The following is a 72,089-nucleotide window of genomic DNA, read 5'->3' as shown; positions in this document are numbered from 1 at the left end:
GAGCTACATTTTAGAAAGATCCTGAATTGGTGGCATGGAGATGCATTGGATGAGAGACTAAAGGCTGGGAGAATGTGAGGAATCCACCGCAACCGTGCCAGAGAGAGAGGAACTATGGCGGTGAAGGAAAGAAGGGTTCTGGCTGGGTGTGGGGAAGGAGTCTGGAGGTTGAGACCACCAAACGTGGAGCTGAGTTTGACTCCAGTGTCAGATTAAGGGAGGTCAGCACCTGCCCAGGGCAGGATTGGGGAAAGTTTTGCCTCACAGCAGGGGACTTTCCTAGAAGACCTTTAGAAGACCCTTTCAACCCTTTAACCGGTTCCGTTATAGCAGTGGCATTCTTTGGGTTGCTTAGAAGTCAGAAGCTCTAAAAATAGAAAGCCTTATTATTACTGATTAAATTTCTTTCCACCTACAGAATTTTCTGAAAGTAATAAGAATAGGAAGGCTGAGTCTGTGCAGAAGGGTTCAGGGAGCAGAGATGTATTGAGAGGTGATGAGAGAAGAGGGAGGGTGGAAAGAATGTGAGGCCAGGCAGGTAAGGAGGGGGTGAGGGTTAAAACATCACTGAGTGAACACACTGATGGCTGAAGGGAGCTTTCAGCATGCATCGGTGTCCAAGTGGGGCATTAACTGAGTTTTTACCGAGGCCACTGCCTTGGCTGAAGGAGGACAGGGGCCAAGGGATGCAGGGACTTCGAGCCTGCCTCTGCTTCAGGGCGATGCATGAATGTCCCCACAGCTTTAAAAGGTGTGCGGCTTCTAACCCCTTCACTCTTCTGCCTCCCAATGCATGTCATGCTCATAAAAATTCTGAGACGGGCACCCATGGTGATTAAGCATCTATAAAGTCATATGCAGAGACGAGTTCAAAGAAAAGAAATGGAAAACACTATATTTGTACATTTAAATTATTTTTTTTTAAAAAAAGATGATCTCTCCAATTGAATCAGCATCAGCTGATTCAGTTGGATTCACCCCTGTAGCTCTGCCTTAGAATAATTGAGAATGATGTGAACTCCTCTTTCTTATGATGTGAACAGTCCGAGTCCATGTGTTTCCTGTATCTTCTCCCATATGACTTGGTTCAGCGTCCTGGATGCCCTCCTGTGTTGTCCCTGCAGGAGTGTTCTCATCAGCATGGAAAACACCAGGGCTTTGAAGTCAGGCTAGAAAGCTGGCTTTTCTCATAGATGGCTTGGGCTACTGGCCTCTTAAATGGGATTATTCCAAATTGCCATTTACTCATAGGTTAAAAAATGATTGGATAACAGCATTTTCACATGGTTTGACATAATCATTCCTCTGAGTTTTGTCTTTTCCAACATGGAGGTGATAAAGGAGTTGTTGTTTAATGAGTATAGAGTTTCAGTTTTACAAGATGGAAAGAGTTCTGGAGATTGGCTGCCCCAAAATATGAATGTACCATTAAAAAACAAAGTTCCAGGGCTTCCCTGGTGGCTCAGTGGTTGAGAGTCCGCCTGCCGACGCAGGGGACGTGGGTTGGTGCCCCGGTCCAGGAAGATTCCACATGCCATGGAGCGGCTGAGCCTGCGCGTCTGGAGCCTGTGCTCCGCAATGGGAGAGGCCACAACAGTGAGACAACAGTGAGAGGCCCGCGTACGCAAAAACAAACAAACAAACAAAACAAAGTTCCACAGAATAAGTTTTAAAGACTTTATTGGCTTTATTCAGTGATTCATGAATCAGGCAGCATATCCAGTTTAGCAGATAGAAAGGAGCTCTGGGGAACTGTGCAAAATGAAAGATTTTTATAGGAGGAAGGGAGCAGGGACAGGGAAGTTATACTAGGCAGAAAGCAGACTGGTTACTTTCCCTACAGGGCATGGCAGGGGTTCATAAGGCATATTACCTATCTAATGCTAATCAGGTTGGCTGGTTTAAGATTCCATTTCTCGGAGAGTGGAAACTGTAATCGAGTTAAGTCCGGGTTTCGTGACATGGGGCTTAGCATAAGCAATTCCATTTTAGTCCTGTTGTCTTGTTTTTAATAGTACTTAACACGGCTGGGCTGTACCCTTAAAAATGGTTAAAGTGGTATATTTTGTTTGTGTATTTCGCCATAATAAAAACAAGAGATAGTAAAGTCTGTCTCACCTGACAGTAGTGAAGATGGGACTAAGAGGATGTGTGTACAGTGCTTTGCACAATTCCTGGCACATGGTAGACACTCAGATCAATAAATATTAACTTTTATTAGTAATATTAGTATTAATAGTTTATAGTGGGGCTTCCCTGGTGGTGCAGTGGTTAAGAATCCACCTGCCAATGCAAGGGACGTGTGTTCAAGCCCTGGTCCGGGAAGATCCCACATGCTGTGGAGCCACTAAGCCTGTGAGTCACAACTACTGAGCCTGCATGCCACAACTACTGAGCCCATGTGCCACAACTACTGAAGCCCGCACACCTAGAGCCCGTGCTCCACAACAAGAGAAGCCACTACAGTGAGAAGCCCGCACACCACAACCAAGAGTAGCCCCCACTCGCAGCACTTAGAGAAAGCCCAAGCACAGCAACGAAGACCCAATGCAGCCAAAAAGTAAAAAAAAAAAAAAAAAAAAAAAAGTTTGTTGTTACCAGCATTGGTATTCTCTTTCCCCAAGCTAAAATCAAGTTGTCCCTCTAGTACTTTGGGGAGGAGAAAGCTATAGGGGATGATTACCTAATGGAATCTCCAAAATATTCATTATTGACCTTAGGGTTTCCCTTAAGCTGGAATCTGAATCTCTTTATAATAGTAATAGCTTAGGAAGAACAATCTTTGACATAAATCACAGCAAGATCATTTTTGACCCACCTCCTAGAGTAATGGAAATAAAAACAAAAATAAACAAATGGGACCTAATGAAACTTAAAAGCTTTTGCACAGCAAAGGAAATTATAAATAAGATGAAAAGACAACCCTCAGAATGGGAGAAACTATTTGCAAATGAATCAACATACAAAGGATTAATCTCTAAAATATATAAACAGCTTATGCAGCTCAATATTAAAAAAACAAACAGCCTAATCAAAAAATGGGCAGAAGACCTAAATAGACATTTCTCCAAAGAAGACATACAGATGGCCAAGAGGCACATGAAAAGCTGCTCAACATCACTAATTATTAGAGAAATGCAAATCAAAACTACAATGAGGTATGACCTCACACCAGTTAGAATGGGCATCATCAGAAAATCTACAAACAACAAATGCTGGAGAGGGTGTGGAGAAGAGGGAACTCTCTTGCACTGTTGATGGGAATGTAAATTGATACAGCCACTATAGAGAACAGTATGGAGGTTCCTTAAAAAACGAAAAATAGAATTACCATATGACCCAGCAATCCCACTACTGAGCATATACCCAGAGAAAACCATAATTCAAAAAGACACATGCACCTCAATGTTTGTTGCAGCACTACTTACAATAGCCAGGTCACAGAAGCAACCTAAATGCCCATCGACTGAGGAATGGATAAAGAAGTTGTGGTACATATATACAATGGAATATTACTCAGCCATAAAAAGGAACAAAATTGGGTCATTTGTAGAGACGTGGATGGACCTAGAGACTGTCATACAGAGTGAAGTAAGTCAGAAAGAGAAAAACAAATATCGTATATTAACGCATATATGTGGAATCTAGAAAAATGGTACAGATGAACTGGTTTGCAGGGCAGAAATAGAGACACAGATGTAGAGAACAAACGTATGGACACCAAGGGGGGAAACTGGGGTGGGTGGTGTTGGTGGTGGTGGGATGAATTGGGAGATTGGGATTGACATGTATACACTAATATGTATAAAACAGATAACTAATAAGAACCTGCTGTATAAAAAAATAAAATAAATTTTAAAAATTAAAAAATAAATAAATAAATTAAATAATGTTGAAAAACAAACAAACAAAAATAGTAACAGCTAACACTCATTTTAACCTAAATGAGCTCATCTAAGCCACACAAAACTCTAGGGAATGGGTATAGTTATTTTCATCACTTGCCTGAAGTCACACAACTAGTAAGTGACAGTCCAGATGAAACCGTCTACAATTTTGACCACTAAGTTGTACGGCCTACACCCAACCCACCATTGCTTTATAGAGTTTCTAGCTTAGAGCCACTTTACATGATTGGTTCCTCTTTAGTTGTGGCCAACTAAAATCCTTAGGTCTTATTCTCTGAAATGCCAGCCATCATCTCAGATTTGCAAGACGTTTGTATTTCAGATGTAAGAAGGGCACAGCTGGAAGGGTGCCCACTTTGGGAGGAGTCTGGAGGTGCTCCCTAGGTGGCCCATTACTCATAAGACTGCTTTGTTCAATGTGCCTTCCCCGAGAGCTCTGAGCTTGACTCCCTTACCCCAGAAGTTCTATTCATTTAGTTTTGCATGTTCTTCACCCACTAATTAATTAATGTAATGTATGCACAGAGTAATAAACACTCGAGCAACATAGAACAACAGAAAATGAAAAGTAAAAGTGCCCTGTCCCTCTCCCTCACCTATGCCTATGTTTAGTTGCTTCTGTTTCTAGTTCTTCTGGTAGTTATTTCCAAACTTTAAATGCTTTTATGTCTTTTTCTTGTTTTTCAGCTTGAAATAGTGTTTACTGATTTTTCACTTAAAAGAGGAAGAATATAAGTCATTTGCAGTAATTGTATTCCTCCTCCAAATTTTGCTTTTTTCTTGTTCTTTACTTATGTAATTTAAAGTTATAAATTGAAATTTATGTTTTTAAAAGATTATAATTCATGATAGCTCAATTTCAGACAATATTTCCTGATTCTGCACTGTAAAATAAGGACTTCACCACCCTCCACGTTCTAACTTCTGTCAGTGCTTTATCACTTTTACGTTGCTGGCATGAAATATTTACATTCTGGTCTGTAACCACCATTAGGTCCTCTGTGTTTTGCTTATATGTTGATTTCATAGAATGAAAATCAATGAATATTTACATTATGATTATGTAATTATTATTTTCTTCAGAACCAAGCAGTGTGATTAGACCCATGGAAAAATGCAATTCTATTGTTGAAGTAATTGAACAAGGAGGCATTAGACTGAGGTGACTCTAATGCTTTGGTAGTCTACTAAGCAAACCAAAGTCCGAGCCAGAGTCAATTCCTGTAAGTGTGCTTGTACCTGAGAAAATGAAATTCAAGGACAACAATCACCATTAACTGGGCTTTTCCAAATAAAGCAACTGTTAGCCAGTCGAATCATTTTCTTGCTTTGCTTCTGTGTCTGCTCTGTAAAAGCCTTTCCCATAGTTCCTGTTGGCCCCGCATCCCTAACCATTCTCAGTTTAGCACTGCCTCATCCAAATTGATATTTCCTCAGATAAACTCTTCAAAAATTTAACGTGCTTCAGTTTATCTTTTTAACACTATGTTGTTAAAACTCCTCCATTCAAAGGAGACCGATCCCAGAATCACTGTCAGATGAATTCTGTTTTCATACATTCTATCCATGCTCAGAATCATAACATTTTCATTCTTTTTTCTTTTTTTTTTTTTTTTTTTTTTTTTTGCAGTATGTGGGCCTCTCACTGTTGTGGCCTCTCCCGTTGCGGAGCACAGGCTCCGGACGCGCAGGCTCAACGGCCATGGCTCACGGGCCCAGCCACTCCGCGGCATGTGGGATCTTCCCAGACCGGGGCACGAACCCGTGTCCCCTGCATCGGCAGGCGGACTCTCAACCACTGCGCCACCAGGGAAGCCCAACATTTTCATTTTTGTATATTTGGATTGTGACTTTCTTCTACACCTCTTTCCTAATTTTATTTTTCCTGGCATTTCTAACTACCTTTCTTCTTGTTCACAAAATGGTGATATTCTTTTACCTTCTCAATAAGATCATTCAGCTTCTAATTCCAATGACTTGTTACAGGACGTTTCCTTGATTCTTAAAGATATTCTCAGAGTTCTGTCCTCCTTTCCTAATGAGCATCATTACTTTCTAGGCCCTCTAAAGAATTGTCAGTCTAGGATTTCAATTCATTTCACATTTTACTTCCACTCTTTCTGGGTCCCATGCTCTCCACTCTTAGATTTCTGTTTTGCTTGCCTGGAGTGTGCTTTGAAATGATTGTTACAGATGGGTGCATTGGAAGCCAGCTTTCTGGGCCTTTGTTTGTCTCACCACTCCTTCCCCTAGTTCCTAATTTGTTTGGCTAGAATTCTAGGTTTAAGACGATTTTTCTCTCTGCTTTGACCTCTAGTATAGAGTTTTACTGATAACAATCTGATATGTGTTGTTTTATAAGTAACCAGTTTTATTTTTGCCTAAACTATTAGAATCATTTTTGTCCTTGGTGTTTCTAAACTTTAACTGGGATATATTTGAGTGGTGGACCTAGTTTGTAGTTTTTGTAAGCTCCAGGCATCTGTCCTCTTTTCTTTCTTTCTTTTATTCTTTTCTCCCTTCCATTTTCTCTGTATTCATTTTCTGGAGCTCTCATCAAATGGATGGTTCACTTACTGGATTGAGCATCTAAGTCTTTTAACTTTTCTCTGATATTTTCCATCTTTTTGTCTTTTTTAAAAATTTATTTATTTATTTATTTATTTATTTATTTATGGCTGCACTGGGTCTTCATTGTTGCACGCAGGCTTTCTCTAGTTGTGGTAAGCGGGGGCTACTCTTCGTTGCAGTATGCGGGCTTCTCATTGTGGTGGCTTCTCTTGTTGTGGAGCACAGGCTCTAGGTGCATGGGCTTCAGTAGTTGTGGCTCATGGGCTGATAGAGCACAGGCTCAGCAGTTGTGGCACATGGGCTTAGTTGCTCCATGTCATGTGGGATCTTCCTGGACCAGGGCTCGAACCCATGTCCCCTGCATTGGCAGGTGGATTCTTTTTTTTTTTAACATCTTTATTGGAGTATAATTACTTTACAGTGGTGTGTTAGTTTCTGCTTTATGACAAAGTGAAGCAGCTATACATATACATATATCCCCATATCACTTCCCTCTTGCATCTCCGACTGTGCCACCAGGGAAGTCCCTGTCTTATTTTTAATCTAATGCTCTAGAAAATTTCTTTGAATTTGTCTTCCAGCTACTCTATTGACCTTTTCTCTTTAACAATTGTGCCTTAATTTCCAATAACTGTTTCTTGCTCTGTGAAGGTTTTATTTTTATAAGAACTATTTTTGTTTTATGAATGTAACATCTCCCTGAATCTCTCTGAACACACTAGTTGGAATTGTTTTAAAAGTTGTTTTCTATCTTGTTTCCTCTGGGGTTTTTAATTTATCAAGATTCTTTTGTGATGCTGATTTTTTTCAAATACCTAGTGATTCTTAGAAGTCTACTCATATTTTCTGAATGAAAGAGTAAATGTATTAATTTCTGAAGCCAGCACGAATTTCCTTTGTGGGTGTAGAGTCCTGCTTTCTTATCAAGTCTCTTTCCTAAACAGAAGGCAATTAAGGTCAGAGACAAAGTGCCTGCCCTCATGTTAGTTATCATGTTAGGGATGCAAACATCACATACATAATGGGATAAATAAATATAATTTTTAAAATAATATTTGATGAGAATAACAGGGCTTTATGAGGGAGCATACCTGGGACATCTAATTTAGATTGAAGTTTTAGGGAAGTCTTTTCTTAGGAGGTAACCTCCATACTGGGCTCTGAAATGTGGATTGGAGTTGCCAGGCAGAGTGGGTATTAGAGCCTTCCAAGCAGAGGGAATGGCATGTTTAATGGCCCTGGAGGCAGGAAAGGGTATGGCATGTTTTAAGCATTGAAAGGAAACCTGTGTATCTATGACACAGTGATCAAGAGCAAGAATCCATGAGTTTAGAGTAAAGAAGTAGCCAGGGGCTGGGTCATGGCACCTTGAAGATCAAGTTATAGGTTATTTTTCAGTGCAATGATAAATCATTGAAAGAGTTTAAGCATGGGAGTAATATGATCAGACTTATGTTAATAAAAACATTCTGGCTGTAGTGTGGCTAATGGAATGGAGAGAGTAACAGTGGAAGCAGGGGAAGAAGTTAGGACATTTTTGTAGTGGTCCAGGCAGAAGAAGATGGTAGATCATCATGGGTACATTAGAGATGAGGAGAAAAACTGACAGGATTAGATGGTAGCGGAGGTATACAGAGCAAGGGGGGAAGCAGATTCATGGATGACTCTTAGACTTCTGGCATGAGCAAAGTGGTAGATAGAGATGCCATTTAGGGATGAAAGACCCTGGAAGACAAGCAAATTTGGAGGTAAGATCATGAATTTAGTTGGGTTATGTGAGGTGTGAGATGTCCAGTAGGCTTCTGAACACTTGAATCTAGAGAGAATGGCACCATGGAGGCCAAAGGAGCATGCTTCAAGAAAGGAAGAGAAAGGTCAGCATGTTGAATGCTGTCATGCTGTCCAAGAAACAGTAGCTGAGACCTATTAATTCAAATTTGAAACAAAGAGATTTTTGATGACTTTGGAAAGAGTGGTCTTATTAGAGGGGTGGCCAGACTATGTGGGTTGAGAAGCAAGTGAAGGAGAGCAAACGGACAGAGTGGGAGTGGAAGAGGGGTGCTTAGATAACACCTTGGAGAGACTGGCTGTGAAGGGGAAGAGAGGACAGAAGCTAAAGAGAAGTGCAGCATAATAGTGTTTCCACATCAATGGTATCCATTAGACTGTGAGCTCTAGAAGGGCAGGGACGATTTCTTTTTATATTTCTTTCCATCCTCTGGCCCAGTAGTGGAACATGGTAGTTGATCCAACCAATCTATGAGAATATACAAAGTCTTAGAGAGACTTTCTAAAGAGAACCATTCTAAAACAACCTAAGTGTCCATCAACAGATGAATGAATAAAGAAGATGTGGTGTATATATATATATATGTAATGGAATACTACTCAGCCATAAAAAAGAATGAAATTTTGCCATTTGCAGCAACATAGATGGACTTGGAGGCGTTATGTTAAGTGAGGTAAGTCAGACAGAGAAAGATAAATACTGTATGATAGCACTTATATGTGGAGCCTAAAAAATACAACAGGGCTTCCCTGGTGGCACAGTGGTTGAGAGTCCGCCTGCCAATGCAGGGGACACGGGTTCGTGCTCTGGTCCGGGAAGATCCCACATGCCGCAGAGCGGCTGGGGCCGTGAGCCATGGCCACTGAGCCTGCATGTCCAGAGCCTGTGCTCCGCAACGGGAGAGGCCACAACAGTGAGAGGCCCACGTACTGCAAAAAATAATAATAATAATAATAAAATAAAAAATACAACAGACTAGTGAATATAATATAAAAGAAGCAGACACAGATATAGAGAACAAACTAGTGGTCACCAGTGTGGAGGAGAGGCAACTTAGGGGTAGAGGAATGAGATGTACAAACTATTGGGTGTAAGGTAGGCTCAAGGATGTATTGTACAACACGGGGAATATAGCTAATATTTTGTAATATGTGTAAATGGAAAGTAACTTTTAAAAATTGTATAAAAAACAATTTTAAAAAAGGAGAACCATTCTAATGTTCCATGGCAGGCAGAGTTGGCTCAACACTCAGCCCCCCGTGCTGTTGCTGAGACTGATCAGAGGTCCACATAATGGCAGACTGTTGACAGCTATGACTTGTGTAAATTGTCTTTATCACCCTGGCCTCTTGGGGGTTAAGCTGCTGAAGGTTCTACTTGGGAAAGATTAAAAGGATCCAGTGGGACTTCTGAGTAACCCCAGGTACCGGTTTTAGAGTTGAACTGTCCTCTCAAGATAAGAACAGCCGTAGACCCTCCTTATTTTTACTGAGTACCTACTATGCAATGATCACTGTGCCATGCGTTTTTACGTGTTCTCTCACCTTTTCACAACTCTCTCATTTTCACAGCTATTGTTTACATTTCATAGATGAGAGCATGAAGGCTCAGAGAGAGTAAGTATATCTCCTAAGGTCATATATGTGTTGTAAATAGCAGAGTTAGGATTTGAACCCAGGTCTTCTGATTTCACAAGACACACACTTTATAAAGGCATATGGAAAATCAGCAGGATACAAGAGGAACAAGATGGGTTTTAATGGTCCAAGAATCTTGATGATGTGTCTTTTCAGTGACTTTCAAGGGACATGAAAAGCAGATGATAATTAAATGATCACAGGTTGGGGTGGGGGTCGAAGAGAGAGGAGGGGGAGGGGCCGCTGAAGAGATTGATTCATTAATGGGATGAGACAGTCCAATGTAATTCAGGTGAGGGGACCCCTGAGAGGCTATGCCAAAGGGATGCTCATAAAATGTTGGGTTTGGGCTCAACCCTTGTGGGTTTTTTAGAGAGGTAAGGATTCCATCCTTCTTTTGTTTGTTTGTTCTGTCATTCCTTAGCTATTTGCCTTATAAAATAAAATGTATGGAGGAAAGGGGCTGTGATTTGTGACATACCAACGGCAAAAACAAATAATTCTGAAGACTAAAGAATATTGTTGTTCAAAATTTTTAAATATTTATATTATTTTTCTCATTGTAAATGTAATAGGTAATAGGTAAAGGTAATAGAGAACTTATAAAATATCGAGAGGTATGCAGAAGAAAATAGAAATTGTCTTAAAATTCTATGCCCTGGAGTTACTCATTGTTCAAATTCTGCTCTATTCCAGGCTAAAGAATATTTTTGTAAAAATCCAAAGCTCCTTTAAATTCACATAAAACATTTAAAGGAATCGTAAGCAGTTCCTTCTTTTTCCCACAGGCACATTTGATCTTACACTAATGGAAGAAGGGAAAAGTCTAGTTTTTCCTAAAAATCCATAGAAAAGGAATGTTCTTAGCCAGCCATGGTACTACATTCCAGTGGACCCCACATCCTACTAGCCAGGGAGCTCTTTCAGTTTCCTAATCTAAATCCCTCCTCTTTTTCATACCCATCTCCTTTAGTCCTGGCAACAATACAAACATCTATATATTCAATAAACACAAAAATAGGAACACTCAATTTGCCATTGAGGCAACTAATATTTCACTGAAGGAGCCCAAGCCATAAGATGAGATAAAACCAAGAGGGGACTAAGCTCTTTTTATCATCATAACTCTCTTAGGACCTCCCCCATAACAGAGGCACTAGCAGGAGGTAAAAAGAAAGCAAAGGTTAAATAGGAGACATTTAGGGACCACCAGAAGGGGAAACTCTTTTAATAACAGAATCATAAAAAGTGTCTGTGAACAGATGTTCTTCTCTTTGAGAAAACCCAAAGATCTCACAGCTGGCTAGTGGCAAGCTTGGCCCAGAACCCAAGATATTGGACTCCCTGGCAGAAGTTAGTGTGGGTAAAGTACCCAATCCAACGTCTCATTAGGCATGAATTAGACAACTCATTAGGCATGAATCCCCTTCTTTGCCCATCTAATATGCTTTCCATTGCATTAGCAGCCTTCCATGCTGTGCAGTGTGTCCTCAGGTGGACAGGGTAATCAAGTTTGATGGTATGGACTTCAGCATTGGCATTGAACTTCTATTCACCGTGTACAAACTTTCTGGTTCTCCACATTGGCAGGACTCATGGAGAACATCAACAACCCAGAGGTCATGCCAAATGGAGTTATAAGAGAACTTCTTAAAAACATCCATTGGAGAATACAAAAAAAACCCATTACATTTCTAATTTTTTGGTAAAATCACCCCAAATCTGGTTTTATCTAGATTTTTGCACATGCTTGTATCTTTTTAAAAAAAATGTCAGGGCTACCAGCTTAAGCACACAGGGGGATCCTAAATTGCAATAGCAGCAGGAAATCTGGAGATGCTCAAGATACCCTTCAGCTAGCAGGACCCAAACAAGAGAGGCTGCCTGAGAGGCAGGAACCACCAGTACTGTTTGTTCGTTCCCTTTGGTGCCTACTCTGTGTCTATCCATGTTTGCATTTTCCTCCACCCCCATCCTGTGTGCATCCCCACTCCCCTTTTGCAACTGCAGGCTCCCTATTCTTATCAAAAGGTGCTCTTCTTCTCCAGATCATGTAATGCCCGTTACCATAGCACCCAGTACTTCACATTATTAAAACAATCTCTTTATTAGTAAGCCCGCTCCTCCCAGGAAGCCAGGCGCCTCGGAGCCCATTTGACAAGATGATGAACCTGTGTCTTGGGAGGCTTAGGGATATGTCAGGGGGCAGGACAGAGAGGCTCAGAGAGCCCAGACCTCACGCCCCACTCCTGGGTTGTACCTCGCTGCCTAGAGACGCTCCCAACCATGTCTCATTTTGTTGCCTTTTCCTTTTCATCATGCACTCCTAATAATTATACATGTTATCACATGTCACATTTTACAAAAGGCTTTCAAACACATCCCTTCTTTCAATCCTCACAATATCCCTGTGAACTAAGAATTTTGTGTTCATTTTTAAAAGCTGAGGGTACTGGAAACTGACATTCAGAGTGGTCTGACTGTTCTAGGTCGTACAGACACTCAGGGGCAAAGCAAGAACTCAAAACCTGACCCTCTGCTGTCCCTACAACTATTTCACTTACAGTGGACAAACAGACAGATAGACAGACAAATAATTCTATGGCTCTGCAGAATGGATGCTCAATAATTATTTGTTGATATTTTGGACTACTGTGTCTGCTTTTGAATCAAATGTGATGTTACTGACCCACCATCACTTGCTTCCCTTCCTTTCCTTTCCCTTCCTTTCCTTTCCCTTCCCTTCTTTATCCCCTTTCCTTCCTCTTTCTTTCCCTCTTTCTTTCTTGGCACATACTATGAAAAAGACACAGTTGAAAGTGTTGGGGGAGGACAAAGAGTCTCCTTCATCGTCTATATTCTTAGCCAGTGAAGGGGGGATGAGACATGTTATACACACAAGCTGTCATCCAGCGTGGCGTGTTATAAACGCCATTCGTCCATTCACCAACTATTTATTGCCTACCAACTATGGCCCAGGATTCACTGATGAATAAAAGAGATGTGGGCCTTGCCCTCATGGAGCTTCTGTCCATGGAGGGAGGCAGGTGTTAAACAAACAGTACACAATTAAAAAAAAATTTTTTTCTTTCTTTTGCAGTACACGGGCCTCTCACTGTTGTGGCCTCTCCCGTTGCGGAGCACAGGCTCTGGACGCGCAGGCTCAGTAGCCATGGCTCACGGGCCCAGCCGCTCCGTGGCATGTGGGATCTTCCCGGACCGGGGCACGAACCCGTGTCCCCTGCATCGGCAGGCGGACTCTCAACCGGACTCTCAACCACTGTGCCACCAGGGAAGCCCCCAGTACACAATTATTTAATAATAAGTGTGATATGTGCTGGGGAGGAAGAATGGGTGCACAACAAGAGCATAGAAGCGAGGCTCTGACCTTGGCTGGGTGGAAGGATTGGGGGCTGAAACACAGAAAGCTTCCTAAAGAAAAGAATTTGATCCAAAGAGGTGGGGTGACATGCCTTGCCCCTTGGCCCCCTTCCACCCCAGAAGGAAACTGAGGTCCTGGCCTCATCACAACTAGGCCCAGTCTGTGGTAGAGGCCAAGGAGACAGCGTGGATTAAGAAGGTGAAAGTAAAGGGCCTGAGGGATGGGTTTTCAGTAGCAGCACGTTCAGTGGTATCAGTCGGTGGGAATGCTTCACATTGAGAAAATCCAAAGGGACTGAGCTGGTTGTGGATCAGAACCAGGAGGTTCTTAGTGATGGGAGGTAAGGGTGGGAGTTTCAAGGGCAGGGAGAGAGAGAAAGAGATGCAGAGAGACACACAGAGAGAAGAGAGGGGGAGACTACGAGCTGGGGAGGATCAGAAAGAGGTGGCATTTAGGATAAAGTAGGATTCAGCTAAAGGGGATAAGCAGTAGAGACGATGGTGCTGCAGAGGGTGAAGCAACCAGAGCAGCAGGGGGAACAAAGGAACGTGCAAGGCGTGTTTGGGGAAAGAGTAAGCTGCACACTTTTCCAGAACCTGGAATGTGCTCAGTCAAGGGGAAGCTGAGGGCCTGGGGAAGTGGGAGGGGACCCAGTGCAGATACCTCTGTGGGCAAAGGGGAACCATTAAGAGTATTTGGTTTGAGGAGTCGCATCAGCATTGTGCATTAGGAGGATTAATCTGTCAGGAGTGTACAGGATGGATGGACAGGGAGGGAGGAAGGTGGCAGCTACCCCTCCACCTCACTCATGGCGTCTTCCTGGTCTACCACTGGCAAACTGATCAATAAATGGAAGTTTTAAAACAGTCCTCTGCCCGCCCTCCAATGGAAAAAGGGTGATTCATTTTTAGCACTCATCGTGATTGCTTTTCTTAATTACCAGTCATGATGGATCCCTCCCTGAAGCACTGAAAGGGTATATCCCTGCCTTTCAAACAGCTGGGAAAATAATGGATGTTCAAGAACTACTTGTTGGATTTATTGAATTTCCTCCCTTTTTGATTTCACTTGTGGTGGCCTGAAGTCCTCGGGAGCTATTTTTACCTGCCAGGATGTTAAGGGGAAGTCCTCTCTGCTGCCCCTACCTTCTCCATCTCTGATTTCACAATCTTCCCAATCTTGGCTGGCTGAGGCCAGCAAAGGGCTAGGCCCAGTGCATCACCACAGGCCAAGGGGGGGAGGGGGTGATAGCAGCTCACACATAGTTCTTGACTCGGCGTCAGAAAGACTCCAGTCCCTAAATATCTGTGCCCCAGCCTGCTGATGTGTCTGAAATTCCACCTTAAGAGTCACTGATGTTTGGGCGATTTCAGAAATAGCGTTGCATCCTTAACAGCTGCTCATGGGTGAAGTCATAGGGGGCCAGCAAAGCCTTCCTCTCGGCATGGCTCTGCATCGGCAAACTGCTTCTAGATCTGCCCTCAATCCCTGCCAACCCTTCATTTCCTCTAGGTCAGTCTGTCTAACAGATCTTCTGAGATTGTTCTTGCCAGGCGGTACCTCTTTACTTGGCCCTCTGTATACTAAACGCTTCGAGCTATTTCTGTCTCTCAGGCTTATTTCTCCCAACTAAGTCTTTTCAAAACTTGTGGCTGGGGCTTGCCTGGTGGCGCAGTGGTTGGGAGTCCACCTGCTGATGCGGGGGACGCGGGTTCGTGCCCCGGTCCGGGAGGATCCCGCATGCCGCGGAGCGGCTGGGCCCGTGGGCCGTGGCCACTGGGCCTGTGCGTCCGGAGCCTGTGCTCCGCGGCGGGAGGGGCCGCGGCGGTGGGGGGCCCATGTACCGCAAAATAAATAAATAAAAATAAACAAAAAACAAAAAAACTTGTGGCTGCAGGCCAGCACCACCTCATTCCCACCTGACCCCCATACTCAACCCATTTTTCAGAACCTTCACCTGACGAGAGGCTGGGCTTGCTGTTTGCCAGGGATAGAAGTTTGGACAGTTCAAGGATTGCATCTCCAAGGTGAAGTGAGATGTAGTGGAAAAAGCACAAAATTTAGAGTCAAAAGAATTGGTTTCAGAGCTTGATTCCACTACTTAATAACTGTGCCTTTAGGCAGTCAGTTAGGTTGTGACAAGGCATCCATGCTGGCCTGCAGGATAACCAGGAGGGGCCAATGAATAATCCCAAATACTGAAAAGTGGCATACATACCCAGTTAAGTTTTGGCCTTCTTTAGACACCACTCTGTAAGGCTGTGATTCTCAAATTTCACTGCTCATAGGACTCACCTGTGGATCTTGTTAAAGAGACACATGTCCAGGCCACAAAGATTCTGATTCAGAGGATCCAGGCAGGGCCCAGAAGTCTCAGTGTTTAACAGGCCCCCCACATGAGTCTGATGCAGATGCGCCTGGACCCTCTGAGCAACACTGCTGCAGGTGGAATGTCTCAGACCCCAGCTTCTTGGGTGTTCCACGGTTTATACTAGCAAAACTTGGCACTACTATCTCCTCTAAGGCTAATATCATACACTGAATACACCAATTACTCAAACTCTGTCTGATATTGCTAAACATTCTGACCTTCAAGACCTTCCTTGTGCCACACCCCAGTATCCCCCCTGCCTCCCACCCCCAATCAACTATCTCTCTGTCTTCAGCTATTTCTATTCACTTTTGCTACTGGACAGAGTTACCTGAATGCTGGTGGTTAACGCAGCTCTCACACAATTCCTTCTGAAACTAAATTCCTTTTGGATTTTTGGGAACAGCTGCCTGAAAATGGAGGTGGTTATACAGTGTTTGGCTTTTGGACTATGTCTCGGCTGGACACTAACTCAAAAGGCCTTCCCCATTATGGAGAAAATCATTACAGCAAGATACATTCTCATGTCTTAATATCCAACATTCTTTCTAACTGCAACCCTTCTGGGGTTTGCTTTTAACAGTATTTCGTGCCTGTTTATAAATAAGCTATAAAAGCATGTTGTAGACTCTCAGGTGTTATACACAAGGGAAATTTCAGTACTATTGCTTATATAATTGCAAGATCTTGCTATGATACAAATGCCTGAGATCAGAACAAGGTCAGTTTTGCCTAAATCCTCCTTTGCTGCGTCTACATGCTTTGCTCAGTGGATCTTTGGAGAGGGCAAAATAGTGGTTTTTACTGCCATATAAAGCATATGCCCAAGCACTCCTAACTGAAAACCCAGTCAAATATAACAGACACTTGCCCTTCTGTAAATATAGCTCTACAAGTGGTGGGGCCTTTGAGCTGTGCTGAGGTTAATGGTGAGCTTCCTAACATCCCTGTCTGCCCCGCCCTGCTCAGCTGCCAGCAATGATCGTCTGCCTCAAGCAGTCACTGGATGGTATATTTAGAGCCTCTTCCCCAAGAGTAAGTGGGATCTGAAAATAGACTGCTTGGCCTGTGTGTGATTGGGTTGCAGCCTCCAGCTCTACACCTGAATGCATGTAGGCCATAGCCAGCTCAATACACATAGGTTCAATAGAATTCAAGTGACAGTGGCCTGGTCTTGGGGGCTGGGCTCTGCCTCTGTACTTTTCCTCCCTCGCAGGGACTTGAACAGGCCTTTCTGAGGTCTAGGGCTGACATCCACCTCTTTGGCTGGGACTCCTTGGATCTGGACCCAGTCTGGATTAGAGTGTCCCATATTCGCATGGCTGGCCTCTCTCTGGAAGGGACCAGATGTTTCCCTCTGGTCTCAGCCCTATTCTTCTCTCAGCATGATCACAGTTGTTCTGTATCCTGAGAGCTCCCATGTGCTTTGCAGCTGTGGTTGAGTTGTTTATGACAGGGAGGGTTTTATGATCGTCATTTGACTGGGAACCAAGAGATGGAGGCATCTCTATAAATGTTGCTTCTACCTTGAAATTTTTATGACAATGTTATTTAGTTTGGAGTTAAGGGTCGTTATAAGTTACCCTTAAACTCTCGGCTCATAGCTCCATGAGAGCAGAGACAAAGCCTGTTCTGTTCATAGCTGCAATCTCAACATCCATTCAATGAGCATTTATTGAGCCCTTAACGTGTACAAAGCAAAATGCTAGATTCTTTGATAATATAAAGATGAATAAGAGGGTCTCCCTATACTGAGGAAGAAGATTCCAGTTTAACAACTAGTTGTGATACAAAGAGAAATCCAACTAGTGCTGTAATAAGTATTTAAGCAAGTTTTTTGGGGAAAGCAATGGAAGTACTATCTGTAAAGCAAGATTGACAGAGGAAACGGCCTTTAGATAGTGTCTTTAACGAGTAAGATTTTGACAGCAGACGGGGTGGGGTGTGAGCATGTCATGCTGAGAACACAGTGCCAGCAAACCTCAAGTCAGTATATGCAAGTCTATGCAGCAGATGGCCTCAGCCACCACATCTCCTGCTAAGCAAGAGCTTCTTGGGTTCATAAGCCCCAGTTGGATATACTAGCAGATGGGCAAAGTGGATCTTATTGGTTCCTTGGAACTATCTTGGGAAGTGCTTTCTCATTTTCTGCTGATGGGTCCTTCTTAGCCTCTTGTTGTAGAAAGCTTCTCTTTCCTTAGGTCAATAGTTCCCAAACTCATCTGCGTGTTAGAATCTCCTGGGATTCTTTGAACGGTTCCAAAACACAGACCACAGCCCCAGACCAAGTGAATAATCCTGGAGGTAGACAAAAGTATATTTAATTTTTTAAGCTTCCTGGATGATTCTAATGCACAGAAAAGTTTGGAAATCCCTTCCTTAAGGCACACTTAACTCAGTCAGCTGGTTTTGCCAGTGACTGGAGCAGTTAGCTACAATACAAACATGACTGGTTGCAAAGCCATGGATGACACCTTGTAGATATAGCACATGCTTTTGGACATATTATGGAAATGTCCCAATTTTTTATGATAACTGAGACAGTTCTAATTTAAAGCTAATCGGCACTCTTTCTGAATTAGGTACTTCATTTCTGTCCTCAGAGGATCTCAGTCACCAAGACTGATGTACTGCACTAATGCCAGCATGGAGCCTGTCCACATGTGAGTCTGTGATTCCAGAAAAAAAGAGCTCATGAAAATGAAATTTAGGCTGTAAAGACTGTTGGGACTTAGGACCACTCATCTCCTCTTGTCCAGTGCCCTGGAGTTGACATCAGGCGATCTCAGCCTAATCAATGAACTTAGTCATTTGCTAATCATACATTTACCAGATTTCTATTATGTGTTAGACTCTGTTGTAAAGACAGCTGGGGCTACAGAAATGACTCAGACCAAGTTGACAGTTATTTAAGCTCTGCTGTCTAGTAAGACAGGGTTTCAGTTGCATTCATGATTATAATAACACAGGAGTTAATAATAATGTTGAGTGACACAAGAGTGGTCCCAACCATAGACTATGGGAGTCTAGGAGAGAGAGTGGTTCAAACAGAGAGCCACATAAAAGGCCTTATGAGAATGGCCTTGGGGAATGGGTGTTATTTGGACAGAGAGCAGAAAGAGGGGAAGGCTATTCTGGGCAGAGGAGCAGAACGAAGATGGATTACTGGGGTGGTGCCATGCGAAAATGGCAAGTCATCTGAATTTGACCAGCATGTGAAGGAGAGACAAAGCCAGGAAGGAGGGTTGTCAGCAGTACAGAGTTGACATCGAATTGTGGGTGAGAAAGTGGAACGACGGAACTCTTCTAAAGGGGAGACCTGAACATTTTTATTCCTCATCTTCTTGAATGCACTAAGCTCACTTCCTCCTCAGGGCTCTTAGATTCTCTGTTCCCTCTGTCTGGTACACCTTCTCCTCACCTTCTCTTTTCTCCCCTCGGCTGAATCCTACTCATCCTTCAGATCTGAGTATAACTGTCATTTTCTCAGAGAAGTCTGCCCTGGCCTTTCAATTGAAATTAGATTCCCCTGCTATAGTCTTTCATCTCATCTAATTATTTTCCTTCCTTGTACTTAACGTGGGTTATAATGATATATTTAGGTCTGTGACCATTTGTTTGATATCCATCTCTTCCATCCGACTGCATAAGCTCCATGAGGTCAGGGACTTTATCTATCTTGTCCCTTAGTGTATCCCCAGTAACTGACAGGAAGAAAGGTCTCGAGAAGTGTTGGCTAAATGATAAGTGAATGAATGAGTGATGGCAAAGAGAAAAAAACAATATAAATAGAAACCCCCTCTTACATACACACATACATAAAACAGAAACATGTCATTAATAAGAGAAGGATCATGGTCTGGTGCAAGATACATTGGCTAGGAGTCAGAGTTGGGGCCCTGGTGTTTATACTCATTTCTGCCACTACCTAACTGTGAGACCACATCCAAAATGCAATTTGTTAGACTAGCTATTTTTCCTTCTCTGCGGTCACAGCCTTGGTCTCAAATTCCTCATTTATAAAATTGTGATAATACAGCCTGCCATATTTATCTTCAGTATTGGAAAAAACACTTGAACTTAATATATTGTCATGTAAGTAAAGTACCACACAAATATAAAACTATTAATCCATAGCATCAGTGTGGAGATATTTGCGTCTAAATTGTATATCTAATGTCTATTGGCAATTCACAAATAAGTGACTTCAGTTTTTCATTCATGTTTGCTGCAAAAATTATTTTCTATCACCATTGGTCAAAAGTAAAAAAAAAAAAAAAAAAAAAAAAAAGTTAAGACCAGTGGTAAAGCTATATCCTTTCATTACCAGAGTGACTATGAGATATTATGTTGAGTCTGTGTTGAACATACTAGTGAAAACACATGCCCTTTACATTTACTCAAAGACACTAATGGCTTTCATAAAAGCAGAATGTATCATTTAAGGGGAATAAATAATTAGCCTTGACAAGAAGTAAGCTCAGGATTCTCATGAATGAATTAACCAATTCCCACTATGGATACTGAGTATTTGGTTTTTAATTTTACATCCTAATGAAAACTGAGGACCAGCTGGAGACACTGGAGGGACTGAGACACAGGGTTGTCTGGGAAGGGCTTAAGTTAGGATAAAGTTGTTATATCAACAATGGTCTTAAACAAGGCACAGTGGTGCCAAGCAAAAAATGTGGATTAGAAAGAAAAGCCACATTCGTGTTTTTTGTACTTTAGGCTTAGTACTTTATGGCTTGTTATGGAATGTTAAACCATATGGAAGGTATCTCACAAGGACAGCAGGCTGGGATATTTTGGGTCTAATCATATCAAGCATTTTTTAATGCAAAACTATTTATTGAGCATCTATTGTGTGTTCTAACGTTTATGTGAGAAAATTTTATGTGGGGAAACAGTTGGGAGAAGGTAAACAGGCATGAACAACGAACCAGAAGTTGGAATGAACATACTGTGCTCCCACAGTGAATGAGCAAATTAGCAAGAGCAGAAGGGACCATTGGAGAAAGGGAAGAAAGAAAAGCAAGAAAATATTACTTCCTTGATTGTATAGAACTTTATAATATGAAACAAACAAACAGACATAACCCCAAACCAAACCAAAACGTATGCACAATTCTCATCACATTTGATCCACAAAACAAAAACCAAATGCAGAAACCTCAGTGAGGTCGGGGGTATGGGTGTTTGCCCCAGAGAGTAAATGAGCTCGCCCAAGGGCACACAGCTGGACAGTGGGGGGGGGGGGATGGGGGTGGAGTGGTGGGGAGGGGACGCCTCGCATTACTCTCCCAGAGCACTTTCCTCTGTAGGGCTCAAAAGATAGGATGAGATGTGATGGTGAAGCCTTTCCACGCCAGGCTAAGGAATTTGGTCTTTATTCTGTGAGGAAAATAAGTAGACAGTACACCTAATTTAGCACAAGGGGAAGAAAGCAGAGTTCACCACAAACCACCAGCAGGTCATCTTGACATGGACCTTGGACAAGGCTCTACAGAGAGCTCTCTAAAGGATGGTTTTTGAGTGCTTGGAAGAACCCTTGCCAGCACTGGTTCACCGAAAAGCCAATTATGTTGGAGCAACTTATTTTCTCCTCTGACAGGAGTACCATAGAAAATTTAGTTTGTACTTCAGTAAGACACTTGTTTCAGATACCACTCTGGAGAAGATGGGCAATTACAGGATGGGTGGTGGATTAATTTACATTGAATTTTTTTCCACTTTATTTCTTTTAATTTTTTTGATTTATTATTCTTTTATTGAAGTATAGTTGATCTACAATTTTGTGTTAGGTTCAGGTGTACAGTAAAGTAAGTCAGTTATATATATATATGTATATATATGTGTATATATGTATACATATAAATATACATATATACATTTATTCTTTTTTAGATTCTTTTCTATTATAGGTTATTACAAGATATTGAGTATAGTTCCCTGTGCTATACAGTAGGTCCTTTTTGGTTATCTATTTTATGTATAGTAGCGTGTATATGTTGTAATTTGCAGTGAATTTTAAAGGTGAAGGGGATTTTAGAACTCATCTAACCTACTCCGTCCTTTTAAAAATGAGAAAAAGGAAACAAGGGGTAAATTGACTCGCTTTAAGTTATATCATCATCATCATCATCATCATCAAAATAGCTTACACATATTGAACACTTACTATGTATCTGGCACATTCTAAGTGATTAATATGTATTGGCTTCTTTAATCCTCACAACAGACCTATGTGGTAACAGAGGCCCAGGGAGATTCAGTAACTTGCCAATATCACGAGGTTATAAGCAATGGACCTGGGATTTGCCAGCAAGGCTGGCTTCTGAGTTGGGACTTTCTCTTTAGGTACACCCTCTCCAGGACATAAAACTAGAAAGTGGGAGAACAAAGTGTCACTGGTACTAATGAATGGACTTTCTGGTGGTACGCTATAAGACGTCCCTGCTATGTCCTTTTCAACATTTTTACCCACAAGTTGGATAAAATATGGAAAGCAGTTCATCAGATCTGCAGAAGTCATGATATGGGGAGAGGAATAAAAAATACACTGGACAAAAGAAGCAGGATCTCAAAAAATCTGGGCTGATGAATGAATCTAAACGTTTTCATTTCAGAGGAATATAGGAAGATATTGCGTGTTGACTCCCAAACCAATTGCCCAAGAATGGGGTGGAGAATATGCATAAAGGGAATACAACTTGGGGTGTGGGATTTATCAATTCCAACATGAATAAGCATGTGGGGCTGATCAGAAGCTAATGCAAGGAAGCAAATGACATTCTGTGTGTATTTTGCACTGGTCACGTCCACGCTGGATCTCAGCTGATGCTATGAGACCAGTGACTAGCCAGGGGAGCTCCAGTCACCAAGACTTTTCACGGTGATGGCCTGATCTTTCTTCCTCCTTCCTGACCCGCTTTTGCTCTGACGTCCATCTTGGCCTCTTCCCCCATTGTCCTCCTGACTTTGTTCCTGCCTCTTGCCCTTTATTCTCAGTTTTTGTTCTGGGTCCTCCTAGCGTGTGAACCTTGGGGTTTTTTTCCCCATGGGGCCCTGATTTGACTGCCTCTCTGACTATCAGCCATGCTGCATCAGGAGAAAACCTCTCATCTTTGTTTCAGCCTCTCAGAGCCCAGTCCATGACTCTGACCCCTGGAGGGTGTGCTGATAGCACTCCCATTGCCCTGCCAATACATGCAGCACAAGAAGATTTGAACCATATCTGGAGTATTGTATCCAAATCTGGCCTACCCCCTTCCCTACCATAAGGGAATCTCTGTAAATTGAAGTATATTCATAGAAAAAGGATAGGCTGTGAATAGTCTTGAACAGTTGGTGATATGTGGAATGAATAAAAGAGGCCAGAATGCCCAGAGAAGGTAGACTATGGGCTTGGGAGATTTATCTCCAACTTTGCAGAAGATCCTACTGTGAAAGACCCCACAGGTTTCTCTGCGTGGCTCCAGGGAGTAGCCTAGAACCTGTGGGCAGAAGCGGCAGGGAGGAGACAGATTTCAGCTTAACAAAAAACTTTCTCATGGTAAGAGCTGTCCAGAAATGGAATAGAATGAAATGGTAGTGAGCTCCCCATTATTGGAGGTATTCAAGTATAGGTGGAGCAGTGGCTTGTCAGGAAAGCTGTATAGTAGATCCAAACATCAAAGCGATGGTTAGGCTTTTTCATCTGTGGGTTGGTTGCACCCAAGTGTCTCTGTGCCACTGAGGACTCAGTGGTGCTTTTTGAACAGGTGGCCTGATGACAGTGGTATGTAAGGTAAATGCATCCCTCTAGTGAAATATCAGAGAAGGACCACCCCATTTGTCTGCCCTACCTGTATGTTTTCTGTGTCAGCGAGCTCTGGCTTCTAACTGCCCTTGTCAAGCTTCTACCTTTAGAGCACAGACAAATGCTTCCGGCCACCAGAACCGTAGGGGCCCACCCCAGATCTAAGGGCCACTCTGGCTTAGTTTTCCAAAGCTGGGGATGACCTCTCACACTTGGCCAATCTTGTGTTTATGAAAGGGCTCTGTTCTCTCTTGGCCCCTATCCCCACCGCCTTTCCCAGATCAAATACCAAGTGCATTGGATAGATAGAAGCCGCAGTGAGAAAATGCATTTTAATAAAACCCCATTGATTTTGGGGGCTGCAAGTAAAGAAAAGGCACCTAAAGAGTCCCACCCCCCCCCACTCCCCCACCCGGCCACCTCCCCCTCCTCTGTCCTGACCTACTCTGGGGCGGTCACACATCGATTGGCTTCCCAGATAATAGATTGTGCCACCACCGGTGGGGACCTCTGGGGACCAGCTGGAAGGTGGAAGAGTCGCACGCAGCAGCCCAGCCCCGACTTAATCAAACTAGCAACAGGATCTCCAGCGGCAGCGCGGCGGTGGCAGTGTGGCAGTGGCGGCAGCGGCGGCGGCATTATGCGTGATTACTGACAGGCACCAGCTGCTGCCGCCACCGCCGGCTCAACGCACGATGTGGACTCTCAGATCGAGAGGCAGATTCCTGACTAATCCCAGAGGGCTGGCCCAGCCCGAGCTGCCCGGGCTGGTAGGAAGCAATGACCACTCTTGCTAGCCCAAGTTGAAGGGAGCCCGGCTGCGCTCGGGAGCCGGGAGAGGCTGAGCGACTGAGCAGACGCGCCCGGGAGGACTATGAACTGAAGAGTCAACATGTATGGAAATTATTCTCACTTCATGAAGTTTCCCACAGGCTTCGGAGGTGAGTATTTCACATGGCTTCACCGTGGGGACCGTCTGGAGAGACGGAGCGGAGACGGGGAGATCCGGATAACTGGATTAGGATTGAATTAGGAGAGCATATATGTTTATAGGCATATATAGTGTGTTTCCGTGTGAGTGTGTGACAGTGTGTGTGTGTGTGTGTGTGTGTGTGTGCATGAGAGAGGGACAGGGACCGGGAGAGGGAGGGAGCGAGAGAGGGGAAGAGAATGGTCCGTAGGTGAGGATCTGTTTGTACATCAGAATGAGTGAACAGATGGGAGGATATGGGGATATTCTAAGGAGAGCCTCAACCCACATGCTTGGGAATATGCCTCAGGCAAAGGTAGACTAAGTGCATTGTTATAACCCGGTGTGTTTGCGTGGGTGTGAAGGGTGGAAAAGGTAGGGGAAATTACTAGGAGGTACCTATTATCCAACTTGCCATGCAGAAAAAAAAATGTGACTAAAAAGGTTTTGCCTATATTAAGGGTCCCTGGGATACTTCATAACAAGGGACTGATTGCTTTATTTAAAAGCAGATTTCCTTAGAATTGGATTTTTTTTTAAAAGAAAACATAGCACTTTAATTTGCCACCCTGTTTTCCTTCCTCTGTTTTCTCCCCTTTTGATTTGCTAATAGCCTCTTGTTCCCTCCCCTGCTGCTGCCCCCAATTCCATTTCCAGGGTCGCTGCCATCGGTTGCAATCTGGGAGTTGGTGGAGGGGCTGGGTGGTCCAGGTTCTCATAGCAGAAAACAGGCGAGCTGGAGCTCCAAGTTGCCAAGCCAGGCAGCGCAGCTGGGCGGCACTTCCCAGGGGCTGCCTTCACACCCAGGCACTTTGGTCCCAAGGCTCCGTCCATTCAGTGACAGAAGCAGCACTGTCACCCAGCTTTGGATACATGGAACCAACAGCTGACCAACTGGCCTCTCACTTGGCATCTGGTGGCGTATAGTTCAGGTTCTTGGGAGCCAAAGGGGAGAGCTTTTGCCCCGCGGATGCTGGCAGGCAAGACAAAGCAGAAACTCTTGTCAGGTCTTGAGAACTGAAAAGTCCCTGCTCTCCCCACCTCCTGTGGGGACAGATAGGCCATTCATCTGAAGGCTTGGGGGCAAAGCTTGCCTACCCCTCTGGGCAGTCCCCTCTATAAGGTGTGGTGGGACATGGCCAGTGGATGGGGTCCCTGTCCTGGAGTCATTAAGCCAGGGGGTTTGCTGATTCATTTGGGGTACATTGGGTGGTTTTGTGGGCCAAGCATGGAGTTAGGCACTGGTAATATAGATGTGCATGAGATGTAGTCTCTACTATTTGGACCGGGCAAGCTTGTTATTACCCAGACACATTGTAATACTGCATGGCATGTGCCCTATCTGTTGCAGGAGGAGGTTGCCACTTGGACACAGCGGGTGGGGGGCCATGAACACACATCCTGGAGGTGGTAATGCTGAAGTTCTTGGGCCCAGTCTTGTGACATGACCCGGTGAGAGTGGTGGCCAAGGCTGTGACTTGGACATCTGATCTCCAGTTTATAGTTGGGTCCTGGGTGTGAAAAGCCTTTTCAGCTCCCATCTTGGTCCCATTCACAGCTGAGAAGTACTTTTTCCTTTTCCCTCTGAGTTCAGTTGTCTGAAGAACACGCTTATCCATGAGATTCTTGGGACCCCTGAGGTCTGTGAGGTTATGGCTTCATGACTGCCTAGGAGACCCTCTGCAACAGTTGGGGTGAATAAAAGGATTGAAGGTGGACAGACATAGGGAGAGAAAGTCTGGAGAAAGACTTTGGGAATATGCCTCATATTCCCCAGAATCCGAGAATTCGCTGGGGGCCGCTGGCTGGAATCTTGGGACGGTAGCCTCCTAAGGGACCTCAAAGAGCATCTTAGCCCTCTTATATTATAGATATGTAAACTGAGGCCTCAATAAAGGCAGGAATAGTTTAAGGTTATGTGGAGTTGAGGGGAAGAGCCCTTTTGGAAAAGTCCCTGAGCCGAACTTCTAATAGTGTTCCTTCAATCTGATGGAGTGAAAAGAGCATGAAAGACACACACACACACACACACACACACACACACACACACAAAGAGAGAGAGAGAGAGAGAGAGAACTGAGTTTGGTTTCTATGTTTTCACTTACTAGCTGCGTGACCTTAGGCAAGTTATTGAACCTCTCTAATCCTCGTCTCTAAAATGGAGTTTAACATGCCATCCTCAGATCATGGTTGTGAGCATTAAACGTGCAAATGCTTGAAAAAGCAGCTATAGAGTGTTGTCTGTATATGTGGTATTTAGTAAAAGTTAATATTTTTCATCCCCTCCATTTTGTTCAAGTACTAAAATGCAAATTAATCTAAAAATCAAACATTACTGTAGAATAATGAATTAGGAATCTGGGGAAATAAAATTAAATCCATGAAGACCCACATACGTTGCTGGTTTAAATTTTCATAATTGTGAGAGCTCTGGTATTTAGTGTAATTAGGTTTCAGATAAAAGGAAACACAATTGGCTGGACCATGGAAGAAGTAAGCTGATATAACATGAAGGGTGGGGGGAGAAAGGATAATCTAGGCTGTTGAAACATCTCTCCCTAATGCTTCTTTTCCTCCCCATTCCTGAGGGAGGAGAACAATTATTTTGTATAGTTCTGCTGATGTTTTCCATTTTGTTTGCTTTCTCCAGCTAAGAGGCAGAAACACTGAGCAAAGGACAGGGACCCCTTGAAAACGGCGGTCTTCATGAGGATTTGCAGCGGTGAGGGAGGGAGGGAAGGGAGGAGGAGGACCCACCCATAGGCACTGGGGAAACCTGAGGATGGGAGCAGACATTACCTGCAGCCTCTCACCACCTTTGCCCAAATGCAGCAAGTTGTACCACATATATGAAATGATTTAGTGTATAACCCCTGCCCTTTTACATATTAACAAATGGAACCACAGAGGGCTCCTGGGATTTGTGAGGATCTCTAGGGAAGCAATGCGACCCTTGGGAAACAACACCTGAGATTTGCATCTGGGCTGTGCTTACCAGATATCAGGCCTTCCCCCCCATCCGTGAACAAGACACTGGTCAAAGTGGCCACAGAGTGGAGACTAGTTGGGTTGCAGCAGCCCCACCAGCGTGCCCACTCTCCCAACTCTGGGCCCTGCAGTGTGATGAGGTGAGAGCCCTTTTCTTCTCCTTTTCTGCCAAGTCCTGGCTTTGCCAGCTGCCCAGTAAGAGATTTGTTTGCCTGGATGAGACAGTTGCTGCCTCTAAGAAGACGGCAAAACAAAGCCTGTAATCCCCCACCCCGTCCAATTGTGCGGTAATCCTCAGGGTGAGAAGGAGATCAGGGGAGAGGGGACTTCTCTTGTTTCATTTAACAAGCACGCAGTAGCGCTTACTAAGTGCCAGCTACCATTGTAAACACTTCAGTAGTATTATCTTATTTAATCCTCATGACAACTCAGTGAGTAGGTACTATTACCAATATTATCACATTCCTTTTATCAGCGAGGAAACTGAGGCATTGCAGGGTGCAGTAACTTCTTTTAAGGTCCCATAGCTGGAAAATGGCACAGCCAAGGCTTTGAACCCAGGGAGTCTGGCTGCAGAGTCCAGGACATGCTGAGTTGCCTCTCACGGCTTCTGTGGACCACAGACTTGCTGCAGGAAGGTAAAGGAGCAACACCCGCCTTGAGGGGGTGAAGAGCCCTAAGCCAGCCACGGCACTGCCCAATGGTTGCAGACACAGTAGCCTGGCATTGAGGAATAAAGCGCAGGATAGGATAGCAGTCACTCAGGAGCAATGGTGGCCTCTGGACAATTAACTGCTGGCTTCTTCTGGGGGCCTACTGATTTGCAAGAGTCCTGCCCTACAGACTCTGACCATTTGTGTAGAATACTCCCCTTCTCACCTAAGAATAGCCATAGAGGAGGGGTTGAGTTGGAGGTGCGTGTGTGTGTGCACGTGTGTGTGTGTGTGTGTGTGTGTGGAGGGCAACATGAGGATGTGGGAGGAGGGGGTGTGTGTGTGCGAGTGCCAGAACATATTTTTCCCCTCCAACAAATGTGTGGGTGGTTAATAGGGACCTACCATGGATGTAAGTGGTTAGGGTTTATGTAGGAAGGAATAACTGTTTACGAGATTTAAGAAGGAACATATTCAGTATAAACTATTTTCTGAAACATTTACAATCTTACCAAGAGATAGAGAGCTGAATAGCAACTGGGGGAAGAAATTATGCAAAGGGTAATCAAACTTCTCCACCTCTTCCTTCCCTTCATTATGTAGCTTCTGTATCTGCAGAGAATTTAGCCACCAGAGTTGGGTGGCTGGGAAGCCAGGGCTCCCAGAAGAAACTGCTATTTTCTCCTCTTATTTGAAAGTAGAAAACACAGAGGCCCAGGGAATCTAAGAAGTGAATGTTCTAGAATGCCTGGGTTTGGGTGGCTTTCATGAGATTGACCCAGGTCTTGGTTCAGTGATTTTCTCAAAAGAGTGAAAATAATAGCTGACGTTTATTAGACATCTTCCATGTGCCAAGCCCTCTTCCAAGGGCGTTATATGCACCATCCCATTTAATATTCTCAAGGACCCTAGGAGGTAAGGTACCATTGTTATCCCTGTCCCCATTTTTACTGACAGAAATGTCTGAGCCACAAGGAAGTTGGGTAACCTGCCCAAGATCACCCAGCTGGTAAGGAGTGGACCCAGGATCCAAATTCAGGCAGATGTCAGGAGTGGTGTGCTTAATCCTACACTGTGCATACCTCTTGCAGCTTGCTGGGGAAGGCAGAGGGGGTGGGAAGGGTGGAGAGGAGGTGGAGGGGGGGTGGGTGTGTGGAGTCCCAGATCCACCCCAAATGGGTGAATTATGTATAAGAACAACAATTAACATATTCAGTTCTTACTCTGTGCTCTTCACAACTTATTTAGGGATCATAATGCTTTTCCTTGAATATGCATACTTGCAACAAATGAATAAAATGACAGGGGTGGGGGGCAGGGGACTGAGCCCTCAAAGGTGCTAATAAGACAAAGGTCAAAAAAATTTCCAAGAGAGCCTCACTTGATTTTAATACATGGAACTTGATTTTGTATTCTAGCGTGGAGGTTGGCAAACTTCTCCTCTACAGGGCCAGATAGTAAACATTTTAGTCTTGGCTGGCTATAATCTCTTCCACAACTGCTCAGATCTTCTGTTGTGTTGGGGAAGCAGCTGTGGTCAAATGCATAAGCTAATGCACAGGGATGTGCCCTGTTGAGTATGTTTGCCAACCCCTAGGGGATCATTCCAGAGACGTTTTATTACTGTTTCTGATTGTCCCCCAGTCAGCGTGATTAACAGCACTACCTCTAAATAACTCCCCTGCACCCCTTCCCTTCCCTGCAAGAGCTGAATCTTTAAAGCTAGAAAAAGGACTTGCTACTCATCCGTTTTGACCCCTCAGTTACAGACGAGGACACTTGGGAAAGCAGGTGGGGCTTGCCCAGGACCTGTGGCTGTTTATGGTCTTCAAACTGGGTTCCCCTGAGCTCCCTCGGGAGCCACCTGGGGTGGCAGAAAGAAGAGTAGAGGGAGGCTAAGCCACAGAGAGCCCTCCCCCAACACGTTGGTAAAATAACAGTATTACCAACTACACAGGGTCAGGGTTAACTTTCCACAGTATAGAGATTCAATAAAATAAAGCCTGGATAATTGTAAACACACGATAAAAGTTTGTTTCTCTTTCCTACTTCAGAAAAGTTGGAGACTACGGTAGTAAGTTCAGCTAAAATTTTGTATGTAGGTTTTTCTTAGAGGAGGTATGCCTGTTCTTAAAGTGTCAGACTGTGCAGTAGGAGAGGCTGATAAAATGAAGTAAAGAAGACATCGACTCTGTGCCAGGTACAGAAAATTGTATTTTAACGAGTTATTCCAGGGCAGACACTCATGAGATCGGGCAGAAACAGAGCAGTGACCTGGGACCTCCCATCCCTATAATCTTCAGGATACCTTTGCCCCAGGCCAGTGTCCTTAGTGAGTCATGTCCCCCTGAGTTTCCTCAATTTCAATTTGCATAACCTGGGGCCCTTGGTTCCCTTTATCAGATACTGTAACGGAGAAAGGGGTGAGGGAGAGAGCAAGAGTTTCTAGGTTCAAGACCAAACTCAAATTCCTGATGGGATTTCAGAATTCAGCACCTGAACTTAAAAAATGGAAAAGCTTGTGATCTTTGATTAAAAAAGCATTTACAAAAAGAGGAGCGGCAAAGAAAGTGCTTAATAAATACGTTGGGCTGTTTCTTCTCGGCTGGTTGCCTGGGTTTCATTTCTGTGACTCAGCATCTCTTTTGTCCCTCCTCCGGCTGGTCACTAGTGTCATGAGGAAGCATGTCTCTTGGAAGGCTTGGGGCTCACGTTACCTATGTTTTCTCAGCCCCAGTGACATGGGGAGCAGAACAAAGGTTAGAGATCTTCAGGAGGGAAAGCATATCCAGACTGCTCCAGGAATGCCTGTCAATCATTCATTTAGCGCACCTTGGCTCAGCGTCTGGCTTGTGCAAGAGTTGTGTGGGACACCGAGAACCATCCTCTGCCCTGAAGGAGTATATAAACCAGTTATGAGCTCTGAAGTCTGCAGAACAGTTAGAGATGAATTATTCCTGGAAACGTTTCTTGGGGCTGAAGTTAAGTGAATAGATTCAAGGAATTTAGGTACCTGGAACCTGAGAACAAATAATATCATGTCCATTACCCAATGGTAACATTGCACTAGGGATATGGTTTGTTGTATTTTAAGACATCTGCAGTCTTTAGAAGACAGTCCATATTGAGAGGCTAGGGAGAGCATATATTTACAAGAAGCCTATATAGACAGAGAAAGGGATTGAGGTCATGGATTCAAGAGCTGGGTGTGGGCAGAATTGGTGTTCAAGGACTTCAGGAACAAGGGGTGAGAGGGGGGCACCCTCAGCAAATGCTTGGAACACTTCCTGGCGTTTGTCTTGGTGGATGGGCTGGTACATGGTGTATCAGTGCATGGAACTTGTTTAAAGGGACAGACAGCCTGTCCTGGTTGGTGGAGACCCTGCTCCAGTACCCCCTGGTGCCTCGAATGTGTTAGGGATGGCACAATATCCATCTGTGCCAGAGAAGTTCAAATTTGGTCCTGGGTGGGAAAGCTGGTTTGCAGGCCAAATGCCATTAATTACATGTAGGAAGGTTGACAGAAATAATGCTAGACTCAGATTCTAGGTCTCTAATGATTCACAATAAGCACTTGAAAATGTCATTTTATCATTCTGAACCTCAGTTTTCTAATCTGCCTAATGGGGATAATTTCTGCCCTTCCAACTCTTCTGAGTCAGTTTGAAGCTTGAATGGAAGAGACAGTGGCCTCCAAGGGACTGCTATATCCGTAGTGCCTAGCACGGAGCCTGGCACACAGTAGGCACTCAACAAATATTTTTGACTGACAGAACTAATAATTGATATGGAAATACACAGCAGATAACTATAAAGAGTTTTATGAATGTAAGGCGGTATGTAGTGGATGGAATAACTTGGACCTGGGAACAGAAGACCCAGTGTTTTTGTCCTGTGTGGCCTCGACCTAGTCATGCAACTTCTCTGGGATTAGTTTCTCTTCTGTAAAATAAAGTGGTTCTTCAAGTCCTGAAAGTCTGGTTTCTACCCCAAAACAACATGGCCTTATTAATTTATGACAGAATCTATTTGGAATGGTGATTAAACTGATCATGGCAGGAGCTAGTTTGTACTTGCTCATTCATGAAAAAATAACAAAAAAGGTTTGTTAAGCAACTAAGATTGTAGAAGTGTTGAGCCTCTTTAAGTCACATCGTTTTCGAGCAATTTAAAAAGCAAGCATAGTAGGAACCTCATTAGCATATTAACGGAGTGTTAATTACAAAAGAGTCTTTTAAAGCAGATTTTATAAAATTCCACTTAATAACCATTAGCTTGTGGTACTTGAAGCACAAACTCTTCACGTGTGTTACTTAGAAGTAATAAAATCGTAATTTAAAAGTAATCTGCCAACTTGTCATGAATTTAGACTGATTTTTCTCTCAATTGATCCAAATGAGTGAGGTTTTGCTATAATTATATATAATGCTGGTAATAATGAGGCTGATTATCAATCTTTGCCTGCTTTTCACTACCTCCATCATTACAGGTTTTAGGGGAGGGCGTGGAGGTGGAGGAAGAACGGAGGGATGGAGGGGGGAGTGGAGGATGCCAATCTCCCCCTCCCCCTTCGCCAGGCACTAGAAGAAGCAACCTCCAACCCCTACCCTGAACAGCCAGCCAGCTCTCCTTTGGGGACTGCAGGAATCAGGCAGAGCTACCCTGTGTGAGCCCAGAAAGGCTGGCCGGTTGGCCAGGGCTGCACACAGCGGTGTCAGCCTATCAGCTGCTGTGTTCTCTTATTCCTGCTGAGAGGCCAAGGGGGCTGAGCCTCGGGGCAGAAGGAGTGTCTCTTCTCCCACAGCTCACTAGCCACTTCCATCACGTTTCTTCATATTCCCCATCAAGAAAGCCAGAAAGGACACTGGTAGCAGAGAAAGCTTCCTGTTAAGAGATTCAGCCTCTACTTCTTCTCACTCCCTGAGAACTAATATCTTAGTGTCCACATCTATTAAAATGTGGATCTCAGTGCCTGTAAAATACCTTCCCATCCGGTCTCAAGGTGGCCGTGCGGCTCTGATGTGTGTGTGAAAGGGTTTTGAAAATGCCACAGCAGCTTAAATATAAGAAATGCATATTAGACAGCCCCTGGCATCTGAGTACCCCTTCTGCGGAAGAAAGAGGGAGGAAAAGGCTGGGCTGAGCTGGGACCCCTGATGAAGGAAACCAGAGCTTGTGTTTGATGTGAGAGGCTGGAGGCAGATGGGAAGTGTTCTAGTCAGAAAGTGCCAGGTCATATACACACTACTATATATAAAATAGATAACTAATAAGGACCTACTGTATAGCACAGGGAACTCTAGTCAATACTCTGTAATGATCTATATGGGAAAAGAATCTAAAAAAGAGGGGATACATGTATATGTACAACTGATTCACTTTGCTATACACCTGAAACTAACACAACATTGTAAGTCAACTATACTCCAATAAAAATTAAAAAAAAAGAAAAAAAGAAAGAAAGTGCCAGGTCAAAGTCCTGAGAGATGTCATGAATCGGGTTAGGAAGGGCAGATTTGGGGACAGAAATTGGGCCCAGGGAGGCTTGATGGAAGAGTGGTCCTGAGTAACTGCTATAAGTAGATGCACAGCTAGTATAGTATATGGTGGGGCTGGGATTAAAATCCAGGTCTGCTGCTTTTCCCCTAGAATCAAATGCCACTTGTATAATTTACTAGCCATGTTCTCTTGGGCGAGTTATTTAATTTCTCTGTCCCCCAGTTTTTGCATTTGTACAATAGAGAGTTGGTAACCTCAAAGGGATTTGTAGGGATGAAATGAGTCAATATCTGTAAAGTGTTTAGAACCATGTCTGGCTCATGACAATTGCTTAATAAATATTATCTGTTGTTGTTACTTAGTAGAGGAGATAAAATTTAAGTGTCAGTTAAGTGTCTTCATACGGCAGACCCTGGCCTACCTCTCTTGCTGCCTGTCTGTGTATTACAAGCCAAGCTGGGAAAGCGTGTGTGAGCAAGTTTCCCTTCAACTAGGAAGAACAGGCCAGGTTTCTGAATATTCTATGATTCTTAGGCTTATGTACTACATCCCTCCATTGGAGAAAAGGAGGCAGATTGGGTGTGAGATTGTGCCCGCCGTGACAGAGAGTAGAGTGGGGTAGGGCCCTGTGATGTTCCCTTGACTTCAAATGGAGAGTTCTGACTCTTAGAAATAGCAAGTTTTTGCCTCTGTCCTCTTCCCTGTGGGTGGGTATTAACCATTCTCAATGATTCATCATAAGTTTCCATTCCATCCTGAAGCTGGGACAGTGAATTCTCTACCCAGGTACAGCAGTAAAGGGGTGGAAACACCAAGCCATTTGTTCCCTTGTCTAGCCAATTAGAAAGACTCGTGCTTAACATTTTACGTTTATTGGCCGAGGATAAGGTTGCTAAGCAACTTCCTTGCCTTGGTGAGAATTCTGTAGTTCTAAGTACCTGGGCTTCTCTTTCTCAATAAGTACCCCCTCAACACACACATGCAATTTGTTGTCTAGAGATTGCAGAGATTTTGGATTTGGTAGACATCAAGGACATAGATTTCTTACGCAAATAATTTCTATTGATGAACTCTATATATAGTTGTATACGTTAATTAACCAAAAAAACTATTCCATTCATTGATTAGGCAACAAATATTTTTTGAGCATCTAGCATGTTCTAGGCACAGTGCTAAATACCACAATGATAATCGTGGTGAAATTTAAAATATGTGGCAGCCAGTAGGTCACCAGGTACTCAGAATGGAAGTTAGCATGGAGGATATCTTTGTGCTGGGATGGATTCTGGGGAGATCTGGAGGGTCCTAGGGGAAGGGTTGGGGTGGCTGGGATAATGGAGGGGCACTCTGGGCTCAGAGGAGTGACTAATATTATAAACAACTGGTATGTATGTACTAGTGTATAGTAGTGACAGTCCTTAACAGAGCACTTACTATTGGCATGGCTTGGGTTAAACCCTTTACTTACATAATCTTCTACAATGGTATTCAAGCCAGACTCAGGTCTCCCTCACCACTATTTACAGTATGGTAAGTAATTGCAGCTGCTACCACTGGGCCAGTCATCTCAGATGCTCTTAGCACCCCTGAGATAGGTATGCATATCTCCATTTATGGCTGAGGAAAGTGGATGAGAGAGGTCCAGTTCCTGGCTCAAGTTTATGTGACTGGAAAGTGGTACAACCTCAATCCAACCTAGGACATTTGGGCTTCAGAGGCTGGTATTCCACATAGACTGCACCCCTAATGCCCATACAATGCACACAAAGGCTTCAGAAATCAATAAAGTGTATGCACCCTGCAGATTTCCAAGGAGCTTTGCTTCCTGGTGACACTATCAGCATTTCAAAGTGCAATCTGGAATCCAAAACAGGCTGAAGGGCTAACATGGTCCAGCTGATGATGACAGGGGCCCCTCGGCAAGTGGTCCAGACTCAGACCATTCCAGACCACCACCTGCACTTCTTTTAGATGCCAGTGAGCCATATGCTACCTACCTCAATGTTCATGGAACAGCATTGGAAGGGATCTTAGAAGCCATTGGGTGCTGGCTCCTTACTGGGGAGAATAAGGCCCGGGAATACGAAAGGCGTTTCTTCCATATGTCGCCAGGAGAGAAGAGAAGCTCCTGAGAATGTCCTCTCCCGTCAGATAAGTTAATTTCTATAAAAATCATGGCTATGCTAAAAGAATGAACTCTGCAGAGTACGGGTTTTGTGTATTTCCCAGGCATCTGACAGTGGGCACGGTGTGAGGGGCTGACGGGGATCAAGAGGGTGTGTGGTCAGGGAGCGAGCAAGGCTGATGGACTGCAGAGGCTGGAGAATTGGGCTCCCAGCCTCTGCAGAGGAGCCAGGGAGAAGCATTAGAGAAAAACTTGACTTCGGATTTGGAACCCAGGTTTCTGGAAAACTTGTGCTAGCTGTAATTCCCACATGGCTATGAAAAAAAAAGGAGTGAGAGCGAAAGAGGCTGATAAAAATGTCATGGGCAGGTATGCTTTAGAGTCTATTTGGGAGAATGGATTAATTTTCCATTGAGAAACACTTTTGTCATTATAGGCATTGTTTTCCACCTTTTCTAAAAGCAAGGCTGTTTATTTCTAAGAAATGCTGGGTCATTGTGAGAGGCAAAGAACCAAAATGCATTTGTGTAAGATGTATTTGTCTTTTGGAATTTTACTTAAAAAAATACGGTTATAAAGTAGCCCATCTCTTCTGGGTCATTGACTCAACAGAAACAAATCACATTTTAAAGGCCATTGTAAATCAAACTTTAACTGTGTTTAATTCTATCTCAGCAATGTACCATTGTCATCATTGAGTAGTCAAGGCATATTCTGATTGTCTTAATTTATATTATTATTAAATATAATAAAAATGATGTACTTTTAAATTTCAAATCTCTCTCGCATACCATTTTATTCTGGAAACAATTTGTGAATTTCCCCAAGTCCATATTTTTATATTTTGCACAGTTCATGTTTCTTAAACATCATAACTTTGCATACTATTTTCATGATATTGAACATGTGTTCTTGTACTTAGAAGTGTTCTGAGGTCAATTTACTTTTCTTTTGAAAACTTAAATAACAATTTTCAGGAACATCGTTTTATATAAAAAATGGAAGCAGAGTCACTTGCTGTAAATAGGAGACAGTGAAAATGAATATAAAACTATTAATATTATCAAAAAGTTTGCCTACATACCACTTAAAATACCACCTAAAATGTCCCTTACCACTGGTGTTGCAGTTTCCATACCTTGGGAACTCTCAGGTTGATGAATGTGTGAAGGAAAATCTTGTTCCTGTCTGTCCCATAGCTCTGAGCCTGGTGTCAGGCACTGGGCTTTACCTTGGGGATATAGAAATGAAAGGCATAGTCTCTGAGATCCAATTAAAACAGAATATGCAGGGCCCTTTGGTCCATTTTTGGAAAGCCGACGCTGGAAGGGAAAGTTGGTTCCCCTCAGATGGCTTGGCTGCGGGGAAGGACAGCTGTCATCCCAGACGAGTTCACAGCTCCTTGCCCATCAAGTCGGGCTGGCTCCTAACTCACCTGTCACATGTTATCTTAGTAACAGGCTCAAGGTGTACATTGGCCTCTTTAAATGTCACAGACTTCCAGCGCCTCAGAAGAGTCTAAAATTGTTCTTTCTAATCAGTGACCATCTGGGAAGATTTTTGTTTTTTCTGTCTTGAGTTCTTGGAAGGCGCCCTCTTCTCTCTTCTTCAGATGAACTTTCAGCATGAGATCATTTCATAATTGAGTTATCTTGTACTTTGTGGTGTGATGGCTCTCCGAATCATCTCTGCTATCCTTGACAGAGCACACAGGAGAGAGCATGGGCTTCAGATTGACAGTTTGAATCTAGGCTCTGCCGCTTACTTCCCAGCTAAAGCCGGTACAGTGCTAGTGGTGAGGATACATAAACAGACACTTTTTTCCCCTCTCAATTTAGTGAAAAATACAAGGAAATACACAAGCTGTTACTTACAAAACAGACAAGGGCATTAAACCAGAGTAGGAATACCAGGGAAGACTTCCTGGAGGAGGTGATACTTGAGTTAGACCTTGAAAGATGAATCGGAACTTGCTAGACAAAGGAGGTGGGGGTAAGTCATCCCGGAACTGGGAGCAGCATGGGGGTGAGACTGAGCCTAAGTGGTCTCATCTGTAAAAGGCTGAGATGATCCTCAGAGGCCTATTATCAGTATAAAATGAGTTAATGTATGGAAATTGCCTATTCAGGACAGGTAAGAAGTGTCTCACTTGTTCATTTAAACCCCTTTACCACTCCTCTGTGGACCCAGAGCATTTGGTTCACCTCAGTTGTGGTACTTAAAAGATCATGATTGGGATTCATCTGTTTATGAGACAAGACACCTGATAGACTGAAACTCCTAGATAGAATCACTAGAAGGGCACAGACTCCTCAGACATGGGTGTGACTGTTCTCTCCATAAGTAGACCTTAACTAAGTTAGTAGATGCTCCAAGGGTAACTCCAGGTTGACATTTTTCTAGTGGGACATTTATGTTTAAGAGTAGCTGCACAGTTATACCTCTGATGCTCCACGCTCCCCTCCAGAATGTGAAGAGAGCACCTCCCTCCCTAAATTCTGTTCCTAATACTACACTCAGTGCTACTGAGGTCTCTGAAAGGCTTAAGACATGAAGTGCATGTAGAAGGCACTCAAGAGATATTCCTTGAACCAACAGTGAACCACCTATGGTCAGGCACGTGACTTACTCCCCTCAGCATCCTATCTGCCTGGCGTGGTGTTGGGCTCCAGTAGGAAGTGGAGAGAATTGGATGGTTTCTCCAGCAAACCATGCTTACTGACCACCTCTCCCCTTAATCCTCTCATGTCTCATCCACAAGGACAGCATGGGCGCCATGGTGGAGCCTAACACATGGTTTCTTTGAATCTGTTCTGGCATGGCAGCCACACAGGGCAGTGGCACTGTGATTTAGGGTGGGCTTCTCTGTTATTTTCCCAGTCTCTCCTCTGCTGTTGCAGATGCTCAGGCTCACAGCTCCTCTCTTCTGGAGAGAATGTTCCATGCCAAGCTCCTGAGATAGCAGTGGGGCACCCTTCTTTTCTTTCATCTTGAGTTGCAGCTAAACTTGGGCTCAACTTATCTGGGGAAAATGGTACCAGGTGCCATCTGCCCAGAGCCCATTTCACAGACACTTGTGGCCGCAGCTCCCTATCCCCGGAGGCAGAAACACTCTGGGCAGGCCTGGCTGCGCTTGCCTTCCTGGGCCTCTGTGGCCATTGAGCCATACCCAACCATCTTGAGTCTTCTTCCCTGAGTGCTGATTAACCTTCCAAGAGATTGGCAGGACAAGAACATTATGGGCATAAAGCTTCAAAAGCTACTGGCAGTCAAGGGCATGATAACAGCCTCTGCCTTCCCCATGGTCATTATGGAATGTGTTCCCGACAGCAGGACCTGTGTTCCCTTCGGTTCTGAATCTTTAACACCTGATGTAGTTCCTGCACCTTAATAAATGTTCGTTACATATGAATGAATGAATTTCTCCTCACTTTATAGTTTCATCCTTGCCCCAGTTCTCAGAGAAATATGAATTTGAGGCAGGGAATTCTGGAGCAGCCTGGACACCTGCTCACTCCATCCCCCAAATGGGGGCTTGGTATTGACTCACCTTCCCTGTCTGGCTGGCTCAGGTCACAGTCACCCAGGCCTGGGGACATGTGGGCTATGCCCCTATGGCCCTGGCTGTTGATCTGACACAATTCAAGGTGAATGTCATGTGGTGCACCAGAGAACTGGCACATCAATGAGTATTTCAGCAGGCCCTTTCCCCTCTCTGGTCTTTGCTTGCCTTTATTCTACCAGCTGCGGGAGTTCACAGGTGTGCAGATGTGGATGGAAGGAGGGGAAGGATATAGGAAACAAAAGGAGGGGGCTCTGTCCTAGTGTGCCATCCCTGTGTTCCCCTAGCCTCTCATCACCTTTGATCTTCTCCTTACAGGTTCCCCTGGCCACTCTGGCTCCACGTCCATGAGCCCGTCGGCAGCCTTGTCCACAGGGAAGCCCATGGACAGCCACCCCAGCTACACTGACACCCCAGTGAGTGCCCCACGGACTCTGAGTGCAGTGGGGACCCCCCTCAATGCCCTGGGCTCTCCATATCGAGTCATCACTTCTGCCATGGGCCCACCCTCAGGAGCTCTTGCAGCCCCTCCAGGAATCAATTTGCTTGCCCCACCCAGCTCTCAGGTAGGTGTCTGTCTGTCCTCTCCAACGTCTTTCCAGACATCCTAAATAGTTTCATCCTGGCACAGAGGCAGCACTCAGCAGGTGCTTAATGCATGCTTGCAAAAGGATTGGGTTGTCTCTGCAGACTTCTCTCCTGCAGGGCCTTCATTGAGTGTGCCCTCAGGCAGAGCAGCCCCAGAGAACTGATGATGCCTCATGGTCCAGGAAACCGTGGCTGAAAGGGAGCCACCCCTGTGGTTTCAACGGTTCAGCCCTGGCTGTGATTTCAGTCTCTCAGGCCTGTTTGTCTTCCAAGGGGTGGACCCCCTTGATTCTTCTCAATACTGGGTATTTTTCGAGTCAGTGAAGTGCCCAGTGCTCTATGAAATGCTATAGGGCAGCAGTCCCCAACCTTTTTGGCACTAGGGACAGGTTTCGTGGAAGACAATTTTTACACGGATGGGGGCGTGGGAGGGCTGGGGATCGGGGGGATGGTTCAGTGGTAATGCGAGCAGTGGGGAGCGGCAGATGAAGCTTCACTCACTCGCCCGCCACTCACCTCCTGCTGTGCGACCAGGTTCCTAACAGGCAGTGGACCGATAACAGTCTGGGACCCCACCGGTTGAGGACCCCTGCTATAGGGGATACCGAAACGATCAGGATGTTGTCTTTGCTCTCCAGGAGCTTACAGTTGAGAGGGGAAATAGGCAGGTGTGGCACACGGATAAATCTAGAGCAAGGCAGACTGTGTTACCTACATGCTCTCTCTGAGATAGAGGTAAAGATTATGGAGACTCGGGGAAAAAAAAACAACCCTCACTTTAATTCCTAGTGCCTTTTGCTACAACAGAGGCGAGGATGTATATCCATGATAGATACTACATTGTTGCTCTGAGGAAGCTACAGGGTGGCCAGATGCTGTGTACTTCCTTCTAGCAATGTCACACTGAGATTATCAACCTTCCCTTCTTGTACTGGTCAGCTATTGCTGTAATGATGCTGCATGAAAAACAATTCCCATATTGCCATGGTTTACAAAACACACATTTTTTTCTTACTCACAAGTTTATGTGTTGGCTAGGAAGGTTCTGTTTCAGATGGTGGGAGAGCTGGGCTAGGCTGCAGCCTGGGTGCAGGTCAGCTCCTCATGTCCCAGACTAAAGAAGCGTCAGCTTCTTGGGGCATGCTTTTCTCAAGGTATCTCCCAGGAATGCGAAAGTCTAAACCAAATCAGGAAAATACGGTGAAGTCTCTGCTCACATCATGTCCGTTAATATCCCATTGGCCTAAGAAAATTGTGTGACCAACTCCAACATTGGTGGGACAGGGGAATAGTTTGTGCCTGGTTCATTGGGAGGAACTACAAAGACACAATGCAAAGGATATGAAGAATTAGGAACAATGATCCCATCTACCAGACTCTCCTCTCTTACTGTTCTGGTATCTCACTATTGGGCCAGGGTCCCTCAAGACATCTAGCAGCAGAATTAGTAGGTCCTGTAGCCTCCTTTGAATTTATAGTTTTAAGAAGAGGCAGGACTCCCATTGTGTTAACATTTCTTACTGCTACACAGAGAACTTCAGAGACTATCCCTAGAGTCCCTTCCAAGACATTTCATGTGCTCAGAGTCTGAAAGCAAAGCCATGTGGAGTCATAGAATTTTACAGCCGGTGAGGACTTCAGTAATTTTTTCATCTATGGATTAGAGAATCTGGAGAAGACCTTAGCCATCATCTAGTGTAGGGATTGCAGGAGCCAGGGGCCATGCAGTTAACACAGGTAGGTGAATGAGCCTGGTGCGGTCTGTACAAAGCTGCCCTCGTCCCCTGAAGCCGTTCAAATTCAAAGACTTTAAGTACTCCACGGGCCAAGCAGAGTACTTCTGTGGGTCCCATTTGGCCAGGGCTTTGAAACCCAATTTATAATCTAATGGCTCTCACCTGTAGGATATTTTTCAGCGTACACATTTCTCCCTTATCCCATATTTTGGCCCTTGTGTGGGTTGTAAAAATCCCGCAGAGGACTCTAAATGCCCCACCCCTGCCCAGCTGAGAACCACTAGTTCTGTCTAAGTCCTTCAGCCCACATAGGCTCAGTGGGCTCAGGTGATGTGTCCAACCTCACACAACCAGTCACAGCAGAGCCAGGGTTAGACCCCAAGTCTCCACATCCCCACTCAATCTTTATGATGCTGCGTTTACCCACTGCTGTGGTGTATTCTGACTTAACCAGTGACCCCAGGATCTTCCTGTTGGCTGCCAAGGATTAAAAGATGAATAATCGGTGCTCCCAAGGAGTCTTGTGGGGGATGTGCCACATCATGCAGATAAGTTGCAACGTTGTACGTGCTGTCGAAGGTGTAGTGGCAGAACCGAAGGGAGCCTAGAAAAGGGTCCTGTGAACTTCCGGTGGTGTGTTCCAGATGTCAACCACTCGGATCAGTGGGGAGCAGACAGTGGTTGGGAGGGACATGGGTTTATGCCACCCTCACCCACTGTCATCGGCAGAGCTGGTGATACCATACCCTTTAGAATGTGGGACTTGAAGAGATTGGTTTATTCATTTTCATTCATGTGAACAGATGCCAGGAAGGCAGGTCAAAGTCAATAGGTTAGAGACAGAAAGAGAGGTGGAAGTTCTGGGACAAAAGTGAAATTTCGCAAAGGACATTCACATTCATTCAAATAACTATTTAGCAGGATCTACTCTGTATCAGGCACTATTTGATACTGTCCTAGGTTCTGGGGACAAGCACTAAATAAGCCTGTACTTTCACGGCAATTACACTGTAGTAAGCAAGACAGACAAAAATGAAATGACTAAACCAGGTAGTTTCAAATGGCAATCATTGTATCAGGAAGAAATAAGACAGGGTGAGGTAATGACCAGTGACAGGGCTTGTGGGTGGGGAAGGGGCAGGGCACCGGCCCTCCAAGCCTGCTTTTAGCCACCACACTCCAGTCTAATTGAGCCAAACCTGGCCAATAAATTCAGCTTCACAGCCATGTGAGTGGCAGGGCCGCTATTCCTGGACCATATGTCTGTACAGAGGGATTGGGGTTGAAAGGTCAGCTGAAAGCTTTGGTCCTGGCCAACTGGGCTGTGTGCAGAGGCCAAGGCCAAGTTTGGCTTTGGGAGCTATATTAAGCTTGCCAACACTGGTGAAGCTGAGCAGCGTTTGGGGCTTGGGTTCTGGAGGCACACGGCAGTGACACTTTGCCCAATTAACTAGATAACACATGATATCTAGTGCTCTTAGTGTTAGCCACAGTGAGCTGGACTCTGAACACTCTGGATAGACGATTCCTATGCACCCTGCCTTTCTTGTCCAGGATTGAGGCTGAGTGGGACTTGTCCGGGAAACATGCGCCTTGTGTGACCTGGGTCTAGGGTAAGTGTAATTTGAGGGTGAAGGGAAGTGCTTAGTGTGGGAGCAGCAGGGTGGGGGGGGGGGGTGTCCCGTTCTGTGCTCTGTCTTCCCGGTGTTTGAGCTTCTTTTTTTTTTACTCTTGTTGGATTTTCAGTCTTGAGGAATAAAGAGAAATGAACTGATACTCTGGAGGCAGGGACTGGTTAAACTTTTGCAAACCACTTTAACTTATATTTATCTCAGTTCCCTTTCCTCTATTGTGGGGTAACACATTTTGCCCTGATTACCCTACAGGGATTTTTTATGAATATCAAAGGAGATGTGGATTTGAAAAATCACTGCTTAAGCACTTATGATACTCTATGGCGATAAGGTGGTATTATTAATATTATTATTATTATACCTAGGTGCTATATCATACACCTAGGTGATGTATATTATGCAACTATGTGATCATTGGTTCAGGTGTGTGTACTTTGTTGTTGAAAAGTTCTAGAGAAGTTCATTTCAACAATCATTCATTGCACTAAGCACTGGCGATTTAAAAAATGTTTAAGGCTCAGTCCCTTCCCTGGGGAGTATCTAAGTGGAGTGAACAATTTCCCAAAACACCAAATATATAATTGAGAAGATATTTATGCAGCTTTCAGACAGAATGATCTAGATCACGTTTTTCTGAGTGTGTGTGTGTGTGTGTGTGTGTGTGTGTGTTTAATGCTGCATTTCTGTAAGTATGATATCTGTTGGCTCGACCTCGAAGGCCCTACCTTTGGAAGGCTCCTGCCTCTTTCTCCTCTCCTGACCCAGCTGCCTGACCTGGGTTCTGTCCCTGATAATTCCTGCCCAGGTAGTGCTTGATAACCAAATTATTAACCTTTCAGATGCTTGCATTTTTACAGAGAATACTTTGATAATAAAAATTGCAAATGTTAGAGCTAGAACAGACCTTAAAGATCATCTTGTTTAATGATTTTTTAAAAAACCATAAAGTCGGGCTTCCCTGGTGGCGCAGTGGTTGAGAGTCCGCCTGCCGATGCAGGGACACGGGTTCGTGTCCCGGTCTGGGAAGATCCCACATGCCATGGAGCGGCTGGGCCCATGAGCCATGGCGGCTGAGCCTACGCATCCGGAGCCTGTGCTCCGCAATGGGAGAGGCCACAGCAGTGAGAGGCCTGCGTACCGCAAAAAAAAAAAAAAAAAAAAAAAAAGCCATAAAGTCTTTCCTTCAAGTGAAAGTATGTTTGGAAGCCATTACATGTCAAATAAAAACAGGTCAGGTGAACTAGAGGTGGGAGATGTGAAGCCTTCTTACTCAACCTCACCACCCCCTGCCATACACACTCTCTGAGCTCAAAAACCACTGCTCTAGTCTGTGGATGAGGAAACAGCTTCTCTAAATGAAGTCATCCAGTCAAGATCACACAGCAAGGAAGTGGCAGGTCCAGGCTTTGTACTTTTTTTGACAAAGACCCTCACTCGGTTAAAGAAATGCCACTCTAAGGAGACCACTCATTGGAAGAGGCGCGCCTGCCTGCAGCCTGCCTGGCTGGCCACGTATCTGCCTCGAGTGGAATAATTTGGGCTGAAAGCCACTCAGAAATGTGGCTCCCAATGTTCTGTGATGGCTCCAGGGCATCTAGGATGCATTCAGGCCTTGGCTGAGAGGACTGAAAATGGAAGACAGGCCAGCCAAGTGCGTTTCTCTCAGGAGCAGCCGGACACCTGGTAAATCCAGGCTCTAAAGTGCTCACTTCAACAGAGCTGCTTCTAATGGAACAAGACAGCTGGGGCCGTGGCACTGGGGACCATGCAGCTAATGGGTTTGAGGTCTGGTGGCCACCTTCGATCTCATCTACCATTGCTCTGATCCCACACAAACCCCAAACCAGCAAAGAGGCTGATGGAGACGAGGGCATCAACCCACCTGTCCCAACCACTGCCTCCTAATGCCAGCCCAACGCAGGAAGAGGAGGGGTGTTGGAGAGAGGCTTCCAGGAGAGAGTGGCCAGAAACAAGTTGGTTTCTCTGGGTGCTCATTGCCAATGAGGTGGGGCAGGAAGCAGTCAGGGCAGGGGCGGTCTGGGGAGCTCCTGCCACACAAGACAGACAATGTGTAGAAGGAGGAATGACGACCTGAGATCCAGGAGCCCGGGGTTCCAGCTCCCACCTGTTAGATCTGGGAAGGCACTTAACATGGTACTTGGGCAGGTGTAATAGTCTCGGTGTCTCTCTCCTTCAGTCTTTCCCCATGCTGCGGCCTCATACTTTGAGGACCTTTTTTCTCTGCTGGAAACGTCATGGCTCCTCATTGCCTCTCAGATTAAACCCACTCTCTTTAGCCAGGAAATCAAGTTTCGGGCTCTGTCACAGCCCACCTTCCAGCCTTGTCTCCCATCCAGCCACTGGACACAAATACCTGGGCTTCCCTTCAAGCCTTTGTTGTCAAAACCTTTTGTCCATCACTGGCCCATCCAAATCTTTCTTACCCGTTTTTTAACTTTTTTAACATCTTTATTGGAGTATAATTGCTTTACAATGGTGTGTTAGTTTCTGCTGTATAACAAAGTGAATCAGTTATACATATCCCCATATCCCCATATCCCCTCCCTCTTGCCTCTCCCTCCCTCCCTCCCCATCCCACCCTGCTAGGTGGTCACAAAGCACCGAGCTGATCTCCCTGTGCTCCCCGTTTTTTGAAGCTGTCAAGTCCCAGATCAAATGCTCCTTCCTTCAGGGCATCTTCCCTAGTCTCACTTGCTTTCTTAAATTATCCCAACCGGCTTTTAATCTCACAGATGGTCAGTTTCTTGGGTTAGTGCCTGTGTCTTCTTCCTTTTTGTATCCCAGGATTTCTGAATGAACTTAAGAATAAACCACTTTACAGCTCAATTTCCTCATCTGAAAAATAGGAAAACCTCCTAAGGTTGTCGTAAGGAATAAAATAGTTAATTAGCGCTGAGCAAACTTTCCTTGGACGGTAGCACTAACAGTAGCAAGAACAATCATTACTGTTCTGTGATTGTTGTGGGCTGGAGGTGGTGGATCTGGTCCTGTTGGAAATGGGAGCGAGAGAGGAAGGTGAGTGAGGGCCTCCTGAGACCGAGGTGATGGTGTCCTCCTCTTTATTCCCATGACGTTTCTTATCCATCTGAGGATTTGCAGACAAAGTCATGGTTAGCTAGAGGGCTCTTTTTTGGGGAGTCATCTCTTTCATGGGGTGGAACTAAGTGCTAATAACTATTTCCTTGAGGCACTCAGAATTCCTAGCCCATAGTGGCCCTCAGGCCACTTTTGGATGTGGGGCTCTGGAATTAATTTTTTCCAAAACTCCCAGTGTACATCTAGGGTTGAGTACCACTGTATTACACCAAAACAAAACAAAATACTGAATATAAGACCTAGATGTCTTGCTTTAGCCTTGTATAAAAAGGAGGGAGCAGGGGGAGGGGGGAGGAGAAAGAGGAAGAGGAGGGAGAATTCTCCCACCATGGATGTGTTTTCATCCCTCATATGAATGAATTTTTTAAAATTCCTGGTGACTTTGATTTCAAAGCAAGGCCCTGAAAGCTGTCTCTTCTTTTTTTGCATCCCCTGCAGCATTTAACCCAGAGCCTTTGCCCACCTCCTATGCTCAATAAATATTTGCTTAGTGAATTGAAAAGCTAGTAAATTTAGAAGGAACCTAACTCAGGCTCTGTTGTATTTTAGGTTTTATTGATCATTCCTTCTGTCCCAAAGGCCTTGAATAGAGAAGAAAACCCTACCTTTGGTTCAGTTTGGGAATTACAGTCACTTCAGTTAGGCAAAAGTCACATAGACCATGCAGAAGTCAGTGGACCTTCCCTTAAACCCCCAGATATTCACCAGGTGCCTCTACCGGGCACTTAACTCACATTTACTCAGCACCACCTTTGTTTGAACTTACTTGGAAGTGTTGTTTGTTTTGGGGCACGTTCCGACTCCTCAGGGAGATTGTCATCATTTTATTTTATTTTATTTTATTTTATTTGCGGTACGCGGGCCTCTCACTTTTGTGGCCTCTCCCATTGCGGAGCACAGGCTCCGGACGCGCAGGCTCAGTGGCCACGGCTCACGGGCCCAGCCGCTCCGCGGCATGTGGGATTTTTCCCAGACCGGGGCACGAACCCGTGTCCCCTGCATCAGCAGGCGGACTCTCAACCACTGTGCCACCAGGGAAGCCCATCATTTTTGAGGAATGAAACACAGACCTCCGTTTCATATCTCCCTTCACAGTGCCTAGAATGTTGACCTATACCCATGGGTACAGAAACATTGATGATTGGATGACTGGCTTGTATTTATTTAACTTTTCTTTGATGAATACAAAACACGTAGAGGCAGCTTCTCAGTCATCTCCCTAAGAGCACCGGGAGACAAGGAGGGGGTGGCGGTGAGGAGTTAATGTTAACTTGTGATAAGGGGTGAAGAAAGGGATACACACACGTTCGTTTATTCAGCCATTCAGTTCTACCAACTCCCTACCACATGCTGGGTTCACGTCAGGCACCCAGAAGACAAGGCAGATGGTCTCTGGCTCTAAAGATTTTATATTTTCATGGGAAGATATTTGTTCCTTAGAGACAAGTTCAAAAACATGATCTGGGACTTTTAACCTAATTTTTGGTGCTATTGCAATGATTTGGGCATTTGGCTTACCATCCTCAGTAGACTTGTTGAGATGACCACTACACGTATCGTCTCTTCCATTTTACTGTGAACGTCTTAAGAGTGTGCATTTTATTTACCTTTGTATCCCAGAGCCTGGCACAGTGCCTGACATGGTGAGTGCTTGTGAATGACTGTTGATTCACTAAACGGATAGATTTGCATATTTTGCTTGGTTCTCTCCTAGTCTAAGTCTTTTGCCTGAGGGCCATAGCTCCCCTTGGAATACTGCTGAATAGGCAGGATGTAGTTAATAAAAAATTAAAAAATACACAGAGGACTTGTCCTAAGTGTGCTGTTCAGCGCGGATTTCTAGCTCAAATAAAACATGAGTGGGGCTTCCCTGGTGGCGCAGTGGTTGGGAGTCCGCCTGCCGATGCAGGGAACACGGGTTCGTGCCCCCGTCCGGGAGGATCCCACATGCCGCGGAGCGGCTGGGTCCGTGAACCATGGCCGCTGAGCCTGCGCGTCCGGAGCCTGTGCTCCGCGACGGGAGAGGCCACAACAGTGAGAGGCCCGCGTACCGCAAAAACAAACAAACAAACAAACAAAAAACATGAGTAAAATGAGTAAAAGTTGAGAGCTCTGATGTAGATGTGTTGTGATTTTCGGTTTAGGTTTTGGCATTTGGAAATGACTTAGCTCCTCTATGCTACTCTTTTTCTCCCTTAAATTCACATCCCTCATAGGCAATTTTAGATACTCTGTACTTGGAAACTACTTCTCGAAATAGAACCCACTTTTTTTCCCTCAAGGATGGACTTATTGCTTTCTGCCTCAGGGATTGGGTTTACCCTGGCTCTGTGTTTTATTGTATTTTTTTTCTCTTGCAGCTAAATGTGGTCAACAGTGTCAGCATTTCAGAGGACATCAAACCCTTACCAGGGCTTCCTGGCATTGGAAACATGAACTACCCATCCACTAGCCCTGGATCTCTGGTTAAACACATCTGTGCCATCTGTGGGGACAGATCCTCAGGTATGTACAGGAGCAGACACTCCTCCCAAGTGCCCCATGCAATGAGGATACCAGAGAAAACACCTCTTCCATTGCCCTCTTGACTCCTTTGTACCCAACGAGAGAAAAAGGGTCTTTGAGGATGTTCCAGTTTGGGGCCCAGACTGAAAATTTCTGTCACCACAGCCTTAATGAATTTAAAGCATAATTTCATGTGGTGAGATTAGATTTATAGAAAACATTTCAGAAGCCCTTCCCTGGAGTTACTGTGTTGCGTGTGTATCTGGGATCGAGAAGCTGTTGTAATGAGTAAGTATCTCAAGCTAGAGTCTCTTTAATTTTTTAAAAAATATTTTTTATAATTCTAAAATTAATATCCCAACATAGGAAATGTGGGAGAACTAGAAAAGTACCAGTGAAAACAAAGAGTTATTTATAGTGTTCTTAACAAAATAAACCCTTTGATATTTTAGCGAATTTCCTTCTACAACATTCTAGGTTTTTAACATGTTTCCATAGGTGGAAATAAGTGTGTTTTCACTGATTTTATCTTCTTTGATCCTCTTCCATTTTTGCCCAAATTATTTCTTTCCTGACTTGTTTCCCTACCTCTCCATCATTCCTGCCTCCCCACTCCCCATCTCAACAATTTTGATGACATTTGAATCTCTGATTTGATGAATGAGGAAGATTCTTTTCTATAGTTGTCTATGATGGCTGACAATATTTTCTCATCTTTTTATTGTCACCAAAGTCACTGCAAAGTGTGACTCCACTGAAAGTTCCAGGTGCCTGGAACTTAGCTACACAGCTGATGTTTGCTTGTTCTCAAAAAGTTGTTTCCAAATCATGCAGACTTGACCATTGCCATAGCAACGGAATTCCAGCCACCCTGATAGAGAGTTTTTTCTGCTATGGTTTAATTGAAAGTTGGGCAGTTCTTTTGTATATGGAAGAACCACAGGAATGGCAAACTGGTCCCATGTTTCTTAAAGACAAATACTTCAGAGCTGAGCCCAAGATAAAATCCCGTATTTATTATTGCTATGAGTTCAGGAAATTAGTATAGTCAACTGATTAGGCACAGACTAACTTCATCAAGCAGGCTATCTCTAGCCACCATTGCATCTTAGAGTGGCTTCCTCTGAAATGTAAGCTCCTGGGATGCAGATATTTACATTGGCTAGTTCTCAGGGACTTCAAGTTCACTTCGATATCAGCCTAAATACAACCAAATTAGAAAGTCATGTCAGGTCTATAACTAAACAGTATCACATGTCATAGTCAAGAATCAGACATAAATATGTTTTGAATGATCTGTTTCATTATATTTTTCAAGTCCCACAATTCCAGTCCATTGAGCATAGCTGCATGGTGTGTAGTATTGGGAAGACTTCTACTTAGAAAGAGTATGGTGACTGATTCTTGATGCCTATGTGGGCATGGGTATGGTGGCTCTCCTGACCAAATTAGCCATCTCTGGCTGGAGTCCTGGAAAACTGGATGTGTGGAACAGGTAATAAGGGCAATGAAACATGTAACAGATTATTCTGGATCAAGCAAAACTACCTTCCATCAGATCTTTATGTCACACCTCAAGATTATATGTCATATTATGCCATAAAGATCATATACCAATTTATTCCTCCAATAGGCAGGAGTATTTTAAAAATTTATAACTCAGGTTCTTGTTCATAGTTTATGATAGAGGATAATACTTTTAAGTGAGATTCCTAAGTCCTTGAGCTTCAATTATGGGGAAATATATGTGAAGCTGAGGTTCTTTTCCTGCTAGATAACACGTAACCAGCATCAATATTTTTATTTCTTATGTATACTAATGTCTTAAACGAAGGCAGAACATTTTGCTTAACTACACATAAGAGTTGCCCTATTAAATAAATGTAAGCAAAATCTTAGGTCAGGACTTCTCTAATAATGTTCTCTGGAATTAGTGATTCCAGAGAATCACTTCCAGAGGGTAGACACGAGGAAGGGCATATTTACTCTGCTTTGGTTTGGTTCCTGTCATCAAGCCTGCATTCCCTGCTTTGCTTTGTGTCCCATTTGCCTAGGTGATGTGCCAGTTTCCCTAGGCAAGAGCCAAGGCGTTCTTTTGCATGAAAGACCCAAATAAACGCAAGAATAACTTATGGAATGTCCTTTTCTTGTGACCAGGAAAGCACTACGGTGTGTACAGTTGTGAAGGCTGCAAAGGGTTCTTCAAGAGAACCATAAGGAAAGACCTCATCTACACGTGCCGGGATAATAAGGACTGCCTCATTGACAAGCGTCAGCGCAACCGCTGCCAGTACTGCCGCTATCAGAAGTGCCTTGTCATGGGCATGAAGAGGGAAGGTGAGGTGCCCCACTACCCCTCCCTCCACTCAGGGGAGAGCAGTTTGCATATAAATAAGGGAAACAAGTGCAGGACCTAGGAAAGAGTCCTGCTAGGCTGGACTATGTGGAAGAAGTTTGAAGCAGAGGGGGGAATGACTTTGGGTACAATGATTTCTCGAGTGTTTCAGTTGAATGCTTCCTGCCCTGGTAAGTGTGTACCCCTGAGCAAAGAGAGCAAGAGCATCTTCCTCCTCCATGTTCACCTATCCTCTCCTGGACCTCAGATGATGGTCCAAACTGGACCCTCTCCCTTGCTCTTCCAATAGTCAGGCAGCATCAGAACTGAGGTCTCGGGGTCGTTGTGTGCTGCCCTGTAATGGAACATCAGACTGACCTTCTGGGCAGAGCTGACTTCTCCCCTCTAATCCTCACTCTGGGGAAGCCTGCTGGTATGATTAATCTCTCTGGGCTTTTATAACCTTGGTCTGCTACAAATCCTCTGAGATTGGGGTATTCCAAAGTCTTTGGGGATTATTGGCATTACCAATAATCAGACTTCACCTTCTCATTCAGAGAGATCATCATCATGTGTTTTTAAATGTTACATCTTTCAAACTTACAGTGTGGGTTAGCTGGGTTGTTGTAGAGAAAAAAAAATCTGAAAGTGCTTTCTGTTTATGTACAGATCAAAAAGTCTTTCTGTTAAGTAATACAAATAACCTGAATTGGGCAGTTAATTAGCTAGTGAACTCAAGCAAGTACAGGGTGTAAATGGTGAATTTTAATAGATTTCAGAGTGAGGAGGTCCTGCTTCTCTCTCTAGGAAATGGGAACAAGACGTTTAGTCACTCCCAGGTGGCTTCTTATTCTTGAAGAACTTCTTTTCTGTGAGGAGGGGGGAGGCTGACTGAAAGGACCAATGAAGAAAAAGTTTGAGCCCCTTCTAAGAGAGAATGCTACCAAGAAGGAAAAAAAAAGATATTCCTAGCATGTTTGAGATGGAGGTGGCCCTTGAGAATAACTTAATAACCCTAACCATTCTTCAGCCAAGGAAACAGGCTTGGACTGTTGGAGTAAGTTTTCCAAGGTCCCCAAGGTAGGTGATGAACAGAGACTAGGACCTCTTACTCCCAGGTCAGAATCTCAAATTGACAGACCCCCAAATATGCCCTCCTAACCCGTTCATCTCACGGTCCTCTCCATTATAGGAAATAGCCATTTTTCAGTTGCTCAGACCAAAAGCCATTGGACACCTCTTTTTCTTTCATACACCACATTCAATGGGTGAGGAAATCTTGTCTCTTTCTCAAAAGATGTTCAGAATCTTTCCATGTCTCACTATTTTTACTGTTATCACCAAGCCACCATTCTTTTTTGTAATAATACAAATAGCCTCCTAAGAAGTTTCTCTGCTTCCATCTTTATCTTCCTTCGGTCTCTCCTTATCAAAGCAACCTGAGTAAGGCTTTGAACAAGTGGGTCAGGTGAAGCCTTTCCTTCACCAAAACCCTCTGATGCCTTCCCTTCTTACTCAAAAAAAAAAGGCAAACTTCTGGTCATGACTTCAAGGTCATACATAGTTTGGCTGCCCCATGTCTCTCTGCTCCAGCCTTCCTAGTCTCTTTGCTGGGCTGTCAGGGGTGCTCTCACTTTGGGGCCTTTGCACTTACTGTTCTGTCTGCTTGGACTATCCTCTTCCCAGCTACCTGCATGACTCACTTCTCCTCCTTCATACCTTTACTTGATTGTCAACTTCTTGATAAAGCTTTGCCTGACTACACTGTGTCAGATTGCCCCAAACACCCTGATGCTTCCCAGTCTCTTTCCCACAGCACTTACCACTAGCTAACGTACTTTAAAATTTTGTCTGCTGTCTGTCTCCAAGAACGCAGGGATATTTTTTCCTGCCTTTTTTCCCCCCACTGCTATATCCCCAGTGACTAGCACATAGTAGACATTTAAGAAAAAATTGTTGAGAGAATGGATGAGTGATTTAAACTAAATATAGGAATCATAAGTTTTAGTAATGCAGGAGCTTCTAAAAATTATTCATTCACTCAGTCATTCATTCATCAAGTACGACTTGAGTGACTACTTCATGCTTGTGTCATACTTGCTGTAGAGGGGTCAACAATTTTCTAGACTGGAGCATGTGATGTGAAAAATCAGCTGGTGGAGATAGAATCGATACTCTTTGTAGCTTCCACCACTGTGATAGTCAAAGCATAAGATTAATGCCCCCGAAGTGTGTCTCTCATCAGCATAGAGCAGGATTGCTGCAGATTGCAAATCACCTATACTCGATTCTCCTGCCTCACAGTCTAATTCTGACTCTCAAAACTCAACCTGAGGGCTTCCCTGGTGGTGCAGTGGTTGAGAGTCCACCTGCCGATGCAGGGGACACGGGTTCGTGCCTCGGTCTGGGAAGATCCCACATGCCACGGAACGGCTGGGCCCATGAGCCATGGCCGCTGAGCCTGCGTGTCCGGAACCTGTGCTCCGCAACGGGAGAGGCCACAGCAGTGAGAGGCCCGAGTACCACACACACACACACACACACACAAAATCTCAACCTGAATATTTCTGGCTCAATTAGGGTCAGAGTGGTTCACAGAGTAAATAATGGGAAGCGTGGTTCTTTATTTTAAGTCAAACAGGGACATGTGGATTGTAAGGGCCTGGGCAGTCCTTCTTTTAAACCTAGTATTATGATTCTTTCATAGCAAATAGTGTCCAGTTTTGGTTCCTGCATTAAAAAAAATAATAATGTGGAGCAACAGGAGTGATGAAAAGCTGAGTAATAAAGATTAGGAGAGGGAAAGGGGCTCTCTGAGAAATTGCTAAAGGAATTGATACTATTCAGCCTTACAAAGAAGCGAATCAGTTCCTCATCTCACTATATGAAGGGTCAATTTAAAAAAGTTACTGGACAGCCTTTCCTTCACCACTATCATTTCTGGCCTTCATTTACAGAATTTGGGGCTCAGTTCAGACACTTTCTTGAGGACAAGACTAATAAAATCCTGGAACAGATAACTGAGTGATACTATGGAACTTACATTCCTGGAGAGTTGGACAGGCAGAAAGAGATGAAATTGGGGTGGGCTCAGAACTCACCTGCCTAAAGCCAGGGTACATAATGGTGAAGCTGGAGTGGACATTTGCTATTGTCTGAGGTAACACATTCATTTCCTGAAAGAACAAGCAGAGGTTCTGAGAAGCTAGGGGTCTTGCCTAAGCTTGCATGGCAAGCTAATGGCAGAGTGGGTGTAGGACTGGGACCCTCTGACTTCCAGGCCACCAAACGATCCTCAGGGGTTCTGGGGGAGTCTATTTCCATAATTTTGGGTCATATAATGTGGTTTGGGTAGTAAGAGAATGGATTATTTTTGAGGCAATTTGTGGTCAGCACTTGACATTCCTGTGGGTCTATTAATCCACCCAGCCCAGAGCCTTGGAGTCAGGGGTAAGCTCAGGAGGCAGCCAGCCTGGGTCTACATGCTGGCTTCACCACTTTCTAGCTCTGTGACCTCAGGCAGGTTACCTAACTTCTCTGTGGCTCATAGCATTTCAGAGCGTTCTCGTGGGGGTTAAATGAAATATAATTATGAAAAGTGTTGAGCATAATTCTGACACAGACAAAGGGCTCCATAAATTTTGGCTATTTTAATACATCTCAATAAATGTATGTTGGACTAATGGAAAATCCTGTTTTAGGTCCCACTGGCCCCTCAATGTACCCTGATGTACTGAGTAGCAGTAGCTCAAAATGCGCCATAGAAGATTTCCTTCAACAACAGATACATGACTCCTCATTGATGACAGTAAGATTTACGTCACAAAAAGGAGAACTGAATAGCAAAGGATCACTCAGTTAATTGCAAAATTGGAATTAGAGTCTAATTCCCTGAAGCCAAGGTTATTTTCTTTGGAGCTTAAAGGTTATTTTCCTTGAGTGTTACAAATCTGTAGGAGAAATCAGTTGAGGGCCACAAGAGGAACTTGGTTTGCTTTCCCCTATCTTTTCAAATCAAGACAAATAGAAGCCCATTAACCTACCTTTAAAAAAAAATTAATACAAGAAGCATTCAACTTTAACCAGCAAATCCAACTGATGATAAAAACACATATGAGAGTTTCTGTATGTTGTCAGTGAATGAAGCCTAACAGAATGGACAGAAAGAAAGGATGAGGGGAAAAGAGAAACAGGGAGAGGGAGGAAGAGGTCAAGAGCGGGGATAGAGAGAGAAAACCAGAGAAGAGCCCAAGAGTGTAAAGAGAGGCCAAGGGGAGGGGAAATGCTACTTTTCAAAAAACTTTTAAATAATTGCTTCGTTTAATCTTCATAAAACAATCTCAGGTAAGTACTATAATCCCCACTGTACATATAAGGAAACTGAGGCTTTGTAAACTGAGTACCATGTCCGACGTTACCAGCTAGGAAGTGGTCCGGACCATTTTGAAAAAGATTTCTTTGGGGGCTTCCCTGGTGGCGCAGTGGTTGAGAGTCCGCCTGCCAATGCAGGGGACGCGGGTTCGTGCCCCGGTCCGGGAAGATCCCACATGCTGTGGAGCGGCTGGGCCCGTGAGCCATGGCCACTGAGCCTGCGTGTCCAGAGCCTGTGCTCTACAACGGGAGAGGCCACAACAGTGAGAGGCCCGCATATGGCAAAAAAAAAAAAAAAAAAGATTTCTTTGACTCCAAGGTGCATGATTTTTGCTCTTCTCCTATTTTGTCCTCTCTGCCCTCTTTCTCACCCATTTCTTCTTTTTCTTACTCTCCCGCTTTAATCTCTCTTTCCTTTCTTCCTTTACTCCTTCCTTCCTACCCTCCCTCCCTCTCAACCCCTGAATATCATTCTCATCTTGAAGTTTCTTGGTGTGTCTCTATTAAAGACGGTGATGTATCAGCTGCATTTGTGCTGTCAGACCCTTCTCTGACCTACTTTGAGAGATCAATAATATCACTTGCGTGACAAACTAGATGTCCAGCATTCAGTCCCAGCTCATTCCACAGCCTTGTGGCTCAGAGAGTAGGAGGTGCCTTGGAAAGTGGACAAAGGGGAGGAAAGGAGAGGAGATGAGACGTAGAGGTTGCTCATGGAATAGCTGTCACTGAGGTCCCTCTTGGCCACTGCTTAGAGTATAATTTTCTTGATTCTTGGGATTTAGAAAATGTGTGCCAATATTGAATTCTGCTTATTGCTACTGGGAATAAAAAGATGGAAACTGAAGCTTTCAGAGGATGGAAACTAACCCCATAGAGACTGTTCTCCCAGTGAAGAGCACAGAATTGGGAAAGGGGTCTGCCTGACATTCTAATGTACAGACCAAGAGGGTTCTTTGATGAAAACCCTAAACTTCGGGACCCTGAGAAAATTCCAGCCTCCACCTTTGCCTGTGTACCCTTCCCCATCCCCCAACTCAGCTGCTGATTCTGAAATGTCATCTAGGTGACATTATTCCACCCTTTCGCTTACTAAATACCCACATGGCTCCCTGAAGATCTTCCCTGACAAGTCAGATCAGGTGATGCTGTGTTCAGGCCGGTGCACTAGGGGCAGACCTAATGGGACGTGAATGCCAAGGATGATGCACAGGATCTGACAGAGGGAGTTTTTAGAGTAATGTGCTTGTTACTTAACTATTGCATGCTCACGGTTTATTAGAGGTAGCAGGTGGAGGAAGGATAGGGGAGAGAGCATGCAAGGAGACAGTGGTTCATTAAAAGAAAGGGCAGAATTGGAGGTTATTAAAGCTTAAAAGGCACATTTCTTAGAGTGGTCACCATAATGAACTGGAAAAACTATGGACTGAAAAAACCCATAGTTTGGCACAGGCATAAGAAAACAGCTCAGCTCTGCTTTCTTGGTTTCATCTGTTAACATGACAGCATCTCTGGTTCATTACCACCATGATGCCCATTTTACAGAGGAGGAAAATGAGGCTTAGGGATGTAATTAACTTTCCCACAGTTGTCCTGGGCATGTGGTAACGTCTGCACGTCCTTGTCCCTGCCAGCTGTGCAAGAAGAAAGGCAGAGAAGCCGGGAGCGGGCTGAGAGTGAGGCAGAATGTGCCAGTAGTGGCCATGAAGATATGCCCGTGGAGAGGATTCTGGAGGCTGAACTTGCTGTTGAACCAAAGACAGAATCCTACGGTGACATGAACATGGAGAATTCGGTAGGTGGTCTTAGATCTCCATCCATCTCCCATTTCTTGGAGGGGGCTGGAGATGGGGAAGGAGTATGTTTGAGTCCTAGAACCTGTCCGTTCAGAGTACTTTGTTGCTTTTTTAGACAAATGACCCTGTCACCAACATATGCCATGCTGCTGACAAGCAGCTCTTTACTCTCGTTGAATGGGCCAAGCGTATTCCCCACTTCTCTGACCTCACCTTGGAGGACCAGGTCATTCTGCTCCGGGCAGGTAAGGGATACCAGGGCTCCTTTCTTCTTGGGTTGCCATTTTGAAATTACCCTTGGGATCCTAAAACAAGTGACCTGATGGAGCTGTAACCCATCCAAGCTGTGCACCTTGTTGAGACAGGATAACCTTATGCCAGGTTGTTCTTTTTTATATTATTGGTAAGCTCTGAAATTTGGATGGCCCTCCCCCAAAACTTTCATTTCCAAATGAAACACTGTTAATGGAGGAGTAAGACTCTTTTTCTTTTTTTTTAATATTTAAATGTTCTCTTTTATACTCAACAAAATTTTTATTAGTTTCTATAGGCATTTTATTATCAGAGAAAAATAACTTTTTAAACAAGCACATAATTTAAAAAACAAGGCATGTTTACAAGAAGGTGAGAATTTTCTATTTGATGAGATTTTTCTGTCCATTGGTCTCTTAAACTGCTTCCTAGAATCCTTTTAGTGTCCAAGAAAGGCTCTTTTTCCATGCAAATTTTATGCAGCCATTATAATTCGCATTTAATTTTCAAAGACAGTTAAACAATTGTTATTCAAGACAATCTGAAGCTGTGCCTCATTACTGTTATGAAATTGGAAAATAGAGATATTCCCATTTCACAGGTGAAATAGGGGAAGCCAAAGATGTTTGCTCAGGCTTTTACTAGATGGATTCCAGGGTCCCTTCCTATTTTAAGATTCTACATGCTGTAATCTCTCTAGCCTCCCATTTCTGTGCAATTGACATATGCCAAATCTCCTCTTTGTCATGGAGCCAGCAGGGAAATTTCATGAAGATTCGCTGAGCCTGGGGAGCCAGTCCACTTATTTCATCCCTATTAGATAATAGGCGATCCCTGAGTGTCAATGGAAAGCTACATGCCGTGCTGGGTGCTACTAAACAACGCCTAAGAAGTAAAACTAGGTTGTGAGGTCCTGGGGGCAGACACTGCGGGGTATACTGGCTTTATCTACCATGGCAGATAACATAGTGACCATTACCCATTAAGTGTTCAATCCATATTTGTTGATGGACTGGAGGGGAAAAAAAGAGTTCTTGTCCTCAAGCTGCCATCCTGGGCTGCATTGGGGAGACTGTGGGGGAGGAGCATACCCACGAGTCAGGGGACCCCAGTCTTACCCTTTGTTCCCTCACTAATTAGTGATGTCGTCTGGAACTAGTTTTTGACCTCCCTGGATTTCTGGTTCTGCTTTTATTCCAAAGGATAATAATACATGTCTTGGATGATCATCAATGAAGCAAGAGTGTGGTCAGGTTTCCCTCAAGGCCTCATTCTTATTCTTGCAGGGTGGAATGAATTGCTGATCGCCTCCTTTTCCCACCGCTCGGTTTCTGTGCAGGATGGCATCCTTCTGGCCACGGGTTTACACGTCCACCGGAGCAGTGCCCACAGTGCTGGGGTTGGCTCCATCTTTGACAGGTGGCTCTATTCTGCTTCCGGCGCTTGTATGTGTTTGTGTATACATGTGTGCATGTGTGTGTGTACTTGTGGGTAGTGCTGGGATGTAGTATGGACAGCCCAATCAGCTGTACTGGCTGGAAGCAGAGACCCTTCAGCACATGAAAACATAAACCTGGGGAATGAGAAAGGGATTAAAAGAAATGGTAATCCAAGGAGATGGAGTCAGTCAGAGGCCAACAGAGTTGCTGGCAGATGAAAGACCCTATTATCCCTAAAGGTTTCCAGGGAAGAGACTGTATTATTGACATTACCTAGTAAGGTGGGAGTGGGGAGTTTGAACTGCTTATCCAAGGGGGCCTGGATGGGAATGAGGGTTTAGGATCTGACTTTAGGAACCTGGGAAAGATGAGCTGAGGTTTTTGCTGGTCTCTGCACCAGGGTCTCTGGAGGAATCCTGCTATAAGAGCGATAGCCTCAGTCTGGGATTCTGTGCCTTAAATGGTTCTAAAGGAAAATTAAGCCAGGTGATTTAAAGAGATGAGAGACGAATGGGTGGGTGAAAGGATGGAGAACTGGGAAAGGAAGAGTAAGATTGAAAATAGTCTCTCTGTCCAATGCCAGGGCCCTGTGGTCCCTTCCCAACCCCATCATAAATGGTCTTCCAGGGCCATGTGCATGTCCATCTAAGATGTCCCTACTCCTTCCCTGCCTTTTCCCACAACATGTTCCACATGGAGACCATCATGGTCTTCAGTTGACACCTCTTGATGGTGTCTAGAAATTTCTGCCCTGTCACGGAACGCCATCCTTTGCGGTGTTCTTCCAGACATGCGATGCCCTCACCCTGCTTTGCCCGTTGCATTTCTGCCAATTCCCAAATCCTCTAGGCTGCCTTTCCAGCTCCCTCTCTGTGTTCACTGCCTCATCCTTGGTGCTCCCTGGGACTTTGATCATGGCAGTTATTGGCTTTGTGTTGCTGCTACATATTGCTTCTGTGTCTGTTTCTTTAATTAAACTGTGAGCTCTTTGAGATCAGGGACTGTATCTTATTCATCTCTGTGCCCCTAGTACCTGGCGCATCTACTGGAAAATGGGGTGGGTACACAATAAATATTTGTTGCATTCATTTTATCAGCCCTTGGCCTGGTATTCATGATTTTCTCATCACCTGCCATTGTTTGCTGTGAACAGAGTTCTGACTGAGCTGGTCTCCAAAATGAAAGACATGCAGATGGATAAGTCGGAGCTGGGGTGCCTACGAGCCATCGTGCTATTTAACCCAGGTGAGTATGTCGTGCTTAGCTCTCCTCCATGGTCGGCCCCCAGTGCTCTGATGTTCTCTAGTCCTCTAGCTCAGCAGAGGCAGATAAGGGAGGACCAGGAGACCTATCCTCGGGAGGACAAAGAGTCAACTCTTCATGGCCTCTGCTCCTCGAGCCATCTTGGAAAGGGTCTCAAATGGGCGTGGAGTGTGCATGTTTGGGGGTAAGTGGGGAGGACGAGAGATGCCAGAGGGCTAGAGTAGTAGCAAAGAAGGCGGTAAAAAGTGGTCAGGTTCTACATATATTTTTAGGCAGAGCCAATGGGATTTGCTGACAGGGTGTGAAAGAAAAAGAGGTATTAAATATAATTCTTAGAATTTTTCATTTTGTTTTCTTGAACACTCGGAAAAACAGAGATTTCATTTACTGAAATGGTGGTTCAAAGGGTGGGTGGCTAGGAATCAGGACTTTGGACATGAGAATCTGAGATGGATAGTAAGCGTCCAAGAGTGGCTCTCCCGGAAGCAATTGTTTATGTGAGTCTGGATTTCAGAGAAGAGGCAGAACCAGAGATGTACATTTGAGAGCCATCAGCCTAGACCTGGCATGCAAGGCTCTGAGGCCGGGAGTAAAGTAGAGGCATTGCAGAGCAGAGGCTGAGGGCTAAGCCCTGGGGCATGGTGATATTTAGAGGTTGCAGAGAAAAGGAAGAGCCAGCAAAGAAGCCTGAGAGGGGGCAGTGAGTCAGACAGGGACGAACCAAAGAGTAGTGTCCTGGGGGGCCCAGGGAGGAAAAGCGTTTCAAGAAGGAGGAAGTGATCAGCTTCTTCAGATGCTGCTGTGGGTCAAGAAAGATGAGTATTCAGAATTACATAGTAATTGACACATATGCTTCATCTCCTGAATTAGGTGATCTGTTAATTGATGCAGGATGTTGGTCTGTCGGGTTTTTGTACCCCATCTCTTTATTCAGTCCATGCTTAGCGCATAGTAAGCACTCAATAAATGTGTGAAGGTAGTATTTCTAGAATGGCCCGGATAAAAGAAAACTCTCCTCCTTGGAGTCAGCCGTGCGTACCTTTGCTCCAAGAGTTTATTGGGTAGATTGGGCACAGGAAGGAGGTGTGAGGGCACAAAGGGCTGGCTTTGTGTATTTCACAATGTCCCCCATCCAGCGTGTCTCTCGTAACTCTGCGGGAGGTGGCCTGTGTGAATGGGGACAGACTCTGTAGAAGGGTGTCCCGCAGAGGTGTGTAAGGAGAGGTTGAATCAGCTGTCTTTTTCAGATGCCAAGGGTCTATCCAACCCCTCTGAGGTGGAGACTCTGCGAGAGAAGGTTTATGCCACCCTCGAGGCCTACACCAAGCAGAAGTACCCGGAACAACCAGGCAGGTGAGGGAGTCCTGGAAGAATGGTAACAACCGCAGCAACTCTTCTGATCTGCCATTAATGAATGGCGACATGCAGCAGGCACTGTCTAGATTTTTTCACAACCGTCTCAAAGCTACTCAGACACTGGCTCCATGAAACTGGAGGTCTCGTCCGTCTTGTTCACCTACTGTTCACCACTTTGGCATCAGAGCTTAACAATTAGTATTCATCTTTAAATGTTGAATGAACACCCCAGTGAACGAACGATGGTGGGAATCCTTAGCTCCACTTTCTAAAGAGGCCCCAAGGCTGAGAAAGGAACCTTGCCCAGGGTCACAGAGCTGGTGCATGGTGGGGCAGGTTGTGAACCCAAGTTTGTCTGATTTCGAAGAGCTTGTGCTTTTCAGTGTGACTGCATTGCTTTCTGCTTTGCCCTCATGGAAGCCCCTCTGCAGTAAAAGGTACAGGCTTTGGTACCCAAGAGAGGTGACCACTGGCCCCAAGGGTGCCATCTGTAGCCTCTGGCAAGGTCCTGGGTCTGGGCTTCTTGTCTGAAAAGGAAGACATGGGTCAGAGGATCTCTGAGGCCATCTACCAGTATTCCTGAGTGGTTAAAAAATCCTTTTCCCAAATGTTTCCCCCAAATACAGCTGAATAAAAGTTTTCCTCCTCCACTAACTCTAGTTAAAAAGAGAGAATATGATCCTCAAACCTCACAGAAAATGGAAAATGAAACTTGAAAAAAAACTTCTTTAAAGGCATGAGTTTGTTTTTAGGATTAATTACCTATGCTCCCAATTCTCACTGATGACTTTTATTCCTCTGTGGAGTCTAATTTCCATTAGCCCATTTTTCCTGGATCATGAGCCACTATCTCTCAGTTGTCCAGAAGAGGCTGAGCTTGTTTTTTATCACAGGCAATGAATGCATCTGTGTGAGTGGGGTCCAGCCAGTTGATACAATGTGTGTAGGCCTTGTGTGTTATGGAGACTAAGCTGTGACAACAGACTTCCCAAATATCAATAGTTGAACACAAGTTTACTTCTTCCTCACAAATCAGTCCTGGATGGGTAATCAGTCTAGTGCGGTGACTTTCTTCCACACCATCGCTTAGGGACCCAGACTCCTTCCTTCCTGGGGTTACACCATGTTGCCGAGTCTCATTGTTTTTTGTTTTTTGGTTTTTTTTGCGGTACGCGGGCCTCTCCCTATTGCAGCCTCTCCCATTGCGGAGCACAGGCTCCGGATGCGCAGGCTCAGCGTCCATGGCTCATGGGCCTAGCCGCTCTGAGGCATGTGGGATCCTCCCAGACCAGGGCACGTACCCGTGTCCCCTGCATCAGCAGGTGGACTCTCAACCACTGCGTCACCAGGGAAGCCCTCTCATTGTGTTTTGTATGCTGATGGTGGAAGGGAAAGAGGAGAGGGAGCACACAGGTGAGGCTATATGGGCAACACACTGACGTGGAAAGGGTACCCCCTCCCTTTACTCACTTCCATTGGCTAAAACTTGGTCACATGGACCAGCTAGCCAAGGAGATTGGAGAATGTGTGCAGCTGGATGCCAAGGAAGAAGGGGAGAATGGATTTTGATAGGCACCTGGCAGTCTCTCCTACATCTGAAATGGGTGAGATTGAAAGAGCCCTACCCAACAAGCAAGGCCTGGCTGCCAGCATCAGCTCAGCTTCTGGCCAATGAGAGCTGACTGAAAGCCCTGTGCTGGATGACATCCACCGAATCTCCCAGCTGTAAGGCAGCATTACTCATGTTTGTGTGTGTGTGTGTGTGTGTTTGTGTGTGTGTGTCTTGTGCACATATTGTGTGCAGGGCATTAGAACTAGGAAGGCTCATATTCATCCTTTTCCTGGACTTGGCTCTAGGTAGTGCTGTTTACCTCTTTAAAAAACAGAACTCTTGGGCTTCCCTGGTGGCGCAGTGGTTGAAAGTCCGCCTGCTGCTGCAGGGGACACGGGTTCATACCCCGGTCCAGGAAGATCCCACATGCCGCAAAGCAGCTGGGCCCGTGAGCCATGGACGCTGAGCCTGCGCGTCCGGAGACTGTGCTCCGCAATGGGAGAGGCCACAACAGTGAGAGGCCCGCGTATCACAAAACAAACAAACAAACAAACAAAAACATAGAACTCATTTTTTTTTAAAGCTTTATTGGAGTATAATTGCTTCACAATGGTGTGTTAGTTTCTGCTGTATAACAAAGTGAATCAGTTATACATATACATATGTTCCCATATCCCTTCCCTATTGTGTCTCCCTCCCTCCCACCCTCCCTATCCCACCCCTCCAGGCGGTCGCAAAGCACGGAGCTGATCTCCCTGTGCTATGCAGCTGCTTCCCACTAGCTATCTACCTTATGTTTGGTAGTGTATATATGTCCATGCCTCTCTCTCGCTTTGTCACAGCTTACCCTTCCCCCTCCCCATATCCTCAAGTCCATTCTCTAGTAGGTCTGTGTCTTTATTCCTGTTTTATCCCTAGGTTCTTCATGACATCTTTTTTTCCCTTAAATTCCATATATATGTGTTAGCATACGGTATCTGTCTTTCTCTTTCTGACTTACTTCACTCTGTATGACAGACTCTAGGTCTATCCACCTCATTACAAATACCTCAGTTTCATTACAGAACTCTTTTTTATCTTATTATAAAAGCCAAGCATGCTTTGGTAGGAAATAAGGAAAATGTTTTTAAATAAATAGGGTAATATAAACTGATTGTAAATTTGGGAGGTATATTTCTTTCTAGCAGCTTTGTGTATCAATGTATGTATACATAGAAATGTATATTTACAGATCTGAAATCATATGGTTTGGTGTATTATTTTGCTTCATTAGCTATTTTAGGCATTTTATCAGATATTGAAAAGTACAAAATTCTTATTTTCAATGATTTTGTAATATTTCACAGGATGGCTGTAGCCTAATGTATCTAGTCATCACTCTGTGGTTGACATTTAGATTGTTTCTAATGAATAACCCTTTAAAAACTTTGGAACTTGCCTGTTTTCCCAAGAAGGGGACTGTCAGGGGCCTGGGCATCCCCCAGGCACTAGGCAGAGATGCCAACACTTGTTGCCTGGCCCAGGGCAGGGCCTAGGAGTTCAGGGAGGGAGTGCAGGGACTGGGCCCCTGCATGTCCCTTGGGTGCATCCAGTACAGCCTGGACAGCGGGTGACCACCCTGAAGCTGAGCAGGTCCATCAGGGATGTCACTTGGCTCAACCAGGTGGGCAAGTGTGCCAAAGGCTGGTCACCTCTGGTTTGCAGAAAGTGGTTGAGGGGGTTCCTGGTGGCACACAGCCCTGTCAAGGCCATTTTCTTGGTGGTGGAGGGCTGCCACTCCGTGGAGACTTTTCAGAAGTACACCTCACAGGGGCGAGTTCTGCTTCCTCTAGCCAGAAGCAGAGATCAAAACTCAGGAGGGGGCAGAGCTTGCAGGAACCTTCTCTCTCTCACACAGCAGGTGCCTTCAGAGGCTGTGAGTCCCCCTTGTTGCCAAACATGTGAGCGAGGAAGGCGACGGCCGCCCTGTGGCTATGGCTATTAGCGGGTGTGTTTATTTCTACATCCTGATATTAGCTCCCAAACCTGGGACAGACAGCAAAGACAGCAGTCCTGTGGTTAGCATTTTTAAAAATTATTTTATTGAAGTATAGTTGATTTACAATGTGTTAATTTCTGCTGTGTAGCACAGTGATTGTTATATATATATATACATATATATATATACATTCTTTTTCATATTCTTTTTATTATAGTTTATCACAGGGTGTTGAATATAGTTCCCTGTGCTATACAGTAGGCTCTTGCTGTTTATCCATTCTATATATAATAGTTTGCATCTAGAATGGTTAGCATTTTACACATTGTAAAACTTTGGCATTTTTAGAGTAAAAAAATACATTTTCAGAGCTAATGTCAGCCTAACTTCACATTTTATAAAGAAGCCGTTTTCTTTGCCTAATTACAGAAACCTCTTTCGTGGCAGAGCCTTGACCAGGAGCTCAGCTTCCTTGTTCTTATCTAATGGTGATACCATTCAGATGCACTCAGAGGCTTCCTTTTTTTTTTTCCACATCGAGAGGCCTGTGGTATCTTAGTTCCCTGACCAGGGATAAAACCTGTGCTCCCTGCAGTGGAAATACACAACCCTAACCACTGGACAGCCAGGGAAGTCCCACTTAGAGGCTTTCTAATCAAACGTTTTGAAGGTGTGTGTTGGTCTTGGTATAGACCTTTAATTTTTCCATGTAGGGAGGTAATTCTTACCTTTTTAGATGGTGCCACTCTGTTCTTCTTATATTGCCACATTTCCTTAAAACTTCTTTCAGCATGATTATAGACCTATACGCATTTTTGAGGAGTATTAAAACTCCAATTTGAAAACTTATTTGAAATAATGTTGTGACATCCAGTGAAGATCCGGCCCAACCAGAAGTTGCTGATTTAAGGCCACCGTGACTAACAAGATTTCGATTCCTGTACTTTTTATTGGAAATTGTGATTAGAGTGATTTGATTTCCAGTCATTATCAGTAATAACATTAAAAATAAGCTTCACTGGCAAAAAGGATTTTGAGAGATGAAGAAGGACCACAGAAGCATGTTGGACATGTGGGAGACTGAGGAGCCTGGAAAGGACCCTGTATGTGTGAGGCTAATTCCTTCACACACTAGTCTCTTTCCCTTTGGTGAGCCTTACAACTAAGGTCCTTAATTATAGAAGAGTGTGTGTGTACACATGCATTTGTGTGTGTGGGTGTACCAGTGTGTGAGGGCAGGTGAGAATGGAGGAGAATGTGTGTGTATACTTTTACACATGTGAATATGTGCAAGCTCATGTGTGTGAGGGCGTATAAGAGTGCGAGTGAATGTGTGTGCACACGTGTGTGTATGTGTGAGAGTGGTGATGGTGTGTGTGTGCACATGTGTGGGAGGCATATGTGAGTGTGTGTATGCATGGGTGTGTGTATTATCTCTCCAGACTGTGGGCCCCTCAGGGGTGAAGTCTACTCTTTTCTGTCTCTCTCTCTTCCTAACTGAAAGGTAAGCACATCCATGTTGTTGCAAATAGCATTATTTCATTATTTTTTATGGTTGAGTAATATTCCATTGTGTGTGTGTGTGTGTGTGTGTGTGTGTACACACACACCCCACATCTTTTTTATCCATTCGTCTGCTGATGGACATTTAGGTTGCTTCCATGACCTGGCTATTGTAAACAGTGCTGCAGTGAACATTGGGGTGCATGAATCTTTTTGAATTAGAATTTTCTCCGGATATATGCCCAGGAGTGGGATTGCTGGATCGTATGGTAGCTCTATTTTTAGTTTTTTAAGGAACCTGCATACTATTCTCCGTAGTGGCTAGAGATCATCATACTAAGTGAAGTAAATCAGACAGAGAAAGACAAATATATGACACTGATTATATGTGGAATCTAAAAAATTGATATAAATGAACTTATTTACAAAACAGAAATAGACTCACAGACATAGAAAAGAAATTATGGTTACCAAAGGTGAAAGGGGGCGGAGGGATAAATTAGGAGTTTGGGATTCAAATATACACATTACTATGTATAAAATAGACAACCAACAAGGACCACTATATAGCACAGGGAACTATATTCAATATCTTGTAATAACCTATAATGGAAAAGAATCTAAAAAAGAATATATATATATATATATATATATATATATAATGGAGTCACTTTGCTGTACACCTGAAACTAACACAACATTGTAAATCAACTATATTTCAATAAAAATTTTCAAAAAATTTAAAAAAGAAAGTCACTTAGACAAAAAATAAAATAAATAAACAAAACAAAATAAAAGTGAGCACAGACTACGAAGCTGATGTACACAGTGGTTATAAATGGGTAACAGAAATGTGGTAACTGAGGCACATTGAGGTTGCATTGCTTAAAGTAAGTGTGGTATGAGGAAAGGCATAGTCCAGCGAGGAGATGAGAACTGCTGGTCCTGAGAGTGGGGGGCTCTTCCTGGATCCCAGAACCTATCTCACTGTCTGGTGCGTGGTTTGTACACAAACACATTCAGCCAGTGGTGAGAGCCCCTGTGGATTCTGCACATCTGCTGTGCTGTGCTGTTCTAAATGCTTTGGCCAATCTTCCAAGGAATCCCCAGGCACAGTGAATGTAAGGAATACCAGCTGGTTAGGGTTGGAGATGTGAGTCAGCATCAGCAGGCTAGCTCTTCCTCTCGCCCACCACGAATGGGGGTGCTGAGGGCAATTCTGGGATGTGGCCACATAATTCAAGAGATTCTCAAGAGGTCACAGGATCCAACTTCCACCTTTAAGAAACATAACAAGACCTCTAGCCTATTTCTGAAGCTCTCCAGAATTACAGATTCTCCAACTGCCTTAGTCTCCCCAACCAGGCTCTTTCTTCTAATCACAGATTGGTCAAGAAGAACAAATGAGCTGCCTCATGCCAGCAGCTGCCCCGTGCATGCTGGTTCCCCAGTTCTTAATGTCTCCTTGCTTCTCCACAGGTTTGCCAAGCTGCTGCTGCGCCTCCCAGCCTTGCGCTCCATCGGCTTGAAATGCCTGGAGCACCTCTTCTTCTTCAAGCTCATTGGGGACACACCCATTGACACCTTCCTAATGGAGATGTTGGAGACCCCACTGCAGATCACCTGAGCCTCACCAGCCACAGTCTCCTACACAGGACTAGTCAGGGCAGGTGTGTGTGGACCACCCCCCTGCACACGTTCCTCCACCCCCCACCCCCAACCCTTCCTGTTCCCCAAACGTGATGCTTATAATAAAGAAACCTTTCTACACATGCGACTTTTATAGGTGGAGTTTTGTATAGATGTTAACGGTAACCCTTCTTTGCTATCTAAGGGGCTGGGGATCTTTCTGGAAGTTCTTGGGAAAACTAACCAAGCCTCTGTACATATAATTAGTTTAAATTATTTTTTCACTTGCATTGGAAAGCCAATGACCAAATAAAGTAATATATGTGATATTGGCACTGCTTGGAGCATGGGGTGAATTATTGTGCAGCAGGGCAGTTATCTCAGGTGTGGGAGGAAAGGTATGGAGGGTTAGGAATGGGGGCTGGGGCTGGGGTCCTGAAAAAAATAAATCCCACAGTTAGATACCCCATGTCTAAGCTGGGCACAGCTAGCTTTGCCTCAGGGTAGCCCCTGGAGAGATTGGGAAGAAACATTGTCTTCCAGAGCCAGCTTGGTTTTTTGTTTGTTTGTTTGTTTTTTGCTCTTTTCCTCCTAAGAATAATGAGTACTAACAGCCTTGTCCTGACTGGGGGTAATGGAGTATATGGGCAAGAGTAGATGCTCTTTTTTTTTTTTTTCTTTTTGCGGTATGCGGGCCTCTCACTGTTGTGGCCTCTCCCGTTGCGGAGCACAGGCTCCGGATGCGCAGGCCCAGCGGCCATGGCTCACGGGCCCAGCCGCTCCGCGGCATATGTGATCCTCCCAGACCGGGGCACGAACCCGTATCCCCTGCATCGGCAGGCGGACTCTCAACCACTGCGCCACCAGGGAGGCCCGATGCTCTTTTTTTTAAAATTTTTATTTTATATTGGAGCATAGTTGATTAACAATGTTGTGTTAGTTTCAGGTGTACAGCAAAGTGATTCAGTTATACATACACATGTATCTATTCTCTTCAAATTATTTTCCTATTTAGGTTAGAGAAGATGTGCTCTTGAGGGGGAAGACACGGGTCCTTGGAGTTGGTGGGAGGTGGTAATGGATTTTGGTAAAGGTAAAGGAATGGATTTCCTGTCCTTAACTAGCAACAATAACAAAAAGACCAGAGTGCACCAAATTTGTTTTCCATCATTATCTAACTATATGTAGCCTGTTCTTAACAACTTACTGACCAGAGACGTATTAATACGTCTTTTGTTACCCAAACATTGTTGACCGGAGTGTTTCAATATTCACTTACATAACAAATTGCTGGCCACAGGCATTAGTTTCTGCAAAAATCCTCCTGTCAATAATGTGTTAAAAGGGGAAGAGAGAAAAGCTCTTCCAGCTTCTAGCCTATGATCACCTAGTGTCTTAGAGCCCTGCTGTCTGCTGGACAGTGAGCTCCTTGAGGGTAGAAACCGTGTCTAACTGACACCACAGCCAGCCTATACAGCCCATCTTGTTCAAGTCACCTTCCTGCCATCTGCAGAAACAGGACTTAATGGATACACAATTCCATGCCCCTTGGGGTTGTAGAGTATACAACCTGAACAGCTGCACATGGCTTACCTTCTTCATACCACCAGAACCTGACCTGGGGTCTGGCATGAAGTAGGCACATAGTAAAAGTGTGTTGTTGAATTGGGTTCCACACAACTGGAAAGAATTCCCTAAAGGTTTTTGTGATGGCAGCTGCGTCATTCCGCATCAGCAAGGCAGCTGCATCATTCTGCATCAGCAAGCTGTCCTCTCAGAAAAACCCCAGGGCTAACTCTCCAGTCCAAATATATTCATCAGTGATCATGCAGTTTTGGAGAAATAAAAATTGCTTTATTCCTGTGAAAAAAAGTTTAGGGATCCCTTAGACTTGGACATTAAGCAATGGAATTAAAATCAATTATGCTGTTTTTTTCCTTTTGTTTTTCATCTGCATTTATTCGTGAACCATGATGAAAATGATTGGGGTGAGAGGAGACTAGAATTTAATGCTGGGCTCCCTGACCTCTTCCCTCTGCCAGCATAACTCACTGGACACCTTCAGCTGCCTTATAGGTAACATGGAGCTTCCATGGAAACCCATTATGCCCCAGGTGTGGTAACCCGAGTTCCATTCCAGTATTTGATCCCTTCCTCACTGAACCCTAGCTCTTGCCTGGAGAAAAATTCAGGCTGATGAATGCCCAGCAGGGCGTCTGAACATAGATCACGTGGTGTCTCCTGGAATTGCTGCCACAGAACCCTCTGAGCTAGGCAGGAGCTGGGCAGGCATCTCTCCCCAGGCTGGTCCCATGACATTCGGGGTCCCTAAGGCCACCTCCTTCCTGACCTGGTCCCCCTCACACTCCAGGATGAGCAACTGAGTGAATGTTCAATATTCTTTAAGGCTCTGATCCACAGCAGCCACAAGAAGCTTCTAGAGCCTACAACCCTGAAGAGAGAATTTCCTCATTCAGCTCACATCACCAACTAGAGGAGTCAGCTCATGGAGAGAACAGATTGTCCCAGCAATGCTGATTAATGTTCCCTGAGACTCACAGCCCCATACTCCCCAGGTTGACTTACACAGATAACAAAATCAGGGGAGTCAGTCTTGTGTTCCCAAGAGTTCTCATGGAGCCGGAACCCAAGGCTCCGGGGTGAAGAGTATGGATTCTGGACATAGCCAGCCAGAGCCTGGCTCCTGGATCCACCTGCTGGTGGTCTTGTGTTTGGAAGGAAGTTGTTTCACCTTTCTGGCTCTTCTTTCTTTCCCTTATTTGCAAACATCAGATAATAATACCCACCTCGTAAGGATAAAAGATAAAAAGATGCAGGAAGCCCAGTGTAAGAGCATGTATGTGCCTTGGCACAAGACATACTTGAGTTTGAGTCCTGACTTTGCCATTCGTGATGGACATCAGTCTTGCCAAGCCTCAGTGACCTGATCTGTAAGTTGGGATAATTATACTCTTTGCCTCAGGATTCTTGCCAAGATGATATAGATAATGTGTGCAAAGCTTTTATCATAGTATCTGCCATAGAAGATGGGCAAAAGTATTAGTTAATTTTCTTCTGAAGTGTGAGATTGTAGTTAAAACGTAATCTCTGGCTCTGAGATTACAGAACATTCTATTCCACATTCTGGTCAGGATCATCCAAAGTACTGTGCAAAGAATCAAACCATTCTGGTTTCTAGTTTTGGTTTAACACCTGTATTCTAGTTTGTATGTTCATAAGTAAAATGGGACTAAGGCCCCACTTACCTATCAGTGCTGACACTACACATTACATGGGAGAGCCTTGTGTGAGCTGCGAAGGCTACACAAGTGGAAGAGGTTTGGAAACTGTAGAGCCTATGTTCTGAGTTACACACTGGAAACTAGTTTAGGATGTTGCCGTGGTTATAAACAAGGGCTCTGGAGTCAGCCCAGGGGCTTCCGTTAAAATCCCATCTCTGATCACTGAGTGACCTTTGGCACGTGACTTAACCTCCTGGAACTTAGTTTTTGCAAACTTAGACTTTGTAAACTGGGAATAATAATATTACCTCTTCACGGGGTTTATTGAGAGATTTAAGTGAGGGGATCTATGAGACACACAGCACATGGTCAGCTCTCAATTAATTTCAGTTACAGTACCTATTATTACTGATCCAGATATTTTCTACAGGATTCCTGCTCTGAAAAGAAAGTCCTAGACTCCATGGAAAACCCCCTCTCCACTTCTCTCCTCTGCACACTTATTCTTCAGCCTGATAGCTCCCCATATTAGCCTCC

General features: G+C 44.5%; 1 protein-coding gene across 1 annotated transcript; it reads left to right on the top strand.

The window, feature by feature from the left end:
- Positions 1-24,351: 24,351 nt before the first annotated feature.
- Positions 24,352-68,308, top strand: RXRG (retinoid X receptor gamma). The gene is made up of 10 exons (XM_060088368.1): positions 24,352-24,400; positions 39,575-39,822; positions 48,692-48,836; positions 50,994-51,173; positions 57,177-57,337; positions 57,454-57,583; positions 58,877-59,009; positions 60,183-60,274; positions 61,540-61,645; positions 68,161-68,308. Exons 1-10 carry the CDS (start codon positions 24,352-24,354, stop codon positions 68,306-68,308), a joined length of 1,392 nt encoding a protein of 463 aa, XP_059944351.1.
- Positions 68,309-72,089: the final 3,781 nt, after the last annotated feature.

Source organism: Mesoplodon densirostris, chromosome 2, assembly GCF_025265405.1.
Source record: "Mesoplodon densirostris isolate mMesDen1 chromosome 2, mMesDen1 primary haplotype, whole genome shotgun sequence".
Taxonomy (NCBI): Eukaryota; Metazoa; Chordata; class Mammalia; order Artiodactyla; family Ziphiidae; genus Mesoplodon; species Mesoplodon densirostris.
This window is presented reverse-complemented; position numbering and strand designations above follow the sequence as displayed.

Bases quoted from the DNA above. Each gene is read 5' to 3' on its own strand.
- RXRG (XM_060088368.1), top strand. From the start codon at position 24,352: ATGTATGGAAATTATTCTCACTTCATGAAGTTTCCCACAGGCTTCGGA. The intron at 51,174-57,176 runs GTGAGGTGCCCC...TGTCCCTGCCAG, and splicing joins CATGGGCATGAAGAGGGAAG to CTGTGCAAGAAGAAAGGCAG. The intron at 61,646-68,160 runs GTGAGGGAGTCC...GCTTCTCCACAG, and splicing joins TACCCGGAACAACCAGGCAG to GTTTGCCAAGCTGCTGCTGC.